Source organism: Rissa tridactyla, chromosome 14 (genome assembly GCF_028500815.1).
Source record: "Rissa tridactyla isolate bRisTri1 chromosome 14, bRisTri1.patW.cur.20221130, whole genome shotgun sequence".
Lineage (NCBI taxonomy): Eukaryota > Metazoa > Chordata > Aves > Charadriiformes > Laridae > Rissa > Rissa tridactyla.
Genome location: NC_071479.1, coordinates 13,601,721 through 13,670,517, shown reverse-complemented (window position 1 = coordinate 13,670,517; position 68,797 = coordinate 13,601,721). Strand labels below are relative to the sequence as shown.

General features: G+C 58.0%; 2 protein-coding genes across 2 annotated transcripts in view; both read left to right on the top strand.

Moving 5' to 3' along the window:
- LOC128917645 (adenylate cyclase type 10-like) overlaps positions 1-4,404 on the top strand; it is a gene marked incomplete at both ends in the record, with an annotated part of 4,533 nt that extends 129 nt beyond the window's left edge. The window contains 6 exons of the mRNA XM_054220993.1: positions 184-288; positions 427-458; positions 3,200-3,229; positions 3,343-3,464; positions 4,056-4,132; positions 4,223-4,404. Coding sequence (XP_054076968.1) covers positions 184-288; positions 427-458; positions 3,200-3,229; positions 3,343-3,464; positions 4,056-4,132; positions 4,223-4,404 — 548 coding nt within the window. The remainder of the gene's footprint in view (positions 1-183; positions 289-426; positions 459-3,199; positions 3,230-3,342; positions 3,465-4,055; positions 4,133-4,222) is intronic.
- A 48,241-nt stretch (positions 4,405-52,645) lies between these two features.
- Positions 52,646-57,178, top strand: LOC128917644 (adenylate cyclase type 10-like; the record flags this gene model as incomplete). The annotated part of the gene is made up of 7 exons (XM_054220992.1): positions 52,646-52,667; positions 52,958-53,062; positions 53,201-53,232; positions 55,974-56,003; positions 56,117-56,238; positions 56,830-56,906; positions 56,997-57,178. Coding segments are annotated over 7 exons (570 nt in total), but the record flags the coding sequence as incomplete, so codon positions are not given.
- Between the last annotated feature and the right edge of the window lie 11,619 nt (positions 57,179-68,797).

Genomic DNA, 68,797 nt, shown 5'->3' with positions numbered 1-68,797 from the left:
CTGCTGGGACGCCCACAGAGAGCGGGATGGGTGACCTTGGGCGGTCCATCAGGGCTGCCACCAGTGCGGAGCTGGCACGGGAAGGTGTCCCCTACAGGCTCTCGGGCCGGGCATCGTGGAAACAGCTGCCAGGTCTTTTGGCCCACATGGGCATTTCCTGATTTCTGGATGTCCCTGTTCCAGGTTTCACTGCGTTGACCGAGAAATTTGTGCAGAGGAGCGGCGTGGACAGAGGCACTGATGAGCTGGCGCAAACGCTCAATGAGTACCTGTGCGACATTTTGGAGGGTAGGAGCCGTGCTGCAGGACTGTGTGGCATCGGGCCGTGATGGTGGAGGGTGGAGGCAGCCTGGCAGAGGGCCTTGCTCTGTGGCTTCTGGAAGAAGGTGTCCACATGACTCTGCCTTTTCTTCCCTCTGTCCACAGAATTCCTGATTTTTGGAGGAGACATCTTGAAGTTTGCTGGTAGGTTCTTGGGACGACGATGACCTCGGGCACTGAGCTGTAGCATTTAACTCCTGTGGCGGCCGTTTGCTCTGCGCTCCTTCTCAAGAGGCTCTGTGCAGCGCCTTGAGCCAGCTCTTTGGCCACGCACGCACCCCTCCAGCAGTGCCCTCTCTCCAGTGCTGCAGCTGCAGAGGAGCGCTCGGGACAGGGGGTGTCACCGCTGCCAGCCGTCTGCTGCTGTGGCTGGCCCGGGATAGGAGAGGTGTCCCGGTGCCCAGGACATGGTCCCCCAGGACGATGGCCTCCCACAAGCCCATCTTCCTCCGCACGGCAGCTGGTTTCTGCTGTCTCTGCAGAACCAGACCGTAGGTCGGGGAGAGTCAGGTCTCGGCAGAGCCTTTACCTTCCCTCCCTTTCCCCAGGAGGTGCTGTGCTGGTGCTGTGGAGAACACCACCCCAGGAGGTGGCCAGGACCATCAGCCTGGTGCTGCACTGTATCTGGCAGATCCAGAAGTACGGAAGGCGTGACACAGATGTGGGGCAGAAGATCCAACTGAAGATAGGTACGGGCGCTGTGCCAGACGCAGCTGTGTGGCACTCTGCCATGCCACAGGGTGCTTCTGGTTTGCTGGGCTTCTGGGGCAGGCAGCTGGGGATGACGCCTGGCGCACTCAACACATTCTCAATGTCAACTCGGTTCGTCTATTTCTAGACGCCTGTTTTAGGGACTCGTGTCAGCGTCTCCCCCAGGAGGAGGGAGGATGCTCTACCCCTCCGTAATGCCCGTCTCCCCGCTGGGCTTCAGAGGAGCTTCTGAGCAGCCGAGATGCTGGGGGCTGTGGAGTTCCAAATGTTCCTGTGTCAGTTCTGCTTCTCCTTCTCCCCAGGGGTCTCTGCAGGGACCATGAGCCTCCTGGTTTTCGGAGATGAGAGCTGGCAACACTTCTGCATTTTTGGCCCGTGCCTGGCTGAAGTTCGTGACGCCGAAGAGGTTGCGGGTGCAGGTGAAGTTGTCCTCTCGGCAACCTGCTGGGAGCTCTGTGAGCAGCACCGGCTGAGGACCAAGCATCTCGCAGGCACAAGAGCTGTGCAGGCAGGTGGATGGGACGGCCTCGAGAGCCATTCTGAGGGCCTGGGCCTGGCCATGAAGGAGGGAGGTGTCGGAAGGCTGAGGAGATGAATGTGGAGAGAGTTGTAGGTGGGAAAGCGGGCAGGCAGGGGAAGGTCTTGTCCTTCCATCTCAAGGGTAACCGTGGGCTGGGCTTTCTTGCTTTGAGGGGTCAGGAGGCGCTGGGAGGGTTTGAGCCCCAGCAGCAATGTCCTCTGTGGGCCATGGAGCTGTGGTTGCTTGGAGATGGGCATGCTTGGAGAATGGCTGTCCAGCTCCGGTGCTTCTGAGGAAGCACTGCTGTCCCATCCAGCCAGGTGGGCTACTTCTCCCCTTCTCTGGGCAGTGACGGTGGAGGGCAGGCTCTGTCCCCTGGGAGTCCTGGGGAGGCCAGTGGCAGTGCTTTCATTCTGTGTGTCTTCAGGTGACGGGCATGGATCCGATGCCTTGGTCCGAATGCCAAGACGCCTTACGCAAGCTCGTACAAGACCCAGTGAGACACCGCTCAAAAAGGGAAGGTGAGTGCCCACTTCCCCTTGCTCTGTGATTGTCCCGAAAGGTGGGGCTTTGCTGCTTCAGGGGCCAGAGAGGAACCACCTCCTCCCTCTTCCCTCTGTCCGTTAGCACTCAGGCTGTTGGGCCTCCCAGGGCGGTGGCTGCTGCCGCCTCCTCCTTCCAGGGGAGAGCTCTGCCCTCAGCATCTGGAGGTGGCAACATGAGCAAGCGCAGAAGACTCTTTCTCCCCCGGTTCCAGGGCCAGGCCCTGCTTTGCAACAGCTCGTAGTCCCGTCCACCCAGCGACCACCTGCCTTTTCTCTCCTCAGGTGCCATGAGGCCTGCTCTTCTCTTGCCCAGTGACCTGAACGCCGAGGATGTGCTTAGGAAGTACATACCAGTCGCTGCTCTCGGGAAGGTACGGCAAGGCCACCGCTGCTGGGGGCTGCATTTTCGGAGGGCAGAAGAAGTGGTGCCTTGCAGAGATGGAGCTCTTACGGGAACAGACCAATCAAAGAAAATGCGCCCTGCGATGACAACGCAGGGAAACTGAGCCCGGGGGCACCGGTGCTGCACCATTGTCTGCGTTGTCCTCAGAGAGACATGGGTGGCAGGAGGAGGACTCCTGTCCCTCTGTCTTTTCCGTGGCTATGGTTCTGGGTGTGCCGCGGACACGATGGTGGGATAAAGGGGAGATTCCCCTGAAGTCCCTGGAGCATCCCTGAGGGTCTCCCCTCATGTCCGTACCGGTCCCCAGATGGCGTGTTAGCGGAGCAGCCTTCTCTCCTTTGTCATTTGTGTTATGACTCGGCGTCTGCCTGCCGCAGGCTGGGCGGCCTGCCCGCCCTTTTGCACTGAGAGGAGGATTTATCCCTTCCTCTGCTATTACCCGCTATCGCCAGCACGCCTGCTCTCCCTCGGTACTGGTGTGGGCAGTAAGAGCCCGGGAGAGCAGGCTGGTGAAGCCGTCGTGCTCTTGTCTTCCAGCTCGATGCAGGACTGCCCATGGACCTCCTCTCTGAGCTACGGCCAGTCACCTGCATCTTTGTCCAGCTGCAGCTTGCTGCAGGTACCAGCTCGGAGCATCTCAGCACCGTCCTCAAGGAGGCCAGCAGGGTGATGCTAGAAATCCTCTCTCCTCACAAGGGCCACATCAACAAAGTCCTCCTGTGTGATAAAGTGAGTGGGGGGGAACGGTGGCCTCCCCCAGCGCCAGAGGGTGGGCAGTGAGCGCGAGGGAGAGACTCCCTCTTAGGCGCTGTAGCAACATGTTCCACATCTGTCCTGGGCAGGGCTGCGCGTTCCTCTGTGTGCTGGGACTCCCTGGAAACAAGCTGCCCTGCGAGAGCCTTCACGCCCTGCAGAGTGCTCTGGAGATCTTCAACTCGTGCTCCACCATGCTCAAGGAAACAGAGTGAGTGTGTGGCGGGGGTCGGCGGGGTGCATGCTGCCTGGGACGGCGCAAGGGGGCTTCCCAGAAAGAGATGTGCCTTCTAGCTTGCTCTCCCTTGTCCCTGGCAGGAAGGAGGCAGTGCCCTGAGAGGTGCAGGCAACCCCTGGGCTCAGCCCACGGCAGCCAGACGGAGTCCCTCCAAGCACACTCTGCTGGCCACCGTGCTGGAAAGAGCCCTCGTGAGGGCCAGAGGCCGCTGCGGCCAGAGGCAGGCCCTTCTGGGCCACTGCCCCATGAACGGGGATGGGGCCCAGCCACCTGATCCCAAGTGGCTGTCATCGCCAGGCGGTGACATGGCGGGCGCCTTCTTCCCTCTCTCTTTGCTCACAAGAGGGCTGTGGCCCTGCCCGTGCTCTGCCCCTGCCCCTTGTCCCTTGCAACCTGCAGATGTTGCACCCCTGAGCTCTCCACGTCCCCGAGACCCACGCTGGCAGGGCAGCACAGCCGGTGGCCCAGGCTGGCACCGAGGGGAGGTGTGGGAAGGGATGAAGCCAGGCGGGCAGGACTGCGCCTGGGGCGCTGCTCAAGCCCTGCTGTTTCTCTGTGTGCCAGGACAATGTCTGTGGCAGTTACCAGAGGGACGGTGTTCTGCGGAGTCACTGGCCACCCGCTGAGACACGAATACACAGGTATTGGCCTGGAAGGGTGCCGCGGGGCTGGTGGCACGGGCCACACCGACGCATGCTCTCTCTCTCTAACGCGTGCTCTCCCTCTGGCAGTCCTTGGCCGGAAGGTGAACTTGGCTGCCCGGATGATGGTGCACTACCCTGGGCTGGTGTCCTGTGATGCAGTGACCTACGCCGCCTCCCGGCTGCCCGCTTCCTACTTCAAGGAGCTGCCGGAGAGAGAGATGAAAGGCCTCAGCCAGCCTGGCCCTGTCTATCAATTCGTGGGGGTCACCGAGGAGAGGTGAGTGTCCTCCGAGACGGTCGGAAGCCCTGGCGTGGCAGGCTTTTTGCCCCTCTCCCCTGCTGTCTCCAGCTGCTGAGAGAGCAGGAGTGAAACCACAGGGATGGGGAAGGTTTGTCTGTCTTGGTAGACACAACCTGGCCTTGTGGGCTGGGTCTAAAGGGCTTTGGGCTGTGCTTTCCGTGCTGTGCTTGCTCCACCACGTGCCCTGGGAATGCTGACCCAAGGAGTTTTCTGTCCCAGCTGCTCCGAGCAGGAAGCTTTGGGCCAGTCTGGTCCCCATGGGGAAACGTGGACCATCGGGACACTCTTCCTCAGGTCTTCCTGCAGAAATCTCAGCTCTTCTGGGCCAGGATTTCACCTTCCCTTTAGAGGACGGTTTGAAGGTTACCACTGCCGTCTCTTTGAGACTGCGGGAAGACTTGAGCCAAAGGTGCCAGGTGCTTGGCGTCCCAAGCCCTTCAGGGACACAAGTCCCCCTTTCAAAGACGCTTGGTGTTCTTGGCCAAAGTGGTAAAGCTGTCTCCCAGCCAACAGCACGCCCTGGCTTCTTTCACGTGTCTTCTCCTGTTTCTCTGGGTTTGGCCTCTGGGGATGGACTCTTGATATGTTCTTCTGTCCCACCGTGGCCGCTGGGCTTCTTTACGCTTGAAGCTGTCGTAGCGTGTCAGCTTGAACTTTGGCTGGGAAAGCGTGCAGGGGATAACAGCCTGCTCCAGAGAAAAGCCGGTACCCGAGGAGCACCTCCTTCCCTACCACGCCAGGCTGCTTCTCTAGGTCCCCTGGCTTCTCACCATCTCATTGACTTGTGTTGTCTTTTCCCCTGCTTGTAGCATCTTTGGCGTGGGTCTTACCAAGAAGAGGTCGGAGTACGTCCCCTTGCTGGGTAGGTGGAGAACGCCTTGCTCTTCTGAAGCCCAGGTTCTTCCCCTTGGTAACTTTTAGTGCCTTGCTGGGAAGGGAGAGGCTTTTACCAGGGATGGTGTTGCCTGCAGCAGCCCTAAGAAAGCGCCGCCTGTCTTGGTCTCTGCTTGCTTGATATCTTTGGGTGGAAAACGAGGTGGGGCGCCTGCTGCTCCCTGCTGTCTTCCAGAGCTGGTAGGAAGGTTGCTTTCAACTGTGGAGCTGCTCACAGCCTGGGGGCTAAACTGATCCCTGTCTTTGGGGTCAGGAAAGAGATTTCCTTCTGCCAAATCGATGGAGAGTTTTGACGGTGGGTTCTCCTCCTTCTACTCCTCAGAGCTGCTTTCTTGGCAGCATCTGGGCGAAGACACGGAAATGTCAGGAGGCAGGGGATGCCTGTATTCACTCGGGGTCTTGCCGAATGTTTTGGGCCCTGTTGTGGGTTAACCCCGCTTGGCAGCTCAGCCCCACAGAGCCACTCGCTCCCCACAGTGGGATGGGGAAGAGAATCGGAAGGGTTAAAGTGAGAGCACTGGTGCGCTGAGATACAGACAGCTTAATAGGGAAAGCAAAAGCTGCACACACGCCCAAAGCAAAATCAGGCATTCGTTCACCGCTTCCCATGGGCGGGCAGGCGTCTTGCCATTTCGAGGAAAGCAAGGTTTCATCACGTGTGACGGTGACTTGGGAAGACAAATGCCATCACTCCGAATGTCCCCCCTTCCTCCTTTCCGCCGGATTTTCTTGCTGAGCACGGCGTTGTATGGTCTGGAATAGGCCTTTGGGCAGTTGGGGTCAGCTGTGGCGGCTGTGGCGGCTGTGCCGCCTCCCAGCTTCTTGTGCACCCCCAGACTGTTCGCCAGCGGGGCAGCGTGAGCAATGGAAAAGGCCTCGACGCTGCGCAGGCGCTCTTCAGCCATAACTAAAACCTGGTTGTGTTATCAACAGCGATGTTTGGTCACAAATACAAAACATAGACCTGTACAGGCTATTGCTGAATAAAATTAACTCTAGCCCGGACCAAACCAGAACGGGACTGGCGACGCTGCCTTAGCTACTGGGAGGTGCTGTGCAGCTCACGGCACAGCGAGGAGATGCTTTGAGTCTGTTTGGGACGCGGCTGCCTGAACCGGCTGCAGTCATCCCTTACAGTCTCGTGCTGGATCGCTGCGGGGAGTCGCATGGGGCCGGCAGAATCTCCGTGCCTGTGGGATAGGGGAGAGGGCGAGGGGGCTGCGCTGTGGGGCAGGCAAGCAGGTGGCCCCGTGACTGCTCTGAGGAAGGCAGAGGTGCCCAAGCGTGGACGAGCAGGTGGGAAGGAGGCCTGGGTGCCGGCAGGCTGGCCGATGTGGTAGCGGGGAGGGAAGCTGCGGTGGAGGGTGCCCGCAAAAGGGACGGCTCTTTGCTTTTCAGCACGCCCCCAGCAGCTCGTTCTCTGGTTTGTCTTCGCAGGTCGGAAGCAGGAGACTGACCTCTTTGTCAGCTGCTTGAACGCCTATAGGGATTCAGGCCAAAGGAACATCCTGGCGGTTGAGGGCACGATGGGCTGTGGAAAGAGCCACTTACTTGCTGAACTGGCCTCTCTAGGCCAGGATGCTGGCCACAGGTACAGGTTTTCCACCTGTAGCTTTGCGACGCTGCCCCTGCCCATCCCCTGACAGCTGTGGAACGCTCCAGCCCCTCTGCCAGGGTACCTGGCCCTTGGACTGCAGCCTCCCGACAGAGCCTCCTGGAGACACTGCCTGGGAGCACCTGCGTGCTCCGCTCCCGCCTCTGCCTCTTTGGGGAGTTGGAGGTGGCTTCTGGAGCCACGGCCTTTCCTCCTTCACCCCTGGGTCAGGCGCAGATAGAAGGAAAGAGCCCAAGCTCAGTGCTTTTCATCCCACTCCAGACCCCAGAGACAGCAGGGCTGCCTGTCTCAGAAGCCCTGCTCGCCCTCGGCGTGTTTCCCAGGAGGAGCACGGGGGCCTGTGCTCTGGCAGGCAGACCGATAAGGTCTGGAGCCCAAAGGCAAACCCACCACTTGCTCCATTCTTGCCTCTCAGCCCCGTGAGTTCCTCTGCAGGGGGCACGTAGGGAGACCTAGGCCGGCGCTGCAGAGACACAGGCTCTGGACCCGGCTCTCCCGCTGGCTTGGCAGCAACTGCCCCTCTGTGCCCTTTCTCGTACGAGGAGGGAAAGGCTTGGCCTTCTGTGGGAAGCGCTTGGAGATGGGGGGCTGAAGAGCTCCCCCCAAAGGGCACCTCCGCCCCTCTTGTCTTAGAAGGCTGGGGCTGTGGGGAATCTCAGTGCCTTTTGCTTTTGCACCGCAGGGTGGTTGCCCTGGAACTGCTGGAGATCGACATGAGGCAGCCCTTCTCTGCCATCCGCATGCTGATGGCCAGGGCCCTGGGCCTCCAGGACTGTGAATCGCGCGGCGACAGGCAGCGCGTGCTGAAGACAAAGCTGCAAGGGACAATCGAAGAGAGCAGCTACTGCCTCCTCAATGACATTTTCGGTGTCAAGGTGAGAGCCAGAGGCCCCTGTGGACGTTGAGAAGGCCTTCTCCTGAGCTTGTCTGGGTCTGACCTTGAGTGGGCACGCTGCTGGGAGTGCCTTAGCTCCGGGGTGGGCATTGCGGGGGTCACAGTGTGCATTTGCCATGCCTGGGCCCGGGGGGCTCCCTGTCTGTGGGGCTGGTGTCCTGCGCCGCATCCGCAGTGCCCGGTGCCTTGTTCGGCACCCTGGAAGTGGCACTGGAGAGCGGCTGTTCCTGACCTCGTGCCGAGGTCACCGCTGTGCGAGGGGTCTGCCCCAGCCAGCCCACGATTCCCACAGCCAGAGAACCGGCTCAGCCCAAGCCCCAGCTCTGCAGAGACCCTCAGCAGAGGGCCTTTGCTTTAGGCTCTGGGTGGAGTCCCCGCTGCGGCTCCCTGCCCCTGTGCTGGGCAGAGGTGAGGTGCTGAGGCTGTCAGAGACGGTGGGCTCTGCGGTCTTGCGTGCTGGGTAGGTGTGCCGAGCCCCGGAGCCGTGTTTCTCCCTGACTCTGCTTTTCTGGCCAGTTCCCCATTTCGGACAATGTTCGCGAGATGGATGAAACTCAAAGAAGACTGGAATTGCACTCGACTCGGCTGAAAGTGCTGGAGAAGGTGAGCATTTCTCCTTCCTTCCCCCTGGGTCAGAGAAGGAAAAACCCTGCCGTCTGCGGGCTCTGTACCACTGAGGTGTGAGCAGGCGGGATGACTGCGCACCTGGGTCATGGCCCGTCAGAGCCCGAGAAAGCCCTCGCCCCCCCACTTCCCCCCGCAGCCCCACAAACACACCCGAGGACTTTCCTCCCGTAAAGTGTGCCCTGGAGGAGGAACAATGTCTTCTGGGTTCCCTTGCCCGAGCTCCCTCCTTCTGCAGGGCAAGTGATGTTAGGTATGACCCTCCAGTCTCAAAGAGTCAGTAAGCTTCCGAGCGGGAAAGTGGCTGGGGAGAGACTTCAGAGCATCCTCTCAAGAGACGGAGGCTAAATCTCGTCCCCTGCAAGACAGCTGAGAATCCACTGGATTCCCCTCAGAGCAACCTGCTTTTTTTCAGACCCTTACAGGAGATTTTGGCATATTTGTCATCGACAATGCCCATTTCATCGACCCTGACTCCTGGTTCATCATGTCACCCGTGCTCCAAAAGGTCTCCCTCTTCATGGTCATGAGCTTAGCCCCAGGCTACGAGATAACAGAGAGCTTTCGCAAAGCCGCAGCAGACAACGCCACGTCCCAGAAAATCACTTATCTTCATCTGGACAAGCTGAAAGCTTCAGTTGTGATGCAGAAAGTCTGCAAGGAGCTCGGAGTGGTCAGCATCCCCAGGGATCTGGTGAGGTAAGTTGGAGGCAGGGGAGCTCTTCCTGAGGGCCTGAACCTCTGCTGACCGTGGTAGGGAATCAGCCCCCCAGGCAAGGGAGCGCAGGGCCGCTAGAAGCATCCCGGACTCTAGCGAGTGCCAGGCGTGGGCGGCTTGTTATGCCTCACCCTGGTGGGTGTGCGCTGAGAGCGGGCAACTCCCGAGACACCCAGCCTGGGAGGTGTCAGCCTTGGCTGCCGCACAGGGAGGAAGGGAGGAAGAGTCCTGAGCCCAGCTGTGTCTGGGTGTGAACAGAAAAGGCCTTGGTCTGGGTGGCTGGGCTGTGGGGGAGATTCCCCGGGGCAGAGGTCCATCCTCTCCAGGCTCCTGAGGAGAAGAAAGGCAGGGCTCGCTGCTCTGCGCTTTGGGCATTGTCCGCAATTCTTTTCCCGTGGACTTCGGCAAAGGCTGGAGGGTTCAGGGGGCACAAAATCCCAAGGCAGTGGGAGGACGATCCCTTTCCAAAGTGAGGTGTAGCTGTGATGAAGATGCTGGCTACCCTGGTATGCCTGAGTGACTGGCCGCCCACCTGAACTGTGTTTCACCTTACTTTCCTTGTGCTGGTCCCCGACGGGTCTGCTCCTGTGCAGGTTCCTGATCCGAACCAGCTCAGGGATCCCATATTACTGCGAGGAGCTGCTGCGCTGCCTTCGTGCCGACGACATGCTCCAGTTCTGCACCCGGAGGCAGTCTGGAAAAGCAAAGGACAACTGGGAGAGCCTGATCAGTAAGCACCTTGGCTGCGACTAGCGAGTTGCTGTGGCGTGTTCTCCACAGCAGAGTCTTGCCCCGTTGTTCCCCCATGGCTCTGGGCAGAGTCAGATCTTGGTCTGGCGGAGGTGCGGGCTCCTGTGCGCCTTGCTGTTGGGACAGGCAAAGCAGGGGCAGTGAGTTCTGGTGGCTCGGAGGGACCTACATTCTTGGGGCGGGGGTTGTGGGGCTAAAACACAGGGGAAATCCTTCCGAAGCACATGTGCTTGTGGTGTTTCTTAGGCATTCCAATGGGCATGCAGTTTAACTTGGCCAAAGGCTAGCTCACTTGAGAACAAACGCCAGCTTGAGGTGAGGGACGAGCCCAGGAAACTTGAATGCCAAACCGTAAATCCCCACAAGAGTGCCGGTAACGGAAGAAAACGGTGGTAATGCCATCCGAGAGAGCAATGCCAGCCAGAGTGCCGCGGCCTTGGGAAGAGCCAGGACTGAGGCCACGTCTTGCATTAGCACCAGCAGTTTCCCTGGCTGGGAACTGGTGGGAACTGTTTTGCTCTGCTTCATGACCACCACATTCAGGGCAGGCACTGGACCATGTCGGGGGCGACTTGTCCCATCCCAAGTGAATCGTGAAGCGCTCGCGAGCTGCGAGTCGCTTTGCGAACTGCCTTATCGGTGCTCTCTTGCTCCGCCCAGCATCTGCAGCCGAGGCTTCATCCCTCGCAGCAACCTGGAGCTCCGAGGCGGGGAATGACGGGAGGGTCTGCCTCCTCAGGCCAGGCGTGACCCTGGAGAACACCGCGCTGCCCATCCCCTTGAAAGGTAAGGAGCCGAGCGCCGCTCTGCCGGCTGTCGGCTGTGCTGGGGCTCCTTCCCGGGGCAGGGGCTGGAGGGAGGCCGGGCATCCGTGTGCTGCAGAGTCACCCTCTCAGCGTGGGGGCTCTGCTGGGAAGGCGGCTCCGGTCCCACCAGAAACAGGCCTGGGGCTGCAGGCAGCCGCTTTCCCCTCCTGTGAGCCTGCTGGCTGCTCTCCGTCAGCAGGTAGGAGAGAAAAGGTTATCCGTGCAACACTGAAATGGCTCCCTTTTCTCACCAAAACAAATACTTTGCTGGGAAAAGGCTTTGACTTGCCTCTGTCCCAACTTTGACGCAGCATCTGTGTTGCTGTTCTCTTTTTAAGTTCCCCAGCTAATGCTGGTCTCAAGGCACTTAATCCAAACCAAACCTCTCTGGCCATAGACATTTGTTATGAATTGTGAAGAAACATCATGCTAAAGTATTCCTGCTGTGAAGTGGCTTTGTCCAAAAAAAAAAAAAAAAAAAAAGAAAACCAAGAGAAAGGAATAGTATTGTCTGGCCAAGTTAAGGCAAGCGTTGTGGGGAGCTCTGTGTCCACCTGTGATGTGGGGAAAGTTCTCTGTGTGCGCTGTTGGGCAAAAGCCTACTCCAGATCTGGTAGGGCACATCATGGGATGCGCATACCTGCTGGGTCCTGCCCTCCCTGCCCTCGGTGGGGGAGCATTTGTTTGAGCATCTGGCTTTTCCCCAGGCCTCATGGCCTGCGATTCCATCAGGAGCGGAGCCAGTTTGAAGATGCCTACCCTGGGTTGCGATTGCCCAGTAGGTGCAGCCGCAAGGAGAGGAGGCCAAAGTCTACCCCATCTCATGGGTTGAAACTTTCCAGCCTCTCCAGCCTCAGCATGGGGAAGAGGCAAGAGAGACGTGTTGTTTCTTCTTGACAGAGATTGCGCTGACTCAGCTGGATCGGATGCAGCCGCTGACGCGGATGGTTGTGAAGTTTGCAGCCATCATCGGGCCGGTGTTTACCACCCAGCTCCTGTTGCACATCCTTCCCACTGGCCTCAGGACCCATATGAATTCCTCCTTGGACGAGCTGGTGAGCGACAACATCCTGAGGTGGCTGAAAAACACAGAGGTGCCAGAAGATGTGCAAGATCCTACCGAGGGGCCAGCCACCTCTTCGCAGGTGGAGAGCAGTAAGTGGTAGCGGGCAGGTGGACAAGGGAGCTCCCAGCTGTGTCCCGGCAGGGCTCCCCAGGGCATGGTGCGCTTCCCCTGCCGTGAGGGGTGGCTGGGGCTCAGGCAGGCACGGCTCTTTGCGATGGGTTGTTCAAAGACCTTACGGGTCAGTCTCAAAGCCCGCTAGCTTTGCGCTGGAGGGAGGTTCCCACCAAGTGCCATCCCGAGTGCTGCTCGTAGCGCAGGCACGGGAGGGCGTGTGGAGTCCCTGACATCCTCTCCCAGCCACCTGATCAAAGATGCTCTCCAGGTTGCCCCGGGGCCCTTGACGGGCTTTTATTCAGCTTTGACTCCCCTGTGGCGCAGGAGGAAGCTCAGGAGGCTGGGGACTGCCTTGCCAAGAGCAGGGAGAAAGTGCTGGACGGGGCTTGCTTGGGCTGGTGGTGACATGCCCAGCTCCTGCCTGGAGCGCAGCTGAGCGCTGTGTCCGCGGGGCTGGGCTAGCGTCAGCAAGGCAAGCTGGGCCCTTTTGCCCCGTGCTGCAAGGCTCGGTGTGCAGCAGTGCTGGTTGGCTGGCAAGGGTGCACGCCAAGGCATGACTCTCGTGCCCCGGCTGCGACGGCCCTGAGCTGGGGCTGATGCCAAGGCCCTTTGCCTTGCAGGTGTGCAGAGGCCCTCTCCCAGCACGAGGACCGAGGAGCAGCAGCCTGGCGTCTTGGCCTTCTGCGTCCCGCTGCTGCAGAAGGCTGCGTACGAGCTGTGTCCCGGGAGGCAGCGAGTCGCCTTGCGCGGCAAGTGTGCCGCCTTCCTGGAGCAGCACGCGCACAAATGCAGGAGCTGCGGCCAAGGGGAGTTTGTCGCCTTCCACCACTTCGCCGTCACCAGCAGCCAGGACGGAGGCAGCTGTCGGGACCCTGCCGACGGAGGCGACTCATGCAGCTGGGAGGCCTTGGTGCTGGCTGGAGAAGAGCTGAAGCAGGATAGGACCCACGCCACTGGGGGTACGCTGTGCACCGTGCTCCACAGCCCGGGCCCTCCAGGAGCCCAGGGGTGTATGCTGGGGATCGGCTGGGAGGAGGTCTGCCGGGGACGAGCCCAGGAGCTGAGGACAACCACCGCAGACTTTGCTCAGCGTGTCGGCACCCTCGCAAGGGTCCTTGAAGCCCAGTGGGAGAGCGAGAGCAGCTCTTCCCCTGGGGCAGGCGAGGAGGTGTCTAACCCCCTGTTTTCTTTGCAGATGCCGCAGAGCAGCAGGCTTTCATGGAGGAGGAAACTGGGTGAGCAGACAAGGGTTTGATTCTCTGTAAAGGCAGGGGCCTCAGGGGTCTCCAGAGGAGACCAAGGAAGCGCTGGCATTTGCCTGCCGGTTGTGACTCTAGCTTAAGGAAGAGGCTTTCTGTGAGGTGGGAGCGGGGAAGAGATGGCCACGGAGGTGAGACAGTGCTGGAGGAAGCCCGTGGGCTCCTAGTGATGGTCACACTACCCTGGAGCAGGCCTTGCTTTCCAGTTCCTCGAGAGGAGCGCTACAAGATCTGCAGGCGAAAAGCCACCACAAGGGAGCCGGGTGGTTTGCCTGGGGGAGGTGACAGAAAGCCCAGCTTGTCTTCTTCTCCCTGGCTACAAAGCAGCTGTAGGAGTCATGCCTGCCCGTGGGCTCGCGCTCTCTTTTGAACAAAGGGCTTTTGATGGCCTCTCTGTGGGGCAAAAGACCAGTGTAGGTGATGCCTGTGCATTCTTTGCTCTCTTCTTCCCCTGGGAACGGTGCTCTGACTAGTGTGGCGGAGCGGCTTCTGCCAGAGGGCGAAGAGACAACTGAGCTGCCCGACGAGACCGACAGGCAGCACAACGGCACACACTGGTGTGAATGCCGAGCCATCGTGGAATCGGTGCTTGTGCCTTTGGCTCGCCACTACGTGGCAATGGGCGATGCCGACCGAGCCTTTTACTACCTTCTGGAGTGTGCTGCTGCCTACCTGCACGTCTCCAACAGCTACATGGTGAGTTGCCTCGCTCGCCAGTGCCCACCGTGCACGGAGTCCTCTCAGTCAGCTGGCTCTGGGCAGGACAACTTCACCGCTGCAATAGGGCGTGCCTTGACGGGGCCTTGGAAGGGACATGCTGGGGTCAGAGCCTGACTTCTTCCTCCGGCTTGCCTCTTCTGTGGACGGAGACACAGGCCACCGTGCCCATAGCAGGAGGGGAATTAGCAGGGAGGGGATCTGAAGGAGCACTGGTGCCTGTGCTCTGAGCCGGCGTGACTGTGTTGGGGCGGGCATCAGCAGGGGGAGAAACGGGCCCTCTTAAGACAGATGCCAGAGGCAACAGGGGAGGACGAGGCCGGCCATGGGCTCTGCATCACGCTCGCCTGCTCTCTCTGTGCTTGCGCAAAGGCCCTCATGAAGCTGAACGAAGCGGAGGTCCTGAGGAAGATGAAAGCCACTGCGATAGCCTGCTTTGAAGAGGCCACCTTCTTCAGCCTCAAAGGGGAGGTAAAGAGATGGGGAGGTCTGGAGGGGTGTCCTGGGGGATGGAGCTGGATGCTTTCCCCGGCTGCAGGGGCTATCCCTGGCATCACCAGCCACCGGCAGACTCCGGCAGTCTCTTGGCCGACTCGAGCAGATCAGGGTGTTTCCCTTTTCCTCTGCAGGTTTGCTGGTGTATGCAACGCCTTCAGCTGGCAGAGAAAATGATGAGGCAGGCTTTGAGCTTGCTCAGAAGGAACTTCCCCGAGACCTTCCTTGGCGCCTTTGTCAAGGCTCAGGTGGAAAAGTCGCCTTGTGTCGCTTACGTGAGAAGAGCAGCCTGCCTTCTGCAGAAGGGCCGGTAAGGAGCAGAACTGAGAACCTAGGGGAGGAAGAGCCATTTCCTACCTGGTCCCAGACCTGCCTGGGCTTGAGGCCACACGTGACCTGACGCACGGCCCTTACAGGACCGAGGGGTTAAGGAGCGATATGCGGGTGGAATGGGGAACGACAGAGCCCCACACTCCCTCCCCCCTGCACGCTCCTTCCCCCCTGGGTAAAAAGCAGCTCACAGCCGGGGCTGTGCCTGCCGGCACGCGTCGACGGCGGCAGGGCCTTGGTGGTGGCTGGGGACAGAGAGCTGCAAACAGGGAGTAGAGGCTGACGAGGGGCAGGGCTCAGGAGACTGGGAAGGAGCAGTGGGTGGGGGTGAGGTGTGAGAGCGAGGAAGCTCAGAGGGCGATAACCCTTTTCTTGCCGGTTCCCAGCTTTGCTTGGGCCCCCGGGCGCTGTAGCGCCAACGCGCCCTCTCGAGCGGTCAGCTTCCCCTGGCGGCACTGCTTTGTTTGCCCCCTTCCTCTCCATCAGCTCCCTTTCCTCCCAGGAGGTGCGACTGGCTTGTCCGCCGCCCTGCTTTCCCCCAGCCCTGGCTGATTTAGCGCTGTACAGCGAGAGCCTCTGGGCCCAGCAGTTTCTCTCGTGCAGCAGGATGAAGAGGCTGGCCTGGCTGCTGCAGCAGAGCTGCTGCCTTTCCTTACTGGAACGCCTCTTCAGCCTGGAGGGCACTTCCAGCGGACGGAGGTTCTCCCGCCTGGCAGCACGCATGAAGGCCAACACGGACAGGGCGTTGGACTCCTGTTGGACAGCAGAACTCCCGCCACGCACAGACTTAGGACACAGACAGATGCCAGCACAGACGCAGACACAGGTACAATTGGGCACACAGGCACCGTACAGAGACCTTCACAGACGCCGGCACCAATACAGGCAGGGACACCCGTACTGATACCATCAGAGATACCACCGCCCATTCCGTTGCAGGTGCAGATGCCGTTGTAGAGGCCGTGGCAGACACAGATACCGCTGCAGACGCCCTTGCAGAAACCAGGTAGTCTTTCAGATGCAACTGCAGACGGAGATGCCATGGGAGAGACAGATGCCACACCAGATACCCTTTCGTGCGCCACTGCAGATGTAGACACAACCGGAGTGCAGAGAGCATTGCAGATGCCCTTGCAGACAGAGGGAGCGTTGCTGATGCAGGTACCATTTCAGAGGAAGGCATCTTTGGGGATGCCGGTGCGGATGCAGATAAAATTGAAGATGGAAACGCAGATGGAGACCACGTTGCAGGTGCTGTTGCAGGTGCAGTTAGCGTGGCAGATGTTTTTCTTAAACAGGGACCATTCAGGACAACTTTACCGACTTCTTCTGTCACCAGAGCTGTATATTTGTTTTCCAAATAAAATGGTTCTTATGAAAACTCAGGAGTTCTGTTCTCCGCCCTACAACTCTGCAATGACCAAGTCAAGTGGTATCGCCAGAGCGTTTCAACCTACTAGACTTCAGGAGACATTGATTAGCATTTGTAAAGCAACTTGACAGTGTTTTGGAGGGCTACAAAAGTAGAATTTGTAATGGCATGTTGCAGTTCCTTCTTTGTTGGATGGAGGAGTCAATATTAGTACAATTAGCCACTTCCCATCCCAAGCAGTTTTGAAAGAATCCAGCGTGTTTTGAAAGAATCGGGGAAGGAAGGCGCTTCCTTGTGTTTCAAGCCTCTTCTGTCAAGGTACATTGGTACTGAAGTTCAAAAATAAGCACACGTATTATGTGAGTTATCTCTGAAATAAGTCCGTTCACTGACAGAGAGCCGCCACAGTTTCTATTGTAATTTCACCAAAGACACCAAAGAGTAAGACATTTGTCAATGTCAGGCAGAGTTTGCCTTTGGTGAAGCCGAGTTGGCTGTCACCAATCACCTCCCTATTTCCCATGTGCCTTAGTAGCGTTTCCAGGAGGATCTGCTCCATGACCTTGCCAGGCACAGAGGTGAGACTGACCGGCCTGTAGTTCCCTGGGTCTTCCTTTTTTCCCTTTTTGAAAATGGGCGTTCTGTTTCCCCTTTTCCAATCAGCAGGAACTTCACCAGGCTGCCACGACTTCTCAAATATAATGGAAAGAGGCTTGGCGACTTCATCTGACAGCTCCCTCAGGACCCGTGGATGGATTTCATCTGGTCCCATGGACTTATGCACCTTCAGGTTCCTCAGATGGTCCTGAACCTGATCTTCTCCTACAGTGGGCGCTGCTTCATTCTCATAGACCCTGCTTTTGCATCCTGCAACTTGGGTGGTGTGGGTGGAGCCCTTGCTGGTGAAGGCCGAGGCGAGAAAGTCATTCAGCATCTCAGCCTTCTCCGTGTCCTGGGTGACCAGGTCTCCTGTGTCCTTCCTGAGAGGGCCCACACCTTCCCTAGTCTTGCCTGTACCCGTGACGTACTCATAGGAGTTTTTCTTGTTATCCTTGATGCCCCTAGCCAGATTTAACCAGGCTGGGAAGTTTTCAAGTGACGTCCCTGACCCCGGCCCCGGGGAGGCAGCATACCTCCCTGTCAAGAGGGTCTGCGCGGCATATTGGGCCTACTACTATAACCCGCCTCTTCTCCCTTGCAGAGGCAGTTTTTAAACTGGGGGTAGGCCTTGCTGGTCCCGGCATCTCTTCTGGTGTAGCCAAACCATCTTCCATGCCATCCATGGGCTGGCCTCCCTCCTCAAGAGCCTCATACCTGTTGTGCAGAGGCACCTGGTCGGGGGATGTGGGCAAGGAGGGAGTTCGCTTCCCTCCCCTCGTAGGGACTAGCCTCCATTCACTGGCCTCCTTTTGGCCACTGCCTTCAGTGGCAGGGCGAAGGGACCAGATCTCCTTCAGCTCGGGGTTTTTTTGGGGGCTCTTCTGGTTTTTGACTCAGGGAGGTCAGAGTCTGCTTCCACCAATCCATTCCTTTCTCACTCTCCCTGATGCTCCGCAGCCCTTCTGTTTCCTCTTTCAGCTCTGCTGCCAGGCTGAGCAGATCATCCCCCTGGTGGCACCTCACGCAGCTGTCACCTCTTCTACCACCCACCAGCCCTGGGAGATTAAGGCACTCTCTGCAGCCGGCGACCTGGGGGGCTGCGTGCTTCCAGGGGAGCTCAGTTGGTACGGCCACGTCTGCTCTGGCAGGTGCAGCAGATGCGGGAAGCTGCGTCCTTCAGTTGGAGACCATGGCTGACCTTCCCCCCCGAGCGTCCTGCGCCCTTCCACGCGAACTGACGCGCCATGCCCTGTCTGCCCGCCCTGTTCCCCGCACTCCCTTGGGCCGCCTTTGAAGGGGCTGGGGGCTGGCCGCTGCTGCTGCAGGCTCACTTGCCTCAGCCAGTGACCGTTGGTGGCGGTTACGCCTCCTTTAAACCTGCCGCTGCTGCTGCAGGCTCCGCCCCGGCCTCGTCAGACGCTCTCGCATCAGCTGTCAGCTGCGGGCTCCCTGCGGGTCCCTGCCACTGCCCGGTCTTCTCCCGGCCTCAGAAAAACTCGGAAAAAGCCCCTTTTCGCCACCATTGCCCGGCTCTGCTGCCGACGTGCCAGCACCGGAGCTGTTTGCCTCGGCGAGTGACCTGTGCTTGTAGATTTGCTGGCTTAAACCCTGTTTTTCATTTTACTGAGCCTCCACTGCACCAAGTGAAATTAAATTTCCAGTATTTCAAGTACTCTTGAGCGTCTCCCTGTGAAGCTGTGAAAGTTACTGCGTTGCTCAAAGCAATGATGAGAAGCTCTCTGTGGTTCCAATTTGTAGCTACCACATGCTTGGTGACTTGACATTTCAAAAAATGGGTCTCAGCTGACCCATCCCCACCTGTTTGGCTTCTGAAGGAAAAACACTCATTTTTTAAAAACGCGACATGACGAGGAGAGTATCTTCTCCGTTGTTTTTGGTCCTAGATACAAACATTGGGCTTTTTGTCCTCGAGGTGAGACTGACCCGGAACATCCCACACAGAATCTCAAATACAAGGTTGCCGACTTCACGCCAAAGGCAATTAGCAAGAAAGAAATACAGTCTCCTCTGTTGACATTCGGGGACAGGTAGAGGAGAGTACTTCATTACTTACCAATGAAGTAATGAAGAAAAAAAACCCAAGGAACACAACACGCGTATTTATGCACGTATCATCACATACTCATCCTTCAGCCCTCGGGTTTGGGCTTTCTGATTCTCGGCACAGTGCTGGATGGTTTGTTTGCCGCACACTACGTTCTCCTCCTCCACAGGAATTCGTAGTTAGTACCAACCGTTTCATTACAGAACCAGAGCACAACACAGAGGGCAGTCAATAAGTAGCGGGTTTTGGTTTGTTACTTAGGATCATAGGTAAGGCATTCTTACCTATGGTAAGAATATAATAAGGTATAAAGAAGAGAACGGTATAACTCCCAAGAGAAATTGTGATCTACCAAGGTATAGATATATATACATATAAAAGTATATATATATCTCAATTAATGTGGAAACATTCTTTGTTTTTATGGGACTGTTGAATTGGGTCTCTAAAGAGTCTCTTCTATCCCTACGGGACAGGAGAACAGCGTGAAAGGAATAGGTTAGGGAAAACTGTTTGGGTTTTTCCTGCCTCAGGCAAGGGCAAACCCATTCGTGGGACTGTTTTTGCTCAGGGACCTGGAGGTACTTGGTGGGTGATGCTGGAGAATGGGGAAGCTCAATGTGTACCCCAAGGAAATTCGACCCTGGGTGAGAAGACTTAGTTCCGAGCTGTGTGATATTAACCGTTATATGATACTAACAGTGTTCTAGAAGTGTTCTTCAGGATAACACAGTAGTGATGAAACCTGAATGTTGTGGTTTGGCCTCAGACGGCAACAAAGAACCATGTGCCGCTCGCTCGGGCCTTCCCAATACAGGACTCTTGGGTTGAGACAAAGGCAGTTTAACAGAACGGCAAAGGGAACAAGCAAACAACAACAATCACACGGACAGAGGAATATACAAACACGATTACGGAACCGCCGCTCCCCGCCGCTCACCGACCGGACCCGGGACGCCCCAGCCTGCTCCAAACGGTGACTTCCTGCCCCCTCCGCCAGCAGCTCAGGGTGGGCATGGCTCACATGGCATGGAATGCCAGGAAAAATTAACCCTATCCCCGCCGGAACCAGGACATCATCCACCCCTTATTCCATACCATCTATGCCATGCCCGGATCTTACAGGTTCCAATGAATTGCCACCACTTTCCCCTGTCATATATATATATATACACACGTATATTCATGCGGATATAATGCCCTTAGTTTATGGGCCATCCCTCCAAAGCGTCCGTTGAGTTCTTTTAATCCATGGCTTTGGGCTCCACCTGTTAGAACAGTCTCTCAGGGCAGGTGAGATGCTGGGTGGCGCTGGTCTGTTGCATGCTGTATTTTCGGAGGTTGTGACTGGTGCACCCGGTGTGGCTCATGCACACAATCCGTGGGCTGAAGACGTAGATCTTGAGGAAGTTGCTGGGCGCCAGCTGCTGAGGTCAGTTCTTATCCCATCACCCCTGTGCCTTACTCATAGTACAACTGATAGCAATTATAGTAATGAGCACATACAGTGAGAGTGTTACTTAGCAATTAACAGCACACAATTTGATTCATTGGCTATTCTCACCCAAAATCAGATCCCCATGAGGTATACGTCGGACTTCCCCATGCTGCCACATCACGCACCAAGTGCACCCAGGTCCTTGGGCAAAAGCAATCCCACGGATGGGTTTGCCTTTGCCCGAGGCAGGACTAACCCAGACTGTCTTCCCTAGCGTATTCTTCATGTGCACTACGGGGACTTTATCCCCTTCTACGGTACGTGGAAGTTTTGATTGGGCAGGGCCAGCCCCATTGGTAGATCCCCTGGTGTTAACTAGCCAGGTAGCTTTTGCTAGATGTGTATCCCAATGTTTTAAAGTCCCACCACCCGTTGCTCTCAGTGTAGTTTTTAACGATCCATTGTATCGTTCTAGCTTCCCGGCGGCTGGTGTGTGACAGGGGATGTGATATACCCACTCAATGCCATGCTCTTTGGCCCAGGTGTCTATGAGGCTGTTTCGGAAATGAGTCCCGTTGTCCGACTCGATTCTCTCTGGGGTACCATGTCACCACAGGACTTGCTTAAAAGAGCAAAAGGTGGTGGGCTGGCTGCCTGCAAAAGCAGCCCCACAGCCACAGCCTTCTGCGTGGAGGCAAGGGGGAGGAGTGGGAAAGGCTGCTCCACAACTTTTCAGCCCCCTGCCCTGAAAGCAAGGCTCTCGTGTGCAGGTGAAGGGGCTGGTGGAGTTCCTCTTAGAAAACCACTGGGGCCAAGACGTCTGGCCTTTCCAGTCCCTCAGCTGAGGAGTCGCCAGCAGCCAGGGACACATCCAGAGGTAGGAGGAGGGACTGAGGGTTCTCAGAGCCAGAGCAGAAAGCTGGTGGAGGGCTTTGGGTGGGTTTTGCTTTAGGTGTTGTCCACTTCCCACAAGTCACTTGGCTACACGAGTTTTTGCTTTCCAGATTTGCCTTTGGAAGAGCAACGTGGCCCTGCTGGGGAAGGTGATGTAGAGCACCAGGCCAAAGCCTTCCTGGACGCACCACCCTCTCTGCTCGTCCTCCAGAAAGCAGCAGGGGTAGATGCGGTGAGAGGACGGGAAATGGCAAAGGTAGGGCAGGTCCACAAACCCTGGGACAAGGCGTCTCATCTAGGAGGAGGTTCCCGATGAGTTCAAGGAGCTGCTCTGCCTCTTCCTGATATTTTTGCTCTGTTGGATTTAGGTAGGGCGTCCCTTGCCACCTGCTAACGCCAACATTTCTGCTTTAGGCACCCGCCGCTTTGCCTCCAACTGCCCCAGAGACCACGGAAGATGCCCCAGGATGCGCACAAGAACTAAAGAGCCTTTCCCGGGAAAGACGGTTAAAGGAGTCAGCTTTGCTTCCATCAAGACGTGATGAATCCAGTTGATCCTGCCTTTACCTATCTAAACCCACTGGGGGATGGAAAGCTTTGCAGGCTCCCTCCAGGAAACTGAAAACCCAAAAGGAAGAGAGAAGAGGCCTGGGATGAGGAGAGGGAACGCTGGCAAGAAGAGGAAAGAAGGAAGAGCGCAAAAGATGGGGACGGAAAAAGAGGAGGGAGAAGCCCAGGTGTGTCCCAGGCTCCGCTACCCATCTTTCCCAGCTGGGGAAACTGCTCTAAGGCAGTCCAAGGGGCTGGCAAGGGAGGGCAAGGGACGGTGCTGCGCAGGGTTTGGGAAGAACTCCACGGCAGCTCCCCAGGGGCTCCCCATGGAGCCCTGCTGCGTGGCACAGGGGCACTGAGCACCTCTGCACACGCAGGGGCCTCTAAGGGCATTTCCATGGGGGATACGGTGCCAGAGCCCTCCCCTCGGCAATGCCCGCAAGAGCTCTCTCTTCTGGGCTACAAACTACTCCTTGTCCACTCTGTTTCCCAAAGAAAGGGCAACCAAGTCCTGCCTCTGTGGGTTCATCAGTGCTTTCCGACTCTCGCTGTAGATGCCCATTTCCTTTCAGGAGCCGAACCCCTGCCATTCCTGGGCTCCCGCACCTCATGTCCGTCCACAATAAAAGGCTGTTTTCTCCCATCTGACTGCGCCTCTCGTCAGCTGTTCTGGAGTGAGAGCTCTTGTTTTGCGATGGTGCTTGTAAGCATCTGCTCTGCAACCGCTTTGAGCAAAAGAGAGTAAAATCCTGTTCCCACTTGTAACCCTTGTGCTGCGTGTCCTTGCAAGTGGTTTTGGAGATGAAAAATCCATGGCATTTCAGGCTCATCATGATTTGACTCATTGGAAAGGAAGGAGAAGGGAAGGAAAAGGGGAAGGGGAAACAAAAGGGGAAGGAAAAAGGGAAGTAAAATGAGAAAGCAAAGGGGAGGGAAGGGAAGGAAAAGGTTGGACTGCTGTGCTGTGCTCCCATTGGTCGAATGTGGAGATTGACAGTGGCAGCGGGCCAATGGAGCGGTGCAACCCAAGAAGGAGGGGGCGGGCGATGGGGCAGCGGTGGCCAATGGGCGCCCGTCGTGGGCGGGCCGGGCCGGGGGAAAATGGCGGCCGGCTGGAAATGGGAGCGGGGCGGTCGGGGCGGAAAGCAGGGCCCGGCGGGTGGTTGGTTGGGCTGGGCCCGCGGGGCCGCTGCGAGCACGTGGTGAGGCAGCTGGAGCATGTGAAGGTGAGTGGGCGGCCCCGAGGGGTGGTGGAGGGGCCGGTAGGGCCCTGAGTGGGGCTGTGAGGGCTGAGGGGGGGCATTGACGGGTGGGAGGGGGGTGTCTGGGCCCGGCTCCCCGCAGGGTGCCTTGGTCCTGGGGGGTTTGGGGTGCGGTGCCGGCGATGGCGGAGAAATGGAGCCCGTCAGGGTGGTAAGAAAGCGATGCTCGGGCCGTGCTGGTGCCGCCCCGGAGGGACGCGGGGCCGGGCCCTCCGCAGTTTGCCAGCGCTCCCCGCAAAGTGTCGGTGGGGCCCTGGGTGTGCCGGGCTGTGGGGTGTCTGCTGTCCCTCAGCGTCGCCCAGGGGGGCTGCAGAGGGGGGCGAAGCAGAGAGGGGAAGCAGAGAGGGGGAGCCGGTTTGTGGCCTGACCCGGAGAGTGGGACTCGTGCTGCTGGGGCTGGCAAAGGGGCTGGCGTGGCTGGTTTTGGGGCTGAGAAAGAGAGGGAGTTGTGTGGCTTTGGGCTGAGGAAGAGGGCTGGAGATGAAATCCGCGCCAGGCCCCTTCTCTCTGCGCGGAGGATCTGTCCCAGCCCCGCTCCTGAGGGGCAGAGGTGAGGTGGGGGTCCCCCATCTCATCCCCCTTGGCTGGGTGTGACAAACAGGCTCATTTCTCCTCTCTTCTTTTCCCAGCGTCACCTTCTGCGGCACGGCAAGAAAACCCTGCATGGCTGATTCCGCTCACTGCTCAGGTAGTCGCATGCCTGGGGCGAGACACGTTTGTGAGTTCCGGGTCGCTACAGATCTTCCCCGTCAAAGCCGCAGAAAAGGCAAATTTGCTGCCAGTGCAGAAAAGCTGATGAGGAGTTTTGTGCTTGTTTTTGTGCGGCTATTTAGTCGTTTGAGGACCAAAGGCCTCCAAGAGAAGCGTTATAAAAACAGGTGTTTTTATTAATACTAAAGTGAGAAGTGTAGAGTAACGCGAGGAATAAGTGCATTTTTTATTAGCGTCGACAGCTCTAGATTCGCCAATAACAGCACTTCAAAAGCGCTCGTGTCCGGGGCGCTCTGAAAACCATTAACTAATTAATCCGGTGCCAAAGGCTGAGAAATCATTTCAGGAGCTCAAGTCTTGGGATGTTTAATGAAGTGAGATGGAGCCTTTCAAGTGGCGGTAACGTGATGCTGCTGGAGAAGTTGTTAGAGGAGAGCAATTAGTGCTTTCCTGGGAAATACGGGCCGTATTTCTTACAGCACCTCACGTACGCATGCGTCTATCCTGCCGCAGCTGTTCCCCCTGTCCTGCCGCAGCTGTTCCCCACTCGCCTTCCTCACTTCCTCTTCCTCACCCTTTCAGGCACGTCAACATCGGCAACCAATTCCAAGCGGAGCTTCCCGACCTCCAGGACCCAGCCCGTTTGGAAGAGGAGGAAGAGGGAGCGTCGCTGGTCTGGAAACCCTGGGGCGACATCGAAACCAACCCGGAGACGCAGGAGAAAGGTTTTTCTAACGCTTCTCTTCCACTTTCACCCCACCCAGGGATATGATGGGTTGAAAATTCCACCTTTTTGGGCTTCTCTCCCTCCTTTTCTTGCCCGCCTTCATGTTCGAGGGAAGGAGATGGCTGGGTTTTGGTGGGAGAGTGACTAAAGAATAACGGGCGACAGCGTCTTCCATGAAAAACGGGCGTTTGGAGCTGTCCCACCTCATCTGCGGCGCCCTCGGGAGAGGGGAGTTTTCTCTCTGAGCTTTTAAAGTAGAGCTATTTGGGATATCGGACTTTTTTCTCTGCCTTTTCCTCATCTCCGGTCTCTGCTGCGCTCGTCCTGTTTTCCCTCCCTCTCCTATCGCCCCTTTTCTTGAGGAAAACTTGACTTTTTCTTGGTTTTCGTTGCATTTGTAGTTACAAACCTGCTCCATTTGGCTTCTGCCAACACCAGGCCAGGGGGACGGGTCAACCTGGAGCTCGCTCTGCATTGCCTGCACGAGGCTCAAGGCGACGTGCTGGTAAGAAGCGGCAATTTCTAATTAAGAACGGACTTTGTTACTGGTTTGAGCTGGGCGTCGCTCCGAGTTTTCTATTGCGCGGGCCGGAATCTCTTTGCTGAAGGTGCAGGAGGTTCTTGGGTGATGCCTGTCGCTGCGTTAACGTCTCTTGGGCTTCCAGAGCCCTCTCCTGGTGCATCACTAAGGGTTTGGGATGGAGAATAGAATTACGCCCAAATGAAGGGATGTTAGCTAAAAGCCGAGGTCTGCCCTCGGTGAGCCCCGAGCGGGTCTGCTTTGCTCCCTCTTCTTCGAAGAAGGGCTTTAACACCCCTCAGCATCTGCTGCGTCGCCACGAGGAGTGAGAATTTCCCTTTTGTCTCCTCCGGAAGAGGAATTTAAGTCTTTTTTCCCTATGAAATCTCGCAGGAGGCGGCAGAGAGGCTGCATGGTGGGCCGCCTCGGAGACCCGAATCCCATCCCCTGGCTGATTATCATTACCCAGGTAAACGAGGAGAACAGATCCCGGCATTCCTTTTGCTCCGATTGAATTGAGTCTTAAAAATATTCTTTTGGGGTGGGGAAAGGAGAAGTTTTAATCCCTTTCTGGGGCTTTTGGAGGCGCGGGATGCCGATTCTAATAATTTGCGTGTCGCTGGTTAATTCCTAGGCTCAGATATTTGGACACCGGTGGAGGAGCAGTTGTTTAAAGAGGCTTTTTACATCCATAAGAAGAATTTTCGCCTCATACAGAAGCAGGTATAAAGCCGTTAGAGCGAGGCGCAGCTTGTTAGCGTGGGCAATTTTAACCCAGAAAGTCATATTTTGAGTTGCGTGTTGGAATCCTGTTCTTAGGACGCTTCTTCTTGCTAAAAAACCACCGGTACAAGGCCTATTTTTGCCCTAATGTGTGACCACAAAGGAATATTTAATACCTCTGGGAGAAAATACCAGAGATATTATAAGAATAATGACAGTTTAATGACTTGCTTAAAAGCACCGAGACCGCTAATCCCCCATAGGCTAGCTGGCTATGAAGTACATATTTTCCCAAATTCAGACAAGAGAGTTCTAGAAGTGCAGTTTTCCCCAGCATTACAAGAGAAGTTAGTGCTGTGTCGCTCACAGCAGGACACCGGGTAATGGCGGTGACAGACGGAAGATGTCACTGCGAGCCGATTGTGATGCGTGAGGTGAGTTGCCGGGCAAGCGATGACCTGCAGAGGAGGCCGCCGCCTGGTGACTGTGACCACCCCGGGAAGGCGGAGGGCTAGTCGCCCCGCACAGAGGCCCCGGGCTCAGTGTGCAGCTTGCACTGTGCAGTGAGGTCCTCGTCCTCCTCCCGGCTGGGCACGGCCGTCTTCTCCTGAGGTACCCCGTGTGCCACAGGGCGCTGACGATGGCTTCTGCCTGGGAGAGGAATCGTCACTACGGGGACCTGCAGAAAGCAGTCGCTTTCCTCCCCTCGCTCCTTGCTGATAGCTCCCTCAGGAGCAACGACACCACTCAGAGTGTCCACGGAGTGCTGCTCTTTGCGGATATCTCAGGTGGGGGGAGCAGGGAGGAGCAGCCACGGACATGAGCCGTGTGGGGACACAGCAGGCCCTTTGGAGCCCCTCAGACAGAGTGGTCATCTTGTCACTGCTGAGGTCTTCTGCTGGGACGCCCACAGAGAGCGGGATGGGTGACCTTGGGCGGTCCATCACGGCTGCCACCAGTGCGGAGCTGGCACGGGAAGGTGTCCCCTACAGGCTCTCGGGCCGGGCATCGTGGAAACAGCTGCCAGGTCTTTTGGCCCACATGGGCATTTCCTGATTTCTGGATGTCCCTGTTCCAGGTTTCACTGCGTTGACCGAGAAATTTGTGCAGAGGAGCGGCGTGGACAGAGGCACTGATGAGCTGGCGCAAACGCTCAATGAGTACCTGTGCGACATTTTGGAGGGTAGGAGCCGTGCTGCAGGACTGTGTGGCATCGGGCCGTGATGGTGGAGGGTGGAGGCAGCCTGGCAGAGGGCCTTGCTCTGTGGCTTCTGGAAGAAGGTGTCCACATGACTCTGCCTTTTCTTCCCTCTGTCCACAGAGTTCCTGATTTTTGGAGGAGACATCTTGAAGTTTGCTGGTAGGTTCTTGGGACGACGATGACCTCGGGCACTGAGCTGTAGCATTTAACTCCTGTGGCGGCCGTTTGCTCTGCGCTCCTTCTCAAGAGGCTCTGTGCAGCGCCTTGAGCCAGCTCTTTGGCCACGCACGCACCCCTCCAGCAGTGCCCTCTCTCCAGTGCTGCAGCTGCAGAGGAGCGCTCGGGACAGGGGGTGTCACCGCTGCCAGCCGTCTGCTGCTGTGGCTGGCCCGGGATAGGAGAGGTGTCCCGGTGCCCAGGACATGGTCCCCCAGGACGATGGCCTCCCACAAGCCCATCTTCCTCCGCACGGCAGCTGGTTTCTGCTGTCTCTGCAGAACCAGACCGTAGGTCGGGGAGAGTCAGGTCTCGGCAGAGCCTTTACCTTCCCTCCCTTTCCCCAGGAGGTGCTGTGCTGGTGCTGTGGAGAACACCACCCCAGGAGGTGGCCAGGACCATCAGCCTGGTGCTGCACTGTATCTGGCAGATCCAGAAGTACGGAAGGCGTGACACAGATGTGGGGCAGAAGATCCAACTGAAGATAGGTACGGGCGCTGTGCCAGACGCAGCTGTGTGGCACTCTGCCATGCCACAGGGTGCTTCTGGTTTGCTGGGCTTCTGGGGCAGGCAGCTGGGGATGACGCCTGGCGCACTCAACACATTCTCAATGTCAACTCGGTTCGTCTATTTCTAGACGCCTGTTTTAGGGACTCGTGTCAGCGTCTCCCCCAGGAGGAGGGAGGATGCTCTACCCCTCCGTAATGCCCGTCTCCCCGCTGGGCTTCAGAGGAGCTTCTGAGCAGCCGAGATGCTGGGGGCTGTGGAGTTCCAAATGTTCCTGTGTCAGTTCTGCTTCTCCTTCTCCCCAGGGGTCTCTGCAGGGACCATGAGCCTCCTGGTTTTCGGAGATGAGAGCTGGCAACACTTCTGCATTTTTGGCCCGTGCCTGGCTGAAGTTCGTGACGCCGAAGAGGTTGCGGGTGCAGGTGAAGTTGTCCTCTCGGCAACCTGCTGGGAGCTCTGTGAGCAGCACCGGCTGAGGACCAAGCATCTCGCAGGCACAAGAGCTGTGCAGGCAGGTGGATGGGACGGCCTCGAGAGCCATTCTGAGGGCCTGGGCCTGGCCATGAAGGAGGGAGGTGTCGGAAGGCTGAGGAGATGAATGTGGAGAGAGTTGTAGGTGGGAAAGCGGGCAGGCAGGGGAAGGTCTTGTCCTTCCATCTCAAGGGTAACCGTGGGCTGGGCTTTCTTGCTTTGAGGGGTCAGGAGGCGCTGGGAGGGTTTGAGCCCCAGCAGCAATGTCCTCTGTGGGCCATGGAGCTGTGGTTGCTTGGAGATGGGCATGCTTGGAGAATGGCTGTCCAGCTCCGGTGCTTCTGAGGAAGCACTGCTGTCCCATCCAGCCAGGTGGGCTACTTCTCCCCTTCTCTGGGCAGTGACGGTGGAGGGCAGGCTCTGTCCCCTGGGAGTCCTGGGGAGGCCAGTGGCAGTGCTTTCATTCTGTGTGTCTTCAGGTGACGGGCATGGATCCGATGCCTTGGTCCGAATGCCAAGACGCCTTACGCAAGCTCGTACAAGACCCAGTGAGACACCGCTCAAAAAGGGAAGGTGAGTGCCCACTTCCCCTTGCTCTGTGATTGTCCCGAAAGGTGGGGCTTTGCTGCTTCAGGGGCCAGAGAGGAACCACCTCCTCCCTCTTCCCTCTGTCCGTTAGCACTCAGGCTGTTGGGCCTCCCAGGGCGGTGGCTGCTGCCGCCTCCTCCTTCCAGGGGAGAGCTCTGCCCTCAGCATCTGGAGGTGGCAACATGAGCAAGCGCAGAAGACTCTTTCTCCCCCGGTTCCAGGGCCAGGCCCTGCTTTGCAACAGCTCGTAGTCCCGTCCACCCAGCGACCACCTGCCTTTTCTCTCCTCAGGTGCCATGAGGCCTGCTCTTCTCTTGCCCAGTGACCTGAACGCCGAGGATGTGCTTAGGAAGTACATACCAGTCGCTGCTCTCGGGAAGGTACGGCAAGGCCACCGCTGCTGGGGGCTGCATTTTCGGAGGGCAGAAGAAGTGGTGCCTTGCAGAGATGGAGCTCTTACGGGAACAGACCAATCAAAGAAAATGCGCCCTGCGATGACAACGCAGGGAAACTGAGCCCGGGGGCACCGGTGCTGCACCATTGTCTGCGTTGTCCTCAGAGAGACATGGGTGGCAGGAGGAGGACTCCTGTCCCTCTGTCTTTTCCGTGGCTATGGTTCTGGGTGTGCCGCGGACACGATGGTGGGATAAAGGGGAGATTCCCCTGAAGTCCCTGGAGCATCCCTGAGGGTCTCCCCTCATGTCCGTACCGGTCCCCAGATGGCGTGTTAGCGGAGCAGCCTTCTCTCCTTTGTCATTTGTGTTATGACTCGGCGTCTGCCTGCCGCAGGCTGGGCGGCCTGCCCGCCCTTTTGCACTGAGAGGAGGATTTATCCCTTCCTCTGCTATTACCCGCTATCGCCAGCACGCCTGCTCTCCCTCGGTACTGGTGTGGGCAGTAAGAGCCCGGGAGAGCAGGCTGGTGAAGCCGTCGTGCTCTTGTCTTCCAGCTCGATGCAGGACTGCCCATGGATCTCCTCTCTGAGCTACGGCCAGTCACCTGCATCTTTGTCCAGCTGCAGCTTGCTGCAGGTACCAGCTCGGAGCATCTCAGCACCGTCCTCAAGGAGGCCAGCAGGGTGATGCTAGAAATCCTCTCTCCTCACAAGGGCCACATCAACAAAGTCCTCCTGTGTGATAAAGTGAGTGGGGGGGGAACGGTGGCCTCCCCCAGCGCCAGAGGGTGGGCAGTGAGCGCGAGGGAGAGACTCCCTCTTAGGCGCTGTAGCAACATGTTCCACATCTGTCCTGGGCAGGGCTGCACGTTCCTCTGCGTGCTGGGACTCCCTGGAAACAAGCTGCCCTGCGAGAGCCTTCACGCCCTGCAGAGTGCTCTGGAGATCTTCAACTCGTGCTCCACCATGCTCAAGGAAACAGAGTGAGTGTGTGGCGGGGGTCGGCGGGGTGCATGCTGCCTGGGACGGCGCAAGGGGGCTTCCCAGAAAGAGATGTGCCTTCTAGCTTGCTCTCCCTTGTCCCTGGCAGGAAGGAGGCAGTGCCCTGAGAGGTGCAGGCAACCCCTGGGCTCAGCCCACGGCAGCCAGACGGAGTCCCTCCAAGCACACTCTGCTGGCCACCGTGCTGGAAAGAGCCCTCGTGAGGGCCAGAGGCCGCTGCGGCCAGAGGCAGGCCCTTCTGGGCCACTGCCCCATGAACGGGGATGGGGCCCAGCCACCTGATCCCAAGTGGCTGTCATCGCCAGGCGGTGACATGGCGGGCGCCTTCTTCCCTCTCTCTTTGCTCACAAGAGGGCTGTGGCCCTGCCCGTGCTCTGCCCCTGCCCCTTGTCCCTTGCAACCTGCAGATGTTGCACCCCTGAGCTCTCCACGTCCCCGAGACCCACGCTGGCAGGGCAGCACAGCCGGTGGCCCAGGCTGGCACCGAGGGGAGGTGTGGGAAGGGATGAAGCCAGGCGGGCAGGACTGCGCCTGGGGCGCTGCTCAAGCCCTGCTGTTTCTCTGTGTGCCAGGACAATGTCTGTGGCAGTTACCAGAGGGACGATGTTCTGCGGAGTCACTGGCCACCCGCTGAGACACGAATACACAGGTATTGGCCTGGAAGGGTGCCGCGGGGCTGGTGGCACGGGCCACACCGACGCATGCTCTCTCTCTCTAACGCGTGCTCTCCCTCTGGCAGTCCTTGGCCAGAAGGTGAACTTGGCTGCCCGGATGATGGTGCACTACCCTGGGCTGGTGTCCTGTGATGCAGTGACCTACGCCGCCTCCCGGCTGCCCGCTTCCTACTTCAAGGAGCTGCCTGAGAGAGAGATGAAAGGCCTCAGCCAGCCTGGCCCTGTCTATCAATACGTGGGGGTCACCGAGGAGAGGTGAGTGTCCTTCGAGACGGTCGGAAGCCCTGGCGTGGCAGGCTTTTTGCCCCTCTCCCCTGCTGTCTCCAGCTGCTGAGAGAGCAGGAGTGAAACCACAGGGATGGGGAAGGTTTGTCTGTCTTGGTAGACACAACCTGGCCTTGTGGGCTGGGTCTAAAGGGCTTTGGGCTGTGCTTTCCGTGCTGTGCTTGCTCCACCACGTGCCCTGGGAATGCTGACCCAAGGAGTTTTCTGTCCCAGCTGCTCCGAGCAGGAAGCTTTGGGCCAGTCTGGTCCCCATGGGGAAACGTGGACCATCGGGACACTCTTCCTCAGGTCTTCCTGCAGAAATCTCAGCTCTTCTGGGCCAGGATTTCACCTTCCCTTTAGAGGACGGTTTGAAGGTTACCACTGCCGTCTCTTTGAGACTGCGGGAAGACTTGAGCCAAAGGTGCCAGGTGCTTGGCGTCCCAAGCCCTTCAGGGACACAAGTCCCCCTTTCAAAGACGCTTGGTGTTCTTGGCCAAAGTGGTAAAGCTGTCTCCCAGCCAACAGCACGCCCTGGCTTCTTTCACGTGTCTTCTCCTGTTTCTCTGGGTTTGGCCTCTGGGGATGGACTCTTGATATGTTCTCCTGTCCCACCGTGGCCGCTGGGCTTCTTTACGCTTGAAGCTGTCGTAGCGTGTCAGCTTGAACTTTGGCTGGGAAAGCGTGCAGGGGATAACAGCCTGCTCCAGAGAAAAGCCGGTACCCGAGGAGCACCTCCTTCCCTACCACGCCAGGCTGCTTCTCTAGGTCCCCTGGCTTCTCACCATCTCATTGACTTGTGTTGTCTTTTCCCCTGCTTGTAGCATCTTTGGCGTGGGTCTTACCAAGAAGAGGTCGGAGTACGTCCCCTTGCTGGGTAGGTGGAGAACGCCTTGCTCTTCTGAAGCCCAGGTTCTTCCCCTTGGTAACTTTTAGTGCCTTGCTGGGAAGGGAGAGGCTTTTACCAGGGATGGTGTTGCCTGCAGCAGCCCTAAGAAAGCGCCGCCTGTCTTGGTCTCTGCTTGCTTGATATCTTTGGGTGGAAAACGAGGTGGGGCGCCTGCTGCTCCCTGCTGTCTTCCAGAGCTGGTAGGAAGGTTGCTTTCAACTGTGGAGCTGCTCACAGCCTGGGGGCTAAACTGATCCCTGTCTTTGGGGTCAGGAAAGAGATTTCCTTCTGCCAAATCGATGGAGAGTTTTGACGGTGGGTTCTCCTCCTTCTACTCCTCAGAGCTGCTTTCTTGGCAGCATCTGGGCGAAGACACGGAAATGTCAGGAGGCAGGGGATGCCTGTATTCACTCGGGGTCTTGCCGAATGTTTTGGGCCCTGTTGTGGGTTAACCCCGCTTGGCAGCTCAGCCCCACAGAGCCACTCGCTCCCCACAGTGGGATGGGGAAGAGAATCGGAAGGGTTAAAGTGAGAGCACTGGTGCGCTGAGATACAGACAGCTTAATAGGGAAAGCAAAAGCTGCACACACGCCCAAAGCAAAATCAGGCATTCGTTCACCGCTTCCCATGGGCGGGCAGGCGTCTTGCCATTTCGAGGAAAGCAAGGTTTCATCACGTGTGACGGTGACTTGGGAAGACAAATGCCATCACTTCGAATGTCCCCCCTTCCTCCTTTCCGCCGGATTTTCTTGCTGAGCACGGCGTTGTATGGTCTGGAATAGGCCTTTGGGCAGTTGGGGTCAGCTGTGGCGGCTGTGGCGGCTGTGCCGCCTCCCAGCTTCTTGTGCACCCCCAGACTGTTCGCCAGCGGGGCAGCGTGAGCAATGGAAAAGGCCTCGACGCTGCGCAGGCGCTCTTCAGCCATAACTAAAACCTGGTTGTGTTATCAACAGCGATGTTTGGTCACAAATACAAAACATAGACCTGTACAGGCTATTGCTGAATAAAATTAACTCTAGCCCGGACCAAACCAGAACGGGACTGGCGACGCTGCCTTAGCTACTGGGAGGTGCTGTGCAGCTCACGGCACAGCGAGGAGATGCTTTGAGTCTGTTTGGGACGCAGCTGCCTGAACCGGCTGCAGTCATCCCTTACAGTCTCGTGCTGGATCGCTGCGGGGAGTCGCATGGGGCCGGCAGAATCTCCGTGCCTGTGGGATAGGGGAGAGGGCGAGGGGGCTGCGCTGTGGGGCAGGCAAGCAGGTGGCCCCGTGACTGCTCTGAGGAAGGCAGAGGTGCCCAAGCGTGGACGAGCAGGTGGGAAGGAGGCCTGGGTGCCAGCAGGCTGGCCGATGTGGTAGCGGGGAGGGAAGCTGCGGTGGAGGGTGCCCGCAAAAGGGACGGCTCTTTGCTTTTCAGCACGCCCCCAGCAGCTCGTTCTCTGGTTTGTCTTCGCAGGTCGGAAGCAGGAGACTGACCTCTTTGTCAGCTGCTTGAACGCCTATAGGGATTCAGGCCAAAGGAACATCCTGGCGGTTGAGGGCACGATGGGCTGTGGAAAGAGCCACTTACTTGCTGAACTGGCCTCTCTAGGCCAGGATGCTGGCCACAGGTACAGGTTTTCCACCTGTAGCTTTGCGACGCTGCCCCTGCCCATCCCCTGACAGCCGCGAAACGCTCCAGCCCCTCTGCCAGGGTACCTGGCCCTTGGACTGCAGCCTCCCGACAGAGCCTCCTGGAGACACTGCCTGGGAGCACCTGCGTGCTCCGCTCCCGCCTCTGCCTCTTTGGGGAGTTGGAGGTGGCTTCTGGAGCCACGGCCTTTCCTCCTTCCCCCCTGGGTCAGGCGCAGATAGAAGGAAAGAGCCCAAGCTCAGTGCTTTTCATCCCACTCCAGACCCCAGAGACAGCAGGGCTGCCTGTCTCAGAAGCCCTGCTCGCCCTCGGCGTGTTTCCCAGGAGGAGCACGGGGGCCTGTGCTCTGGCAGGCAGACCGATAAGGTCTGGAGCCCAAAGGCAAACCCACCACTTGCTCCATTCTTGCCTCTCAGCCCCGTGAGTTCCTCTGCAGGGGGCACGTAGGGAGACCTAGGCCGGCGCTGCAGAGACACAGGCTCTGGACCCGGCTCTCCCGCTGGCTTGGCAGCAACTGCCCCTCTGTGCCCTTTCTCGTACGAGGAGGGAAAGGCTTGGCCTTCTGTGGGAAGCGCTTGGAGATGGGGGGCTGAAGAGCTCCCCCCAAAGGGCACCTCCGCCCCTCTTGTCTTAGAAGGCTGGGGCTGTGGGGAATCTCAGTGCCTTTTGCTTTTGCACCGCAGGGTGGTTGCCCTGGAACTGCTGGAGATCGACATGAGGCAGCCCTTCTCTGCCATCCGCATGCTGATGGCCAGGGCCCTGGGCCTCCAGGACTGTGAATCGCGCGGCGACAGGCAGCGCGTGCTGAAGACAAAGCTGCAAGGGACAATCGAAGAGAGCAGCTACTGCCTCCTCAATGACATTTTCGGTGTCAAGGTGAGAGCCAGAGGCCCCTGTGGACGTTGAGAAGGCCTTCTCCTGAGCTTGTCTGGGTCTGACCTTGAGTGGGCACGCTGCTGGGAGTGCCTTAGCTCCGGGGTGGGCATTGCGGGGGTCACAGTGTGCATTTGCCATGCCTGGGCCCGGGGGGCTCCCTGTCTGTGGGGCTGGTGTCCTGCGCCGCATCCGCAGTGCCCGGTGCCTTGTTCGGCACCCTGGAAGTGGCACTGGAGAGCGGCTGTTCCTGACCTCGTGCCGAGGTCACCGCTGTGCGAGGGGTCTGCCCCAGCCAGCCCACGATTCCCACAGCCAGAGAACCGGCTCAGCCCAAGCCCCAGCTCTGCAGAGACCCTCAGCAGAGGGCCTTTGCTTTAGGCTCTGGGTGGAGTCCCCGCTGCGGCTCCCTGCCCCTGTGCTGGGCAGAGGTGAGGTGCTGAGGCTGTCAGAGACGGTGGGCTCTGCGGTCTTGCGTGCTGGGTAGGTGTGCCGAGCCCCGGAGCCGTGTTTCTCCCTGACTCTGCTTTTCTGGCCAGTTCCCCATTTCGGACAATGTTCGCGAGATGGATGAAACTCAAAGAAGACTGGAATTGCACTCGACTCGGCTGAAAGTGCTGGAGAAGGTGAGCATTTCTCCTTCCTTCCCCCTGGGTCAGAGAAGGAAAAACCCTGCCGTCTGCGGGCTCTGTACCACTGAGGTGTGAGCAGGCGGGATGACTGCGCACCTGGGTCATGGCCCGTCAGAGCCCGAGAAAGCCCTCGCCCCCCCACTTCCCCCCGCAGCCCCACAAACACACCCGAGGACTTTCCTCCCGTAAAGTGTGCCCTGGAGGAGGAACAATGTCTTCTGGGTTCCCTTGCCCGAGCTCCCTCCTTCTGCAGGGCAAGTGATGTTAGGTATGACCCTCCAGTCTCAAAGAGTCAGTAAGCTTCCGAGCGGGAAAGTGGCTGGGGAGAGACTTCAGAGCATCCTCTCAAGAGACGGAGGCTAAATCTCGTCCCCTGCAAGACAGCTGAGAATCCACTGGATTCCCCTCAGAGCAACCTGCTTTTTTTCAGACCCTTACAGGAGATTTTGGCATATTTGTCATCGACAATGCCCATTTCATCGACCCTGACTCCTGGTTCATCATGTCACCCGTGCTCCAAAAGGTCTCCCTCTTCATGGTCATGAGCTTAGCCCCAGGCTACGAGATAACAGAGAGCTTTCGCAAAGCCGCAGCAGACAACGCCACGTCCCAGAAAATCACTTATCTTCATCTGGACAAGCTGAAAGCTTCAGTTGTGATGCAGAAAGTCTGCAAGGAGCTCGGAGTGGTCAGCATCCCCAGGGATCTGGTGAGGTAAGTTGGAGGCAGGGGAGCTCTTCCTGAGGGCCTGAACCTCTGCTGACTGTGGTAGGGAATCAGCCCCCCAGGCAAGGGAGCGCAGGGCCGCTAGAAGCATCCCGGACTCTAGCGAGTGCCAGGCGTGGGCGGCTTGTTATGCCTCACCCTGGTGGGTGTGCGCTGAGAGCGGGCAACTCCCGAGACACCCAGCCTGGGAGGTGTCAGCCTTGGCTGCCGCACAGGGAGGAAGGGAGGAAGAGTCCTGAGCCCAGCTGTGTCTGGGTGTGAACAGAAAAGGCCTTGGTCTGGGTGGCTGGGCTGTGGGGGAGATTCCCCGGGGCAGAGGTCCATCCTCTCCAGGCTCCTGAGGAGAAGAAAGGCAGGGCTCGCCGCTCTGCGCTTTGGGCATTGTCCGCAATTCTTTTCCCGTGGACTTCGGCAAAGGCTGGAGGGTTCAGGGGGCACAAAATCCCAAGGCAGTGGGAGGACGATCCCTTTCCAAAGTGAGGTGTAGCTGTGATGAAGATGCTGGCTACCCTGGTATGCCTGAGTGACTGGCCGCCCACCTGAACTGTGTTTCACCTTACTTTCCTTGTGCTGGTCCCCGACGGGTCTGCTCCTGTGCAGGTTCCTGATCCGAACCAGCTCAGGGATCCCATATTACTGCGAGGAGCTGCTGCGCTGCCTTCGTGCCAACGACATGCTCCAGTTCTGCACCCGGAGGCAGTCTGGAAAAGCAAAGGACAACTGGGAGAGCCTGATCAGTAAGCACCTTGGCTGCGACTAGCGAGTTGCTGTGGCGTGTTCTCCACAGCAGAGTCTTGCCCCGTTGTTCCCCCGTGGCTCTGGGCAGAGTCAGATCTTGGTCTGGCGGAGGTGCGGGCTCCTGTGCGCCTTGCTGTTGGGACAGGCAAAGCAGGGGCAGTGAGTTCTGGTGGCTCGGAGGGACCTACATTCTTGGGGCGGGGGTTGTGGGGCTAAAACACAGGGGAAATCCTTCCGAAGCACATGTGCTTGTGGTGTTTCTTAGGCATTCCAATGGGCATGCAGTTTAACTTGGCCAAAGGCTAGCTCACTTGAGAACAAACGCCAGCTTGAGGTGAGGGACGAGCCCAGGAAACTTGAATGCCAAACCGTAAATCCCCACAAGAGTGCCGGTAACGGAAGAAAACGGTGGTAATGCCATCCGAGAGAGCAATGCCAGCCAGAGTGCCGCGGCCTTGGGAAGAGCCAGGACTGAGGCCACGTCTTGCATTAGCACCAGCAGTTTCCCTGGCTGGGAACTGGTGGGAACTGTTTTGCTCTGCTTCATGACCACCACATTCAGGGCAGGCACTGGACCATGTCGGGGGCGACTTGTCCCATCCCAAGTGAATCGTGAAGCGCTCGCGAGCTGCGAGTCGCTTTGCGAACTGCCTTATCGGTGCTCTCTTGCTCCGCCCAGCATCTGCAGCCGAGGCTTCATCCCTCGCAGCAACCTGGAGCTCCGAGGCGGGGAATGACGGGAGGGTCTGCCTCCTCAGGCCAGGCGTGACCCTGGAGAACACCGCGCTGCCCATCCCCTTGAAAGGTAAGGAGCCGAGCGCCGCTCTGCCGGCTGTCGGCTGTGCTGGGGCTCCTTCCCGGGGCAGGGGCTGGAGGGAGGCCGGGCATCCGTGTGCTGCAGAGTCACCCTCTCAGCGTGGGGGCTCTGCTGGGAAGGCGGCTCCGGTCCCACCAGAAACAGGCCTGGGGCTGCAGGCAGCCGCTTTCCCCTCCTGTGAGCCTGCTGGCTGCTCTCCGTCAGCAGGTAGGAGAGAAAAGGTTATCCGTGCAACACTGAAATGGCTCCCTTTTCTCACCAAAACAAATACTTTGCTGGGAAAAGGCTTTGACTTGCCTCTGTCCCAACTTTGACGCAGCATCTGTGTTGCTGTTCTCTTTTTAAGTTCCCCAGCTAATGCTGGTCTCAAGGCACTTAATCCAAACCAAACCTCTCTGGCCATAGACATTTGTTATGAATTGTGAAGAAACATCATGCTAAAGTATTCCTGCTGTGAAGTGGCTTTGTCCAAAAAAAAAAAAAAAAGAAAACCAAGAGAAAGGAATAGTATTGTCTGGCCAAGTTAAGGCAAGCGTTGTGGGGAGCTCTGTGTCCACCTGTGATGTGGGGAAAGTTCTCTGTGTGCGCTGTTGGGCAAAAGCCTACTCCAGATCTGGTAGGGCACATCATGGGATGCGCATACCTGCTGGGTCCTGCCCTCCCCGCCCTCGGTGGGGGAGCATTTGTTTGAGCATCTGGCTTTTCCCCAGGCCTCATGGCCTGCGATTCCATCAGGAGCGGAGCCAGTTTGAAGATGCCTACCCTGGGTTGCGATTGCCCAGTAGGTGCAGCCGCAAGCAGAGGAGGCCAAAGTCTACCCCATCTCATGGGTTGAAACTTTCCAGCCTCTCCAGCCTCAGCATGGGGAAGAGGCAAGAGAGACGTGTTGTTTCTTCTTGACAGAGATTGCGCTGACTCAGCTGGATCGGATGCAGCCGCTGACGCGGATGGTTGTGAAGTTTGCAGCCATCATCGGGCCGGTGTTTACCACCCAGCTCCTGTTGCACATCCTTCCCACTGGCCTCAGGACCCATATGAATTCCTCCTTGGACGAGCTGGTGAGCGACAACATCCTGAGGTGGCTGAAAAACACAGAGGTGCCAGAAGATGTGCAAGATCCTACCGAGGGGCCAGCCACCTCTTCGCAGGTGGAGAGCAGTAAGTGGTAGCGGGCAGGTGGACAAGGGAGCTCCCAGCTGTGTCCCGGCAGGGCTCCCCAGGGCATGGTGCGCTTCCCCTGCCGTGAGGGGTGGCTGGGGCTCAGGCAGGCACGGCTCTTTGCGATGGGTTGTTCAAAGACCTTACGGGTCAGTCTCAAAGCCCGCTAGCTTTGCGCTGGAGGGAGGTTCCCACCAAGTGCCATCCCGAGTGCTGCTCGTAGCGCAGGCACGGGAGGGCGTGTGGAGTCCCTGACATCCTCTCCCAGCCACCTGATCAAAGATGCTCTCCAGGTTGCCCCGGGGCCCTTGACGGGCTTTTATTCAGCTTTGACTCCCCTGTGGCGCAGGAGGAAGCTCAGGAGGCTGGGGACTGCCTTGCCAAGAGCAGGGAGAAAGTGCTGGACGGGGCTTGCTTGGGCTGGTGGTGACATGCCCAGCTCCTGCCTGGAGCGCAGCTGAGCGCTGTGTCCGCGGGGCTGGGCTAGCGTCAGCAAGGCAAGCTGGGCCCTTTTGCCCCGTGCTGCAAGGCTCGGTGTGCAGCAGTGCTGGTTGGCTGGCAAGGGTGCACGCCAAGGCATGACTCTCGTGCCCCGGCTGCGACGGCCCTGAGCTGGGGCTGATGCCAAGGCCCTTTGCCTTGCAGGTGTGCAGAGGCCCTCTCCCAGCACGAGGACCGAGGAGCAGCAGCCTGGCGTCTTGGCCTTCTGCGTCCCGCTGCTGCAGAAGGCTGCGTACGAGCTGTGTCCCGGGAGGCAGCGAGTCGCCTTGCGCGGCAAGTGTGCCGCCTTCCTGGAGCAGCACGCGCACAAATGCAGGAGCTGCGGCCAAGGGGAGTTTGTCGCCTTCCACCACTTCGCCGTCACCAGCAGCCAGGACGGAGGCAGCTGTCGGGACCCTGCCGACGGAGGCGACTCATGCAGCTGGGAGGCCTTGGTGCTGGCTGGAGAAGAGCTGAAGCAGGATAGGACCCACGCCACTGGGGGTACGCTGTGCACCGTGCTCCACAGCCCGGGCCCTCCAGGAGCCCAGGGGTGTATGCTGGGGATCGGCTGGGAGGAGGTCTGCCGGGGACGAGCCCAGGAGCTGAGGACAACCACCGCAGACTTTGCTCAGCGTGTCGGCACCCTCGCAAGGGTCCTTGAAGCCCAGTGGGAGAGCGAGAGCAGCTCTTCCCCTGGGGCAGGCGAGGAGGTGTCTAACCCCCTGTTTTCTTTGCAGATGCCGCAGAGCAGCAGGCTTTCATGGAGGAGGAAACTGGGTGAGCAGACAAGGGTTTGATTCTCTGTAAAGGCAGGGGCCTCAGGGGTCTCCAGAGGAGACCAAGGAAGCGCTGGCATTTGCCTGCCGGTTGTGACTCTAGCTTAAGGAAGAGGCTTTCTGTGAGGTGGGAGCGGGGAAGAGATGGCCACGGAGGTGAGACAGTGCTGGAGGAAGCCCGTGGGCTCCTAGTGATGGTCACACTACCCTGGAGCAGGCCTTGCTTTCCAGTTCCTCGAGAGGAGCGCTACAAGATCTGCAGGCGAAAAGCCACCACAAGGGAGCCGGGTGGTTTGCCTGGGGGAGGTGACAGAAAGCCCAGCTTGTCTTCTTCTCCCTGGCTACAAAGCAGCTGTAGGAGTCATGCCTGCCCGTGGGCTCGCGCTCTCTTTTGAACAAAGGGCTTTTGATGGCCTCTCTGTGGGGCAAAAGACCAGTGTAGGTGATGCCTGTGCATTCTTTGCTCTCTTCTTCCCCTGGGAACGGTGCTCTGACTAGTGTGGCGGAGCGGCTTCTGCCAGAGGGCGAAGAGACAACTGAGCTGCCCGACGAGACCGACAGGCAGCACAACGGCACACACTGGTGTGAATGCCGAGCCATCGTGGAATCGGTGCTTGTGCCTTTGGCTCGCCACTACGTGGCAATGGGCGATGCCGACCGAGCCTTTTACTACCTTCTGGAGTGTGCTGCTGCCTACCTGCACGTCTCCAACAGCTACATGGTGAGTTGCCTCGCTCGCCAGTGCCCACCGTGCACGGAGTCCTCTCAGTCAGCTGGCTCTGGGCAGGACAACTTCACCGCTGCAATAGGGCGTGCCTTGACGGGGCCTTGGAAGGGACATGCTGGGGTCAGAGCCTGACTTCTTCCTCCGGCTTGCCTCTTCTGTGGACGGAGACACAGGCCACCGTGCCCATAGCAGGAGGGGAATTAGCAGGGAGGGGATCTGAAGGAGCACTGGTGCCTGTGCTCTGAGCCGGCGTGACTGTGTTGGGGCGGGCATCAGCAGGGGGAGAAACGGGCCCTCTTAAGACAGATGCCAGAGGCAACAGGGGAGGACGAGGCCGGCCATGGGCTCTGCATCACGCTCGCCTGCTCTCTCTGTGCTTGCGCAAAGGCCCTCATGAAGCTGAACGAAGCGGAGGTCCTGAGGAAGATGAAAGCCACTGCGATAGCCTGCTTTGAAGAGGCCACCTTCTTCAGCCTCAAAGGGGAGGTAAAGAGATGGGGAGGTCTGGAGGGGTGTCCTGGGGGATGGAGCTGGATGCTTTCCCCGGCTGCAGGGGCTATCCCTGGCATCACCAGCCACCGGCAGACTCCGGCAGTCTCTTGGCCGACTCGAGCAGATCAGGGTGTTTCCCTTTTCCTCTGCAGGTTTGCTGGTGTATGCAACGCCTTCAGCTGGCAGAGAAAATGATGAGGCAGGCTTTGAGCTTGCTCAGAAGGAACTTCCCCGAGACCTTCCTTGGCGCCTTTGTCAAGGCTCAGGTGGAAAAGTCGCCTTGTGTCGCTTACGTGAGAAGAGCAGCCTGCCTTCTGCAGAAGGGCCGGTAAGGAGCAGAACTGAGAACCTAGGGGAGGAAGAGCCATTTCCTACCTGGTCCCAGACCTGCCTGGGCTTGAGGCCACACGTGACCTGACGCACGGCCCTTACAGGACCGAGGGGTTAAGGAGCGATATGCGGGTGGAATGGGGAACGACAGAGCCCCACACTCCCTCCCCCCTGCACGCTCCTTGCCCCCTGGGTAAAAAGCAGCTCACAGCCGGGGCTGTGCCTGCCGGCACGCGTCGACGGCGGCAGGGCCTTGGTGGTGGCTGGGGACAGAGAGCTGCAAACAGGGAGTAGAGGCTGACGAGGGGCAGGGCTCAGGAGCCTGGGAAGGAGCAGTGGGTGGGGGTGAGGTGTGAGAGCGAGGAAGCTCAGAGGGCGATAACCCTTTTCTTGCCGGTTCCCAGCTTTGCTTGGGCCCCCGGGCGCTGTAGCGCCAACGCGCCCTCTCGAGCGGTCAGCTTCCCCTGGCGGCACTGCTTTGTTTGCCCCCTTCCTCTCCATCAGCTCCCTTTCCTCCCAGGAGGTGCGACTGGCTTGTCCGCCGCCCTGCTTTCCCCCAGCCCTGGCTGATTTAGCGCTGTACAGCGAGAGCCTCTGGGCCCAGCAGTTTCTCTCGTGCAGCAGGATGAAGAGGCTGGCCTGGCTGCTGCAGCAGAGCTGCTGCCTTTCCTTACTGGAGCGCCTCTTCAGCCTGGAGGGCACTTCCAGCGGACGGAGGTTCTCCCGCCTGGCAGCGCGCATGAAGGCCAACACGGACAGGGCGTTGGACTCCTGTTGGACAGCAGAACTCCCGCCACGCACAGACTTAGGACACAGACAGATGCCAGCACAGACGCAGACACAGGTACAATTGGGCACACAGGCACCGTACAGAGACCTTCACAGACGCCGGCACCAATACAGGCAGGGACACCCGTACTGATACCATCAGAGATACCACCGCCCATTCCGTTGCAGGTGCAGATGCCGTTGTAGAGGCCGTGGCAGACACAGATACCGCTGCAGACGCCCTTGCAGAAACCAGGTAGTCTTTCAGATGCAACTGCAGACGGAGATGCCATGGGAGAGACAGATGCCACACCAGATACCCTTTCGTGCGCCACTGCAGATGTAGACAAGACTACATCAATGATGTAGACATCCGATGTAGACAAGACTACTACTCTGTCACCAGAGCTGTATATTTGTTTTCCAAATAAAATGGTTCTTATTAAAACTCAGGAGTTCTGTTCTCCGCCATACAACTCTGCAATGACCAAGTCAAGTGGTATCGCCAGAGCGTTTCAACCTACTAGACTTCAGGAGACATTGATTAGCATTTGTAAAGCAACTTGACAGTGTTTTGGAGGGCTACAAAAGTAGAATTTGTAATGGCATGTTGCAGTTCCTTCTTTGTTGGATGGAGGAGTCAATATTAGTACAATTAGCCACTTCCCATCCCAAGCAGTTCTGAAAGAATCCAGCGTGTTTTGAAAGAATCGGGGAAGGAAGGCGCTTCCTTGTGTTTCAAGCCTCTTCTGTCAAGGTACATTGGTACTGAAGTTCAAAAATAAGCACACGTATTATGTGAGTTATCTCTGAAATAAGTCCGTTCACTGACAGAGAGCCGCCACAGTTTCTATTGTAATTTCACCAAAGACACCAAAGAGTAAGACATTTGTCAATGTCAGGCAGAGTTTGCCTTTGGTGAAGCCAAACTGGTGAAGCTGTCACCAATCACCTCCCTATTTCCCATGTGCCTTAGTAGCGTTTCCAGGAGGATCTGCTCCATGACCTTGCCAGGCACAGAGGTGAGACTGACCGGCCTGTAGTTCCCTGGGTCTTCCTTTTTTCCCTTTTTGAAAATGGGCGTTCTGTTTCCCCTTTTCCAATCAGCAGGAACTTCACCAGGCTGCCACGACTTCTCAAATATAATGGAAAGAGGCTTGGCGACTTCATCTGACAGCTCCCTCAGGACCCGTGGATGGATTTCATCTGGTCCCATGGACTTATGCACCTTCAGGTTCCTCAGATGGTCCTGAACCTGATCTTCTCCTACAGTGGGCGCTGCTTCATTCTCATAGACCCTGCTTTTGCATCCTGCAACTTGGGTGGTGTGGGTGGAGCCCTTGCTGGTGAAGGCCGAGGCGAGAAAGTCATTCAGCATCTCAGCCTTCTCCGTGTCCTGGGTGACCAGGTCTCCTGTGTCCTTCCTGAGAGGGCCCACACCTTCCCTAGTCTTGCCTGTACCCGTGACGTACTCATAGGAGTTTTTCTTGTTATCCTTGATGCCCCTAGCCAGATTTAACCAGGCTGGGAAGTTTTCAAGTGACGTCCCTGACCCCGGCCCCGGGGAGGCAGCATACCTCCCTGTCAAGAGGGTCTGCGCGGCATATTGGGCCTACTACTATAACCCGCCTCTTCTCCCTTGCAGAGGCAGTTTTTAAACTGGGGGTAGGCCTTGCTGGTCCCGGCATCTCTTCTGGTGTAGCCAAACCATCTTCCATGCCATCCATGGGCTGGCCTCCCTCCTCAAGAGCCTCATACCTGTTGTGCAGAGGCACCTGGTCGGGGGATGTGGGCAAGGAGGGAGTTCGCTTCCCTCCCCTCGTAGGGACTAGCCTCCATTCACTGGCCTCCTTTTGGCCACTGCCTTCAGTGGCAGGGCGAAGGGACCAGATCTCCTTCAGCTCGGGGTTTTTTTGGGGGCTCTTCTGGTTTTTGACTCAGGGAGGTCAGAGTCTGCTTCCACCAATCCATTCCTTTCTCACTCTCCCTGATGCTCCGCAGCCCTTCTGTTTCCTCTTTCAGCTCTGCTGCCAGGCTGAGCAGATCATCCCCCTGGTGGCACCTCACGCAGCTGTCACCTCTTCTACCACCCACCAGCCCTGGGAGATTAAGGCACTCTCTGCAGCCGGCGACCTGGGGGGCTGCGTGCTTCCAGGGGAGCTCAGTTGGTACGGCCACGTCTGCTCTGGCAGGTGCAGCAGATGCGGGAAGCTGCGTCCTTCAGTTGGAGACCATGGCTGACCTTCCCCCCCGAGCGTCCTGCGCCCTTCCACGCAAACTGACGCGCCATGCCCTGTCTGCCCGCCCTGTTCCCCGCACTCCCTTGGGCCGCCTTTGAAGGGGCTGGGGGCTGGCCGCTGCTGCTGCAGGCTCACTTGCCTCAGCCAGTGACCGTTGGTGGCGGTTACGCCTCCTTTAAACCTGCCGCTGCTGCTGCAGGCTCCGCCCCGGCCTCGTCAGACGCTCTCGCATCAGCTGTCAGCTGCGGGCTCCCTGCGGGTCCCTGCCACTGCCCGGTCTTCTCCCGGCCTCAGAAAAACTCGGAAAAAGCCCCTTTTCGCCACCATTGCCCGGCTCTGCTGCCGACGTGCCAGCACCGGAGCTGTTTGCCTCGGCGAGTGACCTGTGCTTGTAGATTTGCTGGCTTAAACCCTGTTTTTCATTTTACTGAGCCTCCACTGCACCAAGTGAAATTAAATTTCCAGTATTTCAAGTACTCTTGAGCGTCTCCCTGTGAAGCTGTGAAAGTTACTGCATTGCTCAAAGCAATGATGAGAAGCTCTCTGTGGTTCCAATTTGTAGCTACCACATGCTTGGGGACTTGACATTTCAAAAAATGGGTCTCAGCTGACCCATCCCCACCTGTTTGGCTTCTGAAGGAAAAACACTCATTTTTTAAAAACGCGACATGACGAGGAGAGTATCTTCTCCGTTGTTTTTGGTCCTAGATACAAACATTGGGCTTTTTGTCCTCGAGGTGAGACTGACCCGGAACATCCCACACAGAATCTCAAATACAAGGTTGCCGACTTCACGCCAAAGGCAATTAGCAAGAAAGAAATACAGTCTCCTCTGTTGACATTCGGGGACAGGTAGAGGAGAGTACTTCATTACTTACCAATGAAGTAATGAAGAAAAAAAACCCAAGGAACACAACACGCGTATTTATGCACGTATCATCACATACTCATCCTTCAGCCCTCGGGTTTGGGCTTTCTGATTCTCGGCACAGTGCTGGATGGTTTGTTTGCCGCACACTACGTTCTCCTCCTCCACAGGAATTCGTAGTTAGTACCAACCGTTTCATTACAGAACCAGAGCACAACACAGAGGGCAGTCAATAAGTAGCGGGTTTTGGTTTGTTACTTAGGATCATAGGTAAGGCATTCTTACCTATGGTAAGAATATAATAAGGTATAAAGAAGAGAACGGTATAACTCCCAAGAGAAATTGTGATCTACCAAGGTATAGATATATATACATATAAAAGTATATATATATCTCAATTAATGTGGAAACATTCTTTGTTTTTATGGGACTGTTGAATTGGGTCTCTAAAGAGTCTCTTCTATCCCTACGGGACAGGAGAACAGCGTGAAAGGAATAGGTTAGGGAAAACTGTTTGGGTTTTTCCTGCCTCAGGCAAGGGCAAACCCATTCGTGGGACTGTTTTTGCTCAAGGACCTGGAGGTACTTGGTGGGTGATGCTGGAGAATGGGGAAGCTCAATGTGTACCCCAAGGAAATTCGACCCTGGGTGAGAAGACTTAGTTCCGAGCTGTGTGATATTAACCGTTATATGATACTAACAGTGTTCTAGAAGTGTTCTTCAGGATAACACAGTAGTGATGAAACCTGAATGTTGTGGTTTGGCCTCAGACGGCAACAAAGAACCATGTGCCGCTCGCTCGGGCCTTCCCAATACAGGACTCTTGGGTTGAGACAAAGGCAGTTTAACAGAACGGCAAAGGGAACAAGCAAACAACAACAATCACACGGACAGAGGAATATACAAACACGATTACGGAACCGCCGCTCCCCGCCGCTCACCGACCGGACCCGGGACGCCCCAGCCTGCTCCAAACGGTGACTTCCTGCCCCCTCCGCCAGCAGCTCAGGGTGGGCATGGCTCACATGGCATGGAATGCCAGGAAAAATTAACCCTATCCCCGCCGGAACCAGGGCATTATCCACCCCTTATTCCATACCATCTATGCCATGCCCGGATCTTACAGGTTCCAATGAATTGCCACCACTTTCCCCTGTCATATATATATATATACACACGTATATTCATGCGGATATAATGCCCTTAGTTTATGGGCCATCCCTCCAAAGCGTCCGTTGAGTTCTTTTAATCCATGGCTTTGGGCTCCACCTGTTAGAACAGTCTCTCAGGGCAGGTGAGATGCTGGGTGGCGCTGGTCTGTTGCATGCTGTATTTTCGGAGGTTGTGACTGGTGCACCCGGTGTGGCTCATGCACACAATCCGTGGGCTGAAGACGTAGATCTTGAGGAAGTTGCTGGGCGCCAGCTGCTGAGGTCAGTTCTTATCCCATCACCCCTGTGCCTTACTCATAGTACAACTGATAGCAATTATAGTAATGAGCACATACAGTGAGAGTGTTACTTAGCAATTAACAGCACACAATTTGATTCATTGGCTATTCTCACCCAAAATCAGATCCCCATGAGGTATACGTCGGACTTCCCCATGCTGCCACATCACGCACCAAGTGCACCCAGGTCCTTGGGCAAAAGCAATCCCACGGATGGGTTTGCCTTTGCCCGAGGCAGGACTAACCCAGACTGTCTTCCCTAGCGTATTCTTCATGTGCACTACGGGGACTTTATCCCCTTCTACGGTACGTGGAAGTTTTGATTGGGCAGGGCCAGCCCCATTGGTAGATCCCCTGGTGTTAACTAGCCAGGTAGCTTTTGCTAGATGTGTATCCCAATGTTTTAAAGTCCCACCACCCGTTGCTCTCAGTGTAGTTTTTAACGATCCATTGTATCGTTCTAGCTTCCCGGCGGCTGGTGCGTGACAGGGGATGTGATATACCCACTCAATGCCATGCTCTTTGGCCCAGGTGTCTATGAGGCTGTTTCGGAAATGAGTCCCGTTGTCCGACTCGATTCTCTCTGGGGTACCATGTCACCACAGGACTTGCTTAAAAGAGCAAAAGGTGGTGGGCTGGCTGCCTGCAAAAGCAGCCCCACAGCCACAGCCTTCTGCGTGGAGGCAAGGGGGAGGAGTGGGAAAGGCTGCTCCACAACTTTTCAGCCCCCTGCCCTGAAAGCAAGGCTCTCGTGTGCAGGTGAAGGGGCTGGTGGAGTTCCTCTTAGAAAACCACTGGGGCCAAGACGTCTGGCCTTTCCAGTCCCTCAGCTGAGGAGTCGCCAGCAGCCAGGGACACATCCAGAGGTAGGAGGAGGGACTGAGGGTTCTCACAGCCAGAGCAGAAAGCTGGTGGAGGGCTTTGGGTGGGTTTTGCTTTAGGTGTTGTCCACTTCCCACAAGTCACTTGGCTACACGAGTTTTTGCTTTCCAGATTTGCCTTTGGAAGAGCAACGTGGCCCTGCTGGGGAAGGTGATGTAGAGCACCAGGCCAAAGCCTTCCTGGACGCACCACCCTCTCTGCTCGTCCTCCAGAAAGCAGCAGGGGTAGATGCGGTGAGAGGACGGGAAATGGCAAAGGTAGGGCAGGTCCACAAACCCTGGGACAAGGCGTCTCATCTAGGAGGAGGTTCCCGATGAGTTCAAGGAGCTGCTCTGCCTCTTCCTGATATTTTTGCTCTGTTGGATTTAGGTAGGGCGTCCCTTGCCACCTGCTAACGCCAACATTTCTGCTTTAGGCACCCGCCGCTTTGCCTCCAACTGCCCCAGAGACCACGGAAGATGCCCCAGGATGCGCACAAGAACTAAAGAGCCTTTCCCGGGAAAGACGGTTAAAGGAGTCAGCTTTGCTTCCATCAAGACGTGATGAATCCAGTTGATCCTGCCTTTACCTATCTAAACCCACTGGGGGATGGAAAGCTTTGCAGGCTCCCTCCAGGAAACTGAAAACCCAAAAGGAAGAGAGAAGAGGCCTGGGATGAGGAGAGGGAACGCTGGCAAGAAGAGGAAAGAAGGAAGAGCGCAAAAGATGGGGACGGAAAAAGAGGAGGGAGAAGCCCAGGTGTGTCCCAGGCTCCGCTACCCATCTTTCCCAGCTGGGGAAACTGCTCTAAGGCAGTCCAAGGGGCTGGCAAGGGAGGGCAAGGGACGGTGCTGCGCAGGGTTTGGGAAGAACTCCACGGCAGCTCCCCAGGGGCTCCCCATGGAGCCCTGCTGCGTGGCACAGGGGCACTGAGCACCTCTGCACACGCAGGGGCCTCTAAGGGCATTTCCATGGGGGATACGGTGCCAGAGCCCTCCCCTCGGCAATGCCCGCAAGAGCTCTCTCTTCTGGGCTACAAACTACTCCTTGTCCACTCTGTTTCCCAAAGAAAGGGCAACCAAGTCCTGCCTCTGTGGGTTCATCAGTGCTTTCCGACTCTCGCTGTAGATGCCCATTTCCTTTCAGGAGCCGAACCCCTGCCATTCCTGGGCTCCCGCACCTCATGTCCGTCCACAATAAAAGGCTGTTTTCTCCCATCTGACTGCGCCTCTCGTCAGCTGTTCTGGAGTGAGAGCTCTTGTTTTGCGATGGTGCTTGTAAGCATCTGCTCTGCAACCGCTTTGAGCAAAAGAGAGTAAAATCCTGTTCCCACTTGTAACCCTTGTGCTGCGTGTCCTTGCAAGTGGTTTTGGAGATGAAAAATCCATGGCATTTCAGGCTCATCATGATTTGACTCATTGGAAAGGAAGGAGAAGGGAAGGAAAAGGGGAAGGGGAAACAAAAGGGGAAGGAAAAAGGGAAGTAAAATGAGAAAGCAAAGGGGAGGGAAGGGAAGGAAAAGGTTGGACTGCTGTGCTGTGCTCCCATTGGTCGAATGTGGAGATTGACAGTGGCAGCGGGCCAATGGAGCGGTGCAACCCAAGAAGGAGGGGGCGGGCGATGGGGCAGCGGTGGCCAATGGGCGCCCGTCGTGGGCGGGCCGGGCCGGGGGAAAATGGCGGCCGGCTGGAAATGGGAGCGGGGCGGTCGGGGCGGAAAGCAGGGCCCGGCGGGTGGTTGGTTGGGCTGGGCCCGCGGGGCCGCTGCGAGCACGTGGTGAGGCAGCTGGAGCATGTGAAGGTGAGTGGGCGGCCCCGAGGGGTGGTGGAGGGGCCGGTAGGGCCCTGAGTGGGGCTGTGAGGGCTGAGGGGGGGCATTGACGGGTGGGAGGGGGGTGTCTGGGCCCGGCTCCCCGCAGGGTGCCTTGGTCCTGGGGGGTTTGGGGTGCGGTGCCGGCGATGGCGGAGAAATGGAGCCCGTCAGGGTGGTAAGAAAGCGATGCTCGGGCCGTGCTGGTGCCGCCCCGGAGGGACGCGGGGCCGGGCCCTCCGCAGTTTGCCAGCGCTCCCCGCAAAGTGTCGGTGGGGCCCTGGGTGTGCCGGGCTGTGGGGTGTCTGCTGTCCCTCAGCGTCGCCCAGGGGGGCTGCAGAGGGGGGCGAAGCAGAGAGGGGAAGCAGAGAGGGGGAGCCGGTTTGTGGCCTGACCCGGAGAGTGGGACTCGTGCTGCTGGGGCTGGCAAAGGGGCTGGCGTGGCTGGTTTTGGGGCTGAGAAAGAGAGGGAGTTGTGTGGCTTTGGGCTGAGGAAGAGGGCTGGAGATGAAATCCGCGCCAGGCCCCTTCTGTCTGCGCGGAGGATCTGTCCCAGCCCCGCTCCTGAGGGGCAGAGGTGAGGTGGGGGTCCCCCATCTCATCCCCCTTGGCTGGGTGTGACAAACAGGCTCATTTCTCCTCTCTTCTTTTCCCAGCGTCACCTTCTGCGGCACGGCAAGAAAACCCTGCATGGCTGATTCCGCTCACTGCTCAGGTAGTCGCATGCCTGGGGCGAGACACGTTTGTGAGTTCCGGGTCGCTACAGATCTTCCCCGTCAAAGCCACAGAAAAGGCAAATTTGCTGCTAGTGCAGAAAAGCTGATGAGGAGTTTTGTGCTTGTTTTTGTGCGGCTATTTAGTCGTTTGAGGACCAAAGGCCTCCAAGAGAAGCGTTATAAAAACAGGTGTTTTTATTAATACTAAAGTGAGAAGTGTAGAGTAACGCGAGGAATAAGTGCATTTTTTATTAGCGTCGACAGCTCTAGATTCGCCAATAACAGCACTTCAAAAGCGCTCGTGTCCGGGGCGCTCTGAAAACCATTAACTAATTAATCCGGTGCCAAAGGCTGAGAAATCATTTCAGGAGCTCAAGTCTTGGGATGTTTAATGAAGTGAGATGGAGCCTTTCAAGTGGCGGTAACGTGATGCTGCTGGAGAAGTTGTTAGAGGAGAGCAATTAGTGCTTTCCTGGGAAATACGCGCCGTATTTATTACAGCACCTCACGTACGCATGCGTCTATCCTGCCGCAGCTGTTCCCCCTGTCCTGCTGCAGCTGTTCCCCACTCGCCTTCCTCACTTCCTCTTCCTCACCCTTTCAGGCACGTCAACATCGGCAACCAATTCCAAGCGGAGCTTCCCGACCTCCAGGACCCAGCCCGTTTGGAAGAGGAGGAAGAGGGAGCGTCGCTGGTCTGGAAACCCTGGGGCGACATCGAAACCAACCCGGAGACGCAGGAGAAAGGTTTTTCTAACGCTTCTCTTCCACTTTCACCCCACCCAGGGATATGATGGGTTGAAAATTCCACCTTTTTGGGCTTCTCTCCCTCCTTTTCTTGCCCGCCTTCATGTTCGAGGGAAGGAGATGGCTGGGTTTTGGTGGGAGAGTGACTAAAGAATAACGGGCGACAGCGTCTTCCATGAAAAACGGGCGTTTGGAGCTGTCCCACCTCATCTGCGGCGCCCTCGGGAGAGGGGAGTTTTCTCTCTGAGCTTTTAAAGTAGAGCTATTTGGGATATCGGACTTTTTTCTCTGCCTTTTCCTCATCTCCGGTCTCTGCTGCGCTCGTCCTGTTTTCCCTCCCTCTCCTATCGCCCCTTTTCTTGAGGAAAACTTGACTTTTTCTTGGTTTTCGTTGCATTTGTAGTTACAAACCTGCTCCATTTGGCTTCTGCCAACACCAGGCCAGGGGGACGGGTCAACCTGGAGCTCGCTCTGCATTGCCTGCACGAGGCTCAAGGCGACGTGCTGGTAAGAAGCGGCAATTTCTAATTAAGAACGGACTTTGTTACTGGTTTGAGCTGGGCGTCGCTCCGAGTTTTCTATTGCGCGGGCCGGAATCTCTTTGCTGAAGGTGCAGGAGGTTCTTGGGTGATGCCTGTCGCTGCGTTAACGTCTCTTGGGCTTCCAGAGCCCTCTCCTGGTGCATCACTAAGGGTTTGGGATGGAGAATAGAATTACGCCCAAATGAAGGGATGTTAGCTAAAAGCCGAGGTCTGCCCTCGGTGAGCCCCGAGCGGGTCTGCTTTGCTCCCTCTTCTTCGAAGAAGGGCTTTAACACCCCTCAGCATCTGCTGCGTCGCCACGAGGAGTGAGAATTTCCCTTTTGTCTCCTCCGGAAGAGGAATTTAAGTCTTTTTTCCCTATGAAATCTCGCAGGAGGCGGCAGAGAGGCTGCATGGTGGGCCGCCTCGGAGACCCGAATCCCATCCCCTGGCTGATTATCATTACACAGGTAAACGAGGAGAACAGATCCCGGCATTCCTTTTGCTCCGATTGAATTGAGTCTTAAAAATATTCTTTTGGGGTGGGGAAAGGAGAAGTTTTAATCCCTTTCTGGGGCTTTTGGAGGCGCGGGATGCCGATTCTAATAATTTGCGTGTCGCTGGTTAATTCCTAGGCTCAGATATTTGGACACCGGTGGAGGAGCAGTTGTTTAAAGAGGCTTTTTACATCCATAAGAAGAATTTTCGCCTCATACAGAAGCAGGTATAAAGCCGTTAGAGCGAGGCGCAGCTTGTTAGCGTGGGCAATTTTAACCCAGAAAGTCATATTTTGAGTTGCGTGTTGGAATCCTGTTCTTAGGACGCTTCTTCTTGCTAAAAAACCACCGGTACAAGGCCTATTTTTGCCCTAATGTGTGACCACAAAGGAATATTTAATACCTCTGGGAGAAAATACCAGAGATATTATAAGAATAATGACAGTTTAATGACTTGCTTAAAAGCACCGAGACCGCTAATCCCCCATAGGCTAGCTGGCTATGAAGTACATATTTTCCCAAATTCAGACAAGAGAGTTCTAGAAGTGCAGTTTTCCCCAGCATTACAAGAGAAGTTAGTGCCGTGTCGCTCACAGCAGGACACCGGGTAATGGCGGTGACAGACGGAAGATGTCACTGCGAGCCGATTGTGATGCGTGAGGTGAGTTGCCGGGCAAGCGATGACCTGCAGAGGAGGCCGCCGCCTGGTGACTGTGACCACCCCGGGAAGGCGGAGGGCTAGTCGCCCCGCACAGAGGCCCCGGGCTCAGTGTGCAGCTTGCACTGTGCAGTGAGGTCCTCGTCCTCCTCCCGGCTGGGCACAGCCGTCTTCTCCTGAGGTACCCCGTGTGCCACAGGGCGCTGACGATGGCTTCTGCCTGGGAGAGGAATCGTCACTACGGGGACCTACAGAAAGCAGTCGCTTTCCTCCCCTCGCTCCTTGCTGATAGCTCCCTCAGGAGCAACGACACCACTCAGAGTGTCCACGGAGTGCTGCTCTTTGCGGATATCTCAGGTGGGGGGAGCAGGGAGGAGCAGCCACGGACATGAGCCGTGTGGGGACACAGCAGGCCCTTTGGAGCCCCTCAGACAGAGTGGTCATCTTGTCACTGCTGAGGTCTTCTGCTGGGACGCCCACAGAGAGCGGGATGGGTGACCTTGGGCGGTCCATCAGGGCTGCCACCAGTGCGGAGCTGGCACGGGAAGGTGTCCCCTACAGGCTCTCGGGCCGGGCATCGTGGAAACAGCTGCCAGGTCTTTTGGCCCACATGGGCATTTCCTGATTTCTGGATGTCCCTGTTCCAGGTTTCACTGCGTTGACCGAGAAATTTGTGCAGAGGAGCGGCGTGGACAGAGGCACTGATGAGCTGGCGCAAACGCTCAATGAGTACCTGTGCGACATTTTGGAGGGTAGGAGCCGTGCTGCAGGACTGTGTGGCATCGGGCCGTGATGGTGGAGGGTGGAGGCAGCCTGGCAGAGGGCCTTGCTCTGTGGCTTCTGGAAGAAGGTGTCCACATGACTCTGCCTTTTCTTCCCTCTGTCCACAGAGTTCCTGATTTTTGGAGGAGACATCTTGAAGTTTGCTGGTAGGTTCTTGGGACGACGATGACCTCGGGCACTGAGCTGTAGCATTTAACTCCTGTGGCGGCCGTTTGCTCTGCGCTCCTTCTCAAGAGGCTCTGTGCAGCGCCTTGAGCCAGCTCTTTGGCCACGCACGCACCCCTCCAGCAGTGCCCTCTCTCCAGTGCTGCAGCTGCAGAGGAGCGCTCGGGACAGGGGGTGTCACCGCTGCCAGCCGTCTGCTGCTGTGGCTGGCCCGGGATAGGAGAGGTGTCCTGGTGCCCAGGACATGGTCCCCCAGGACGATGGCCTCCCACAAGCCCATCTTCCTCCGCACGGCAGCTGGTTTCTGCTGTCTCTGCAGAACCAGACCGTAGGTCGGGGAGAGTCAGGTCTCGGCAGAGCCTTTACCTTCCCTCCCTTTCCCCAGGAGGTGCTGTGCTGGTGCTGTGGAGAACACCACCCCAGGAGGTGGCCAGGACCATCAGCCTGGTGCTGCACTGTATCTGGCAGATCCAGAAGTACGGAAGGCGTGACACAGATGTGGGGCAGAAGATCCAACTGAAGATAGGTACGGGCGCTGTGCCAGACGCAGCTGTGTGGCACTCTGCCATGCCACAGGGTGCTTCTGGTTTGCTGGGCTTCTGGGGCAGGCAGCTGGGGATGACGCCTGGCGCACTCAACACATTCTCAATGTCAACTCGGTTCGTCTATTTCTAGACGCCTGTTTTAGGGACTCGTGTCAGCGTCTCCCCCAGGAGGAGGGAGGATGCTCTACCCCTCCGTAATGCCCGTCTCCCCGCTGGGCTTCAGAGGAGCTTCTGAGCAGCCGAGATGCTGGGGGCTGTGGAGTTCCAAATGTTCCTGTGTCAGTTCTGCTTCTCCTTCTCCCCAGGGGTCTCTGCAGGGACCATGAGCCTCCTGGTTTTCGGAGATGAGAGCTGGCAACACTTCTGCATTTTTGGCCCGTGCCTGGCTGAAGTTCGTGACGCCGAAGAGGTTGCGGGTGCAGGTGAAGTTGTCCTCTCGGCAACCTGCTGGGAGCTCTGTGAGCAGCACCGGCTGAGGACCAAGCATCTCGCAGGCACAAGAGCTGTGCAGGCAGGTGGATGGGACGGCCTCGAGAGCCATTCTGAGGGCCTGGGCCTGGCCATGAAGGAGGGAGGTGTCGGAAGGCTGAGGAGATGAATGTGGAGAGAGTTGTAGGTGGGAAAGCGGGCAGGCAGGGGAAGGTCTTGTCCTTCCATCTCAAGGGTAACCGTGGGCTGGGCTTTCTTGCTTTGAGGGGTCAGGAGGCGCTGGGAGGGTTTGAGCCCCAGCAGCAATGTCCTCTGTGGGCCATGGAGCTGTGGTTGCTTGGAGATGGGCATGCTTGGAGAATGGCTGTCCAGCTCCGGTGCTTCTGAGGAAGCACTGCTGTCCCATCCAGCCAGGTGGGCTACTTCTCCCCTTCTCTGGGCAGTGACGGTGGAGGGCAGGCTCTGTCCCCTGGGAGTCCTGGGGAGGCCAGTGGCAGTGCTTTCATTCTGTGTGTCTTCAGGTGACGGGCATGGATCCGATGCCTTGGTCCGAATGCCAAGACGCCTTACGCAAGCTCGTACAAGACCCAGTGAGACACCGCTCAAAAAGGGAAGGTGAGTGCCCACTTCCCCTTGCTCTGTGATTGTCCCGAAAGGTGGGGCTTTGCTGCTTCAGGGGCCAGAGAGGAACCACCTCCTCCCTCTTCCCTCTGTCCGTTAGCACTCAGGCTGTTGGGCCTCCCAGGGCGGTGGCTGCTGCCGCCTCCTCCTTCCAGGGGAGAGCTCTGCCCTCAGCATCTGGAGGTGGCAACATGAGCAAGCGCAGAAGACTCTTTCTCCCCCGGTTCCAGGGCCAGGCCCTGCTTTGCAACAGCTCGTAGTCCCGTCCACCCAGCGACCACCTGCCTTTTCTCTCCTCAGGTGCCATGAGGCCTGCTCTTCTCTTGCCCAGTGACCTGAACGCCGAGGATGTGCTTAGGAAGTACATACCAGTCGCTGCTCTCGGGAAGGTACGGCAAGGCCACCGCTGCTGGGGGCTGCATTTTCGGAGGGCAGAAGAAGTGGTGCCTTGCAGAGATGGAGCTCTTACGGGAACAGACCAATCAAAGAAAATGCGCCCTGCGATGACAACGCAGGGAAACTGAGCCCGGGGGCACCGGTGCCGCACCATTGTCTGCGTTGTCCTCAGAGAGACATGGGTGGCAGGAGGAGGACTCCTGTCCCTCTGTCTTTTCCGTGGCTATGGTTCTGGGTGTGCCGCGGACACGATGGTGGGATAAAGGGGAGATTCCCCTGAAGTCCCTGGAGCATCCCTGAGGGTCTCCCCTCATGTCCGTACCGGTCCCCAGATGGCGTGTTAGCGGAGCAGCCTTCTCTCCTTTGTCATTTGTGTTATGACTCGGCGTCTGCCTGCCGCAGGCTGGGCGGCCTGCCCGCCCTTTTGCACTGAGAGGAGGATTTATCCCTTCCTCTGCTATTACCCGCTATCGCCAGCACGCCTGCTCTCCCTCGGTACTGGTGTGGGCAGTAAGAGCCCGGGAGAGCAGGCTGGTGAAGCCGTCGTGCTCTTGTCTTCCAGCTCGATGCAGGACTGCCCATGGACCTCCTCTCTGAGCTACGGCCAGTCACCTGCATCTTTGTCCAGCTGCAGCTTGCTGCAGGTACCAGCTCGGAGCATCTCAGCACCGTCCTCAAGGAGGCCAGCAGGGTGATGCTAGAAATCCTCTCTCCTCACAAGGGCCACATCAACAAAGTCCTCCTGTGTGATAAAGTGAGTGGGGGGGAACGGTGGCCTCCCCCAGCGCCAGAGGGTGGGCAGTGAGCGCGAGGGAGAGACTCCCTCTTAGGCGCTGTAGCAACATGTTCCACATCTGTCCTGGGCAGGGCTGCACGTTCCTCTGCGTGCTGGGACTCCCTGGAAACAAGCTGCCCTGCGAGAGCCTTCACGCCCTGCAGAGTGCTCTGGAGATCTTCAACTCGTGCTCCACCATGCTCAAGGAAACAGAGTGAGTGTGTGGCGGGGGTCGGCGGGGTGCATGCTGCCTGGGACGGCGCAAGGGGGCTTCCCAGAAAGAGATGTGCCTTCTAGCTTGCTCTCCCTTGTCCCTGGCAGGAAGGAGGCAGTGCCCTGAGAGGTGCAGGCAACCCCTGGGCTCAGCCCACGGCAGCCAGACGGAGTCCCTCCAAGCACACTCTGCTGGCCACCGTGCTGGAAAGAGCCCTCGTGAGGGCCAGAGGCCGCTGCGGCCAGAGGCAGGCCCTTCTGGGCCACTGCCCCATGAACGGGGATGGGGCCCAGCCACCTGATCCCAAGTGGCTGTCATCGCCAGGCGGTGACATGGCGGGCGCCTTCTTCCCTCTCTCTTTGCTCACAAGAGGGCTGTGGCCCTGCCCGTGCTCTGCCCCTGCCCCTTGTCCCTTGCAACCTGCAGATGTTGCACCCCTGAGCTCTCCACGTCCCCGAGACCCACGCTGGCAGGGCAGCACAGCCGGTGGCCCAGGCTGGCACCGAGGGGAGGTGTGGGAAGGGATGAAGCCAGGCGGGCAGGACTGCGCCTGGGGCGCTGCTCAAGCCCTGCTGTTTCTCTGTGTGCCAGGACAATGTCTGTGGCAGTTACCAGAGGGACGATGTTCTGCGGAGTCACTGGCCACCCGCTGAGACACGAATACACAGGTATTGGCCTGGAAGGGTGCCGCGGGGCTGGTGGCACGGGCCACACCGACGCATGCTCTCTCTCTCTAACGCGTGCTCTCCCTCTGGCAGTCCTTGGCCAGAAGGTGAACTTGGCTGCCCGGATGATGGTGCACTACCCTGGGCTGGTGTCCTGTGATGCAGTGACCTACGCCGCCTCCCGGCTGCCCGCTTCCTACTTCAAGGAGCTGCCGGAGAGAGAGATGAAAGGCCTCAGGCAGCCTGGCCCTGTCTATCAATTCGTGGGGGTCACCGAGGAGAGGTGAGTGTCCTCCGAGACGGTCGGAAGCCCTGGCGTGGCAGGCTTTTTGCCCCTCTCCCCTGCTGTCTCCAGCTGCTGAGAGAGCAGGAGTGAAACCACAGGGATGGGGAAGGTTTGTCTGTCTTGGTAGACACAACCTGGCCTTGTGGGCTGGGTCTAAAGGGCTTTGGGCTGTGCTTTCCGTGCTGTGCTTGCTCCACCACGTGCCCTGGGAATGCTGACCCAAGGAGTTTTCTGTCCCAGCTGCTCCGAGCAGGAAGCTTTGGGCCAGTCTGGTCCCCATGGGGAAACGTGGACCATCGGGACACTCTTCCTCAGGTCTTCCTGCAGAAATCTCAGCTCTTCTGGGCCAGGATTTCACCTTCCCTTTAGAGGACGGTTTGAAGGTTACCACTGCCGTCTCTTTGAGACTGCGGGAAGACTTGAGCCAAAGGTGCCAGGTGCTTGGCGTCCCAAGCCCTTCAGGGACACAAGTCCCCCTTTCAAAGACGCTTGGTGTTCTTGGCCAAAGTGGTAAAGCTGTCTCCCAGCCAACAGCACGCCCTGGCTTCTTTCACGTGTCTTCTCCTGTTTCTCTGGGTTTGGCCTCTGGGGATGGACTCTTGATATGTTCTCCTGTCCCACCGTGGCCGCTGGGCTTCTTTACGCTTGAAGCTGTCGTAGCGTGTCAGCTTGAACTTTGGCTGGGAAAGCGTGCAGGGGATAACAGCCTGCTCCAGAGAAAAGCCGGTACCCGAGGAGCACCTCCTTCCCTACCACGCCAGGCTGCTTCTCTAGGTCCCCTGGCTTCTCACCATCTCATTGACTTGTGTTGTCTTTTCCCCTGCTTGTAGCATCTTTGGCGTGGGTCTTACCAAGAAGAGGTCGGAGTACGTCCCCTTGCTGGGTAGGTGGAGAACGCCTTGCTCTTCTGAAGCCCAGGTTCTTCCCCTTGGTAACTTTTAGTGCCTTGCTGGGAAGGGAGAGGCTTTTACCAGGGATGGTGTTGCCTGCAGCAGCCCTAAGAAAGCGCCGCCTGTCTTGGTCTCTGCTTGCTTGATATCTTTGGGTGGAAAACGAGGTGGGGCGCCTGCTGCTCCCTGCTGTCTTCCAGACCTGGTAGGAAGGTTGCTTTCAACTGCGGAGCTGCTCACAGCCTGGGGGCTAAACTGATCCCTGTCTTTGGGGTCAGGAAAGAGATTTCCTTCTGCCAAATCGATGGAGAGTTTTGACGGTGGGTTCTCCTCCTTCTACTCCTCAGAGCTGCTTTCTTGGCAGCATCTGGGCGAAGACACGGAAATGTCAGGAGGCAGGGGATGCCTGTATTCACTCGGGGTCTTGCCGAATGTTTTGGGCCCTGTTGTGGGTTAACCCCGCTTGGCAGCTCAGCCCCACAGAGCCACTCGCTCCCCACAGTGGGATGGGGAAGAGAATCGGAAGGGTTAAAGTGAGAGCACTGGTGCGCTGAGATACAGACAGCTTAATAGGGAAAGCAAAAGCTGCACACACGCCCAAAGCAAAATCAGGCATTCGTTCACCGCTTCCCATGGGCGGGCAGGCGTCTTGCCATTTCGAGGAAAGCAAGGTTTCATCACGTGTGACGGTGACTTGGGAAGACAAATGCCATCACTCCGAATGTCCCCCCTTCCTCCTTTCCGCCGGATTTTCTTGCTGAGCACGGCGTTGTATGGTCTGGAATAGGCCTTTGGGCAGTTGGGGTCAGCTGTGGCGGCTGTGGCGGCTGTGCCGCCTCCCAGCTTCTTGTGCACCCCCAGACTGTTCGCCAGCGGGGCAGCGTGAGCAATGGAAAAGGCCTCGACGCTGCGCAGGCGCTCTTCAGCCATAACTAAAACCTGGTTGTGTTATCAACAGCGATGTTTGGTCACAAATACAAAACATAGACCTGTACAGGCTATTGCTGAATAAAATTAACTCTAGCCCGGACCAAACCAGAACGGGACTGGCGACGCTGCCTTAGCTACTGGGAGGTGCTGTGCAGCTCACGGCACAGCGAGGAGATGCTTTGAGTCTGTTTGGGACGCGGCTGCCTGAACCGGCTGCAGTCATCCCTTACAGTCTCGTGCTGGATCGCTGCGGGGAGTCGCATGGGGCCGGCAGAATCTCCGTGCCTGTGGGATAGGGGAGAGGGCGAGGGGGCTGCGCTGTGGGGCAGGCAAGCAGGTGGCCCCGTGACTGCTCTGAGGAAGGCAGAGGTGCCCAAGCGTGGACGAGCAGGTGGGAAGGAGGCCTGGGTGCCGGCAGGCTGGCCGATGTGGTAGCGGGGAGGGAAGCTGCGGTGGAGGGTGCCCGCAAAAGGGACGGCTCTTTGCTTTTCAGCACGCCCCCAGCAGCTCGTTCTCTGGTTTGTCTTCGCAGGTCGGAAGCAGGAGACTGACCTCTTTGTCAGCTGCTTGAACGCCTATAGGGATTCAGGCCAAAGGAACATCCTGGCGGTTGAGGGCACGATGGGCTGTGGAAAGAGCCACTTACTTGCTGAACTGGCCTCTCTAGGCCAGGATGCTGGCCACAGGTACAGGTTTTCCACCTGTAGCTTTGCGACGCTGCCCCTGCCCATCCCCTGACAGCTGTGGAACGCTCCAGCCCCTCTGCCAGGGTACCTGGCCCTTGGACTGCAGCCTCCCGACAGAGCCTCCTGGAGACACTGCCTGGGAGCACCTGCGTGCTCCGCTCCCGCCTCTGCCTCTTTGGGGAGTTGGAGGTGGCTTCTGGAGCCACGGCCTTTCCTCCTTCCCCCCTGGGTCAGGCGCAGATAGAAGGAAAGAGCCCAAGCTCAGTGCTTTTCATCCCACTCCAGACCCCAGAGACAGCAGGGCTGCCTGTCTCAGAAGCCCTGCTCGCCCTCGGCGTGTTTCCCAGGAGGAGCACGGGGGCCTGTGCTCTGGCAGGCAGACCGATAAGGTCTGGAGCCCAAAGGCAAACCCACCACTTGCTCCGTTCTTGCCTCTCAGCCCCGTGAGTTCCTCTGCAGGGGGCACGTAGGGAGACCTAGGCCGGCGCTGCAGAGACACAGGCTCTGGACCCGGCTCTCCCGCTGGCTTGGCAGCAACTGCCCCTCTGTGCCCTTTCTCGTACGAGGAGGGAAAGGCTTGGCCTTCTGTGGGAAGCGCTTGGAGATGGGGGGCTGAAGAGCTCCCCCCAAAGGGCACCTCCGCCCCTCTTGTCTTAGAAGGCTGGGGCTGTGGGGAATCTCAGTGCCTTTTGCTTTTGCACCGCAGGGTGGTTGCCCTGGAACTGCTGGAGATCGACATGAGGCAGCCCTTCTCTGCCATCCGCATGCTGATGGCCAGGGCCCTGGGCCTCCAGGACTGTGAATCGCGCGGCGACAGGCAGCGCGTGCTGAAGACAAAGCTGCAAGGGACAATCGAAGAGAGCAGCTACTGCCTCCTCAATGACATTTTCGGTGTCAAGGTGAGAGCCAGAGGCCCCTGTGGACGTTGAGAAGGCCTTCTCCTGAGCTTGTCTGGGTCTGACCTTGAGTGGGCACGCTGCTGGGAGTGCCTTAGCTCCGGGGTGGGCATTGCGGGGGTCACAGTGTGCATTTGCCATGCCTGGGCCCGGGGGGCTCCCTGTCTGTGGGGCTGGTGTCCTGCGCCGCATCCGCAGTGCCCGGTGCCTTGTTCGGCACCCTGGAAGTGGCACTGGAGAGCGGCTGTTCCTGACCTCGTGCCGAGGTCACCGCTGTGCGAGGGGTCTGCCCCAGCCAGCCCACGATTCCCACAGCCAGAGAACCGGCTCAGCCCAAGCCCCAGCTCTGCAGAGACCCTCAGCAGAGGGCCTTTGCTTTAGGCTCTGGGTGGAGTCCCCGCTGCGGCTCCCTGCCCCTGTGCTGGGCAGAGGTGAGGTGCTGAGGCTGTCAGAGACGGTGGGCTCTGCGGTCTTGCGTGCTGGGTAGGTGTGCCGAGCCCCAGAGCCGTGTTTCTCCCTGACTCTGCTTTTCTGGCCAGTTCCCCATTTCGGACAATGTTCGCGAGATGGATGAAACTCAAAGAAGACTGGAATTGCACTCGACTCGGGTGAAAGTGCTGGAGAAGGTGAGCATTTCTCCTTCCTTCCCCCTGGGTCAGAGAAGGAAAAACCCTGCCGTCTGCGGGCTCTGTACCACTGAGGTGTGAGCAGGCGGGATGACTGCGCACCTGGGTCATGGCCCGTCAGAGCCCGAGAAAGCCCTCGCCCCCCCACTTCCCCCCGCAGCCCCACAAACACACCCGAGGACTTTCCGCCCGTAAAGTGTGCCCTGGAGGAGGAACAATGTCTTCTGGGTTCCCTTGCCCGAGCTCCCTCCTTCTGCAGGGCAAGTGATGTTAGGTATGACCCTCCAGTCTCAAAGAGTCAGTAAGCTTCCGAGCGGGAAAGTGGCTGGGGAGAGACTTCAGAGCATCCTCTCAAGAGACGGAGGCTAAATCTCGTCCCCTGCAAGACAGCTGAGAATCCACTGGATTCCCCTCAGAGCAACCTGCTTTTTTTCAGACCCTTACAGGAGATTTTGGCATATTTGTCATCGACAATGCCCATTTCATCGACCCTGACTCCTGGTTCATCATGTCACCCGTGCTCCAAAAGGTCTCCCTCTTCATGGTCATGAGCTTAGCCCCAGGCTACGAGATAACAGAGAGCTTTCGCAAAGCCGCAGCAGACAACGCCACGTCCCAGAAAATCACTTATCTTCATCTGGACAAGCTGAAAGCTTCAGTTGTGATGCAGAAAGTCTGCAAGGAGCTCGGAGTGGTCAGCATCCCCAGGGATCTGGTGAGGTAAGTTGGAGGCAGGGGAGCTCTTCCTGAGGGCCTGAACCTCTGCTGACCGTGGTAGGGAATCAGCCCCCCAGGCAAGGGAGCGCAGGGCCGCTAGAAGCATCCCGGACTCTAGCGAGTGCCAGGCGTGGGCGGCTTGTTATGCCTCACCCTGGTGGGTGTGCGCTGAGAGCGGGCAACTCCCGAGACACCCAGCCTGGGAGGTGTCAGCCTTGGCTGCCGCACAGGGAGGAAGGGAGGAAGAGTCCTGAGCCCAGCTGTGTCTGGGTGTGAACAGAAAAGGCCTTGGTCTGGGTGGCTGGGCTGTGGGGGAGATTCCCCGGGGCAGAGGTCCATCCTCTCCAGGCTCCTGAGGAGAAGAAAGGCAGGGCTCGCTGCTCTGCGCTTTGGGCATTGTCCGCAATTCTTTTCCCGTGGACTTCGGCAAAGGCTGGAGGGTTCAGGGGGCACAAAATCCCAAGGCAGTGGGAGGACGATCCCTTTCCAAAGTGAGGTGTAGCTGTGATGAAGATGCTGGCTACCCTGGTATGCCTGAGTGACTGGCCGCCCACCTGGACTGTGTTTCACCTTACTTTCCTTGTGCTGGTCCCCGACGGGTCTGCTCCTGTGCAGGTTCCTGATCCGAACCAGCTCAGGGATCCCATATTACTGCGAGGAGCTGCTGCGCTGCCTTCGTGCCGACGACATGCTCCAGTTCTGCACCCGGAGGCAGTCTGGAAAAGCAAAGGACAACTGGGAGAGCCTGATCAGTAAGCACCTTGGCTGCGACTAGCGAGTTGCTGTGGCGTGTTCTCCACAGCAGAGTCTTGCCCCGTTGTTCCCCCGTGGCTCTGGGCAGAGTCAGATCTTGGTCTGGCGGAGGTGCGGGCTCCTGTGCGCCTTGCTGTTGGGACAGGCAAAGCAGGGGCAGTGAGTTCTGGTGGCTCGGAGGGACCTACATTCTTGGGGCGGGGGTTGTGGGGCTAAAACACAGGGGAAATCCTTCCGAAGCACATGTGCTTGTGGTGTTTCTTAGGCATTCCAATGGGCATGCAGTTTAACTTGGCCAAAGGCTAGCTCACTTGAGAACAAACGCCAGCTTGAGGTGAGGGACGAGCCCAGGAAACTTGAATGCCAAACCGTAAATCCCCACAAGAGTGCCGGTAACGGAAGAAAACGGTGGTAATGCCATCCGAGAGAGCAATGCCAGCCAGAGTGCCGCGGCCTTGGGAAGAGCCAGGACTGAGGCCACGTCTTGCATTAGCACCAGCAGTTTCCCTGGCTGGGAACTGGTGGGAACTGTTTTGCTCTGCTTCATGACCACCACATTCAGGGCAGGCACTGGACCATGTCGGGGGCGACTTGTCCCATCCCAAGTGAATCGTGAAGCGCTCGCGAGCTGCGAGTCGCTTTGCGAACTGCCTTATCGGTGCTCTCTTGCTCCGCCCAGCATCTGCAGCCGAGGCTTCATCCCTCGCAGCAACCTGGAGCTCCGAGGCGGGGAATGACGGGAGGGTCTGCCTCCTCAGGCCAGGCGTGACCCTGGAGAACACCGCGCTGCCCATCCCCTTGAAAGGTAAGGAGCCGAGCGCCGCTCTGCCGGCTGTCGGCTGTGCTGGGGCTCCTTCCCGGGGCAGGGGCTGGAGGGAGGCCGGGCATCCGTGTGCTGCAGAGTCACCCTCTCAGCGTGGGGGCTCTGCTGGGAAGGCGGCTCCGGTCCCACCAGAAACAGGCCTGGGGCTGCAGGCAGCCGCTTTCCCCTCCTGTGAGCCTGCTGGCTGCTCTCCGTCAGCAGGTAGGAGAGAAAAGGTTATCCGTGCAACACTGAAATGGCTCCCTTTTCTCACCAAAACAAATACTTTGCTGGGAAAAGGCTTTGACTTGCCTCTGTCCCAACTTTGACGCAGCATCTGTGTTGCTGTTCTCTTTTTAAGTTCCCCAGCTAATGCTGGTCTCAAGGCACTTAATCCAAACCAAACCTCTCTGGCCATAGACATTTGTTATGAATTGTGAAGAAACATCATGCTAAAGTATTCCTGCTGTGAAGTGGCTTTGTCCAAAAAAAAAAAAAAAAGAAAACCAAGAGAAAGGAATAGTATTGTCTGGCCAAGTTAAGGCAAGCGTTGTGGGGAGCTCTGTGTCCACCTGTGATGTGGGGAAAGTTCTCTGTGTGCGCTGTTGGGCAAAAGCCTACTCCAGATCTGGTAGGGCACATCATGGGATGCGCATACCTGCTGGGTCCTGCCCTCCCCGCCCTCGGTGGGGGAGCATTTGTTTGAGCATCTGGCTTTTCCCCAGGCCTCATGGCCTGCGATTCCATCAGGAGCGGAGCCAGTTTGAAGATGCCTACCCTGGGTTGCGATTGCCCAGTAGGTGCAGCCGCAAGCAGAGGAGGCCAAAGTCTACCCCATCTCATGGGTTGAAACTTTCCAGCCTCTCCAGCCTCAGCATGGGGAAGAGGCAAGAGAGACGTGTTGTTTCTTCTTGACAGAGATTGCGCTGACTCAGCTGGATCGGATGCAGCCGCTGACGCGGATGGTTGTGAAGTTTGCAGCCATCATCGGGCCGGTGTTTACCACCCAGCTCCTGTTGCACATCCTTCCCACTGGCCTCAGGACCCATATGAATTCCTCCTTGGACGAGCTGGTGAGCGACAACATCCTGAGGTGGCTGAAAAACACAGAGGTGCCAGAAGATGTGCAAGATCCTACCGAGGGGCCAGCCACCTCTTCGCAGGTGGAGAGCAGTAAGTGGTAGCGGGCAGGTGGACAAGGGAGCTCCCAGCTGTGTCCCGGCAGGGCTCCCCAGGGCATGGTGCGCTTCCCCTGCCGTGAGGGGTGGCTGGGGCTCAGGCAGGCACGGCTCTTTGCGATGGGTTGTTCAAAGACCTTACGGGTCAGTCTCAAAGCCCGCTAGCTTTGCGCTGGAGGGAGGTTCCCACCAAGTGCCATCCCGAGTGCTGCTCGTAGCGCAGGCACGGGAGGGCGTGTGGAGTCCCTGACATCCTCTCCCAGCCACCTGATCAAAGATGCTCTCCAGGTTGCCCCGGGGCCCTTGACGGGCTTTTATTCAGCTTTGACTCCCCTGTGGCGCAGGAGGAAGCTCAGGAGGCTGGGGACTGCCTTGCCAAGAGCAGGGAGAAAGTGCTGGACGGGGCTTGCTTGGGCTGGTGGTGACATGCCCAGCTCCTGCCTGGAGCGCAGCTGAGCGCTGTGTCCGCGGGGCTGGGCTAGCGTCAGCAAGGCAAGCTGGGCCCTTTTGCCCCGTGCTGCAAGGCTCGGTGTGCAGCAGTGCTGGTTGGCTGGCAAGGGTGCACGCCAAGGCATGACTCTCGTGCCCCGGCTGCGACGGCCCTGAGCTGGGGCTGATGCCAAGGCCCTTTGCCTTGCAGGTGTGCAGAGGCCCTCTCCCAGCACGAGGACCGAGGAGCAGCAGCCTGGCGTCTTGGCCTTCTGCGTCCCGCTGCTGCAGAAGGCTGCGTACGAGCTGTGTCCCGGGAGGCAGCGAGTCGCCTTGCGCGGCAAGTGTGCCGCCTTCCTGGAGCAGCACGCGCACAAATGCAGGAGCTGCGGCCAAGGGGAGTTTGTCGCCTTCCACCACTTCGCCGTCACCAGCAGCCAGGACGGAGGCAGCTGTCGGGACCCTGCCGACGGAGGCGACTCATGCAGCTGGGAGGCCTTGGTGCTGGCTGGAGAAGAGCTGAAGCAGGATAGGACCCACGCCACTGGGGGTACGCTGTGCACCGTGCTCCACAGCCCGGGCCCTCCAGGAGCCCAGGGGTGTATGCTGGGGATCGGCTGGGAGGAGGTCTGCCGGGGACGAGCCCAGGAGCTGAGGACAACCACCGCAGACTTTGCTCAGCGTGTCGGCACCCTCGCAAGGGTCCTTGAAGCCCAGTGGGAGAGCGAGAGCAGCTCTTCCCCTGGGGCAGGCGAGGAGGTGTCTAACCCCCTGTTTTCTTTGCAGATGCCGCAGAGCAGCAGGCTTTCATGGAGGAGGAAACTGGGTGAGCAGACAAGGGTTTGATTCTCTGTAAAGGCAGGGGCCTCAGGGGTCTCCAGAGGAGACCAAGGAAGCGCTGGCATTTGCCTGCCGGTTGTGACTCTAGCTTAAGGAAGAGGCTTTCTGTGAGGTGGGAGCGGGGAAGAGATGGCCACGGAGGTGAGACAGTGCTGGAGGAAGCCCGTGGGCTCCTAGTGATGGTCACACTACCCTGGAGCAGGCCTTGCTTTCCAGTTCCTCGAGAGGAGCGCTACAAGATCTGCAGGCGAAAAGCCACCACAAGGGAGCCGGGTGGTTTGCCTGGGGGAGGTGACAGAAAGCCCAGCTTGTCTTCTTCTCCCTGGCTACAAAGCAGCTGTAGGAGTCATGCCTGCCCGTGGGCTCGCGCTCTCTTTTGAACAAAGGGCTTTTGATGGCCTCTCTGTGGGGCAAAAGACCAGTGTAGGTGATGCCTGTGCATTCTTTGCTCTCTTCTTCCCCTGGGAACGGTGCTCTGACTAGTGTGGCGGAGCGGCTTCTGCCAGAGGGCGAAGAGACAACTGAGCTGCCCGACGAGACCGACAGGCAGCACAACGGCACACACTGGTGTGAATGCCGAGCCATCGTGGAATCGGTGCTTGTGCCTTTGGCTCGCCACTACGTGGCAATGGGCGATGCCGACCGAGCCTTTTACTACCTTCTGGAGTGTGCTGCTGCCTACCTGCACGTCTCCAACAGCTACATGGTGAGTTGCCTCGCTCGCCAGTGCCCACCGTGCACGGAGTCCTCTCAGTCAGCTGGCTCTGGGCAGGACAACTTCACCGCTGCAATAGGGCGTGCCTTGACGGGGCCTTGGAAGGGACATGCTGGGGTCAGAGCCTGACTTCTTCCTCCGGCTTGCCTCTTCTGTGGACGGAGACACAGGCCACCGTGCCCATAGCAGGAGGGGAATTAGCAGGGAGGGGATCTGAAGGAGCACTGGTGCCTGTGCTCTGAGCCGGCGTGACTGTGTTGGGGCGGGCATCAGCAGGGGGAGAAACGGGCCCTCTTAAGACAGATGCCAGAGGCAACAGGGGAGGACGAGGCCGGCCATGGGCTCTGCATCACGCTCGCCTGCTCTCTCTGTGCTTGCGCAAAGGCCCTCATGAAGCTGAACGAAGCGGAGGTCCTGAGGAAGATGAAAGCCACTGCGATAGCCTGCTTTGAAGAGGCCACCTTCTTCAGCCTCAAAGGGGAGGTAAAGAGATGGGGAGGTCTGGAGGGGTGTCCTGGGGGATGGAGCTGGATGCTTTCCCCGGCTGCAGGGGCTATCCCTGGCATCACCAGCCACCGGCAGACTCCGGCAGTCTCTTGGCCGACTCGAGCAGATCAGGGTGTTTCCCTTTTCCTCTGCAGGTTTGCTGGTGTATGCAACGCCTTCAGCTGGCAGAGAAAATGATGAGGCAGGCTTTGAGCTTGCTCAGAAGGAACTTCCCCGAGACCTTCCTTGGCGCCTTTGTCAAGGCTCAGGTGGAAAAGTTGCCTTGTGTCGCTTACGTGAGAAGAGCAGCCTGCCTTCTGCAGAAGGGCCGGTAAGGAGCAGAACTGAGAACCTAGGGGAGGAAGAGCCATTTCCTACCTGGTCCCAGACCTGCCTGGGCTTGAGGCCACACGTGACCTGACGCACGGCCCTTACAGGACCGAGGGGTTAAGGAGCGATATGCGGGTGGAATGGGGAACGACAGAGCCCCACACTCCCTCCCCCCTGCACGCTCCTTGCCCCCTGGGTAAAAAGCAGCTCACAGCCGGGGCTGTGCCTGCCGGCACGCGTCGACGGCGGCAGGGCCTTGGTGGTGGCTGGGGACAGAGAGCTGCAAACAGGGAGTAGAGGCTGACGAGGGGCAGGGCTCAGGAGCCTGGGAAGGAGCAGTGGGTGGGGGTGAGGTGTGAGAGCGAGGAAGCTCAGAGGGCGATAACCCTTTTCTTGCCGGTTCCCAGCTTTGCTTGGGCCCCCGGGCGCTGTAGCGCCAACGCGCCCTCTCGAGCGGTCAGCTTCCCCTGGCGGCACTGCTTTGTTTGCCCCCTTCCTCTCCATCAGCTCCCTTTCCTCCCAGGAGGTGCGACTGGCTTGTCCGCCGCCCTGCTTTCCCCCAGCCCTGGCTGATTTAGCGCTGTACAGCGAGAGCCTCTGGGCCCAGCAGTTTCTCTCGTGCAGCAGGATGAAGAGGCTGGCCTGGCTGCTGCAGCAGAGCTGCTGCCTTTCCTTACTGGAGCGCCTCTTCAGCCTGGAGGGCACTTCCAGCGGACGGAGGTTCTCCCGCCTGGCAGCGCGCATGAAGGCCAACACGGACAGGGCGTTGGACTCCTGTTGGACAGCAGAACTCCCGCCACGCACAGACTTAGGACACAGACAGATGCCAGCACAGACGCAGACACAGGTACAATTGGGCACACAGGCACCGTACAGAGACCTTCACAGACGCCGGCACCAATACAGGCAGGGACACCCGTACTGATACCATCAGAGATACCACCGCCCATTCCGTTGCAGGTGCAGATGCCGTTGTAGAGGCCGTGGCAGACACAGATACCGCTGCAGACGCCCTTGCAGAAACCAGGTAGTCTTTCAGATGCAACTGCAGACGGAGATGCCATGGGAGAGACAGATGCCACACCAGATACCCTTTCGTGCGCCACTGCAGATGTAGACAAGACTACATCAATGATGTAGACATCCGATGTAGACAAGACTACTACTCTGTCACCAGAGCTGTATATTTGTTTTCCAAATAAAATGGTTCTTATTAAAACTCAGGAGTTCTGTTCTCCGCCATACAACTCTGCAATGACCAAGTCAAGTGGTATCGCCAGAGCGTTTCAACCTACTAGACTTCAGGAGACATTGATTAGCATTTGTAAAG